Source organism: Corvus hawaiiensis, chromosome 26 (assembly GCF_020740725.1).
Source record: "Corvus hawaiiensis isolate bCorHaw1 chromosome 26, bCorHaw1.pri.cur, whole genome shotgun sequence".
Taxonomy (NCBI): domain Eukaryota; kingdom Metazoa; phylum Chordata; class Aves; order Passeriformes; family Corvidae; genus Corvus; species Corvus hawaiiensis.
In genome coordinates this window covers 27,936,902-28,008,990 of record NC_063238.1, presented here as the reverse complement: position 1 = coordinate 28,008,990, position 72,089 = coordinate 27,936,902, and the positions used below count along the sequence as shown (strand labels likewise).

The 72,089-nt window shown below is 37.7% G+C and overlaps 1 long non-coding RNA gene across 2 annotated transcripts; it reads left to right on the top strand.

The window, feature by feature from the left end:
* The first annotated feature begins 33,156 nt into the window (after positions 1 to 33,156).
* LOC125317194 lies at positions 33,157 to 49,869 on the top strand. Of its 2 annotated transcripts, none has more exons than XR_007199964.1 (3): positions 33,157 to 33,253; positions 45,149 to 45,254; positions 49,689 to 49,869. It is a non-coding gene; the product is annotated as an uncharacterized LOC125317194 (long non-coding RNA). The 2 variants fall into 2 exon arrangements; XR_007199963.1 differs by lacking the exon at positions 33,157 to 33,253 and adding an exon at positions 34,482 to 34,650.
* Positions 49,870 to 72,089: the final 22,220 nt, after the last annotated feature.

Here is a 72,089-nt window from a genome sequence, read left to right as displayed (position 1 = left end):
TCAGATTTGAGGGGGGAGTAATTACTTAGTAAAAGGTAGAATTTGCATGGATTTGCAATTTATTATGGTATCACTTAACATTCCCAAGCTATGGAATATTATACATTAAATAATAGCGATGATAAAAATTATTATTATGCAAAGAAGATTTTTTAAAATAACTCACAAGTGCCCAGTTCCCTTCCTTGTATTTAAATTGTTATAACATGTTATTTCCTCTTTTGTAATGATAATGGGGCATATAGCAATTTTCATGCTAGAATTGGAAAACATTTTAGAACTATACACAGTATGTAATAGATGTGAGATAATATAATGCTCTAGGGATATAAAAACAAGGAAGGTAGGCTGGTATTTAGGTTCCAAGCTAACCAAAACCAAGGACTGCAATACTTATAGTACTGTTCTTTTGTATTTGTAGGTAGAAGAGTGTTGATAACACAGCATCTTGACTACTGCTTAGCTGTACTCACAGAGCATCAGGGCTGTGTCTCCAACAGTCCTTCCCCAACAAAGAGAGGCTGGGGGTGGAGTAGAGGTTGGGAAGGGACACTGCTGGGACAGCTTACCCAAACTGACCAAAGGGATATTTCATACCCTATGACATCTGCTCAGCTACGAGAAGGAAATTTGTTATAAAGGCTTTTCTTTCAAAGAAACCCTAAATTTTCCCCTACTTTCCCTTAACTTCTTTTAAATCACATCCATAGTTAATGTATGATTTTCTTTTTTCTTAGAATTAAATTCACTAGAATTTGTTCATCTTTTTCCCTAGGTTTTTATGAAGAGCTTCTACTTCAAAAAGAGTCCAAGACACTTCTAATAGATTCAGCAATATTGAAATATCTGTTTTCTGAAATCTACTTAGTAGAAATCTATTTTATATTAATATGATACTTTCAGCAGACTACCATTATTTTGTGGCTTTCTTAGAAAAAGATGTCTTGACTTGTGTCTGATTGTTCTAAGGTTCTGCTCAAATTCATTATTTTGTTTTAGGAGACCATTCAAAGAAAAAAATGGCATTACTAAATTCATCAGTGTTGCTGTAATTTTCCTCATTAAAAGGCAGTGTTTTCCCACTGGCTTTTGGAATTTCTAACCATCAACTACTATTAAAAGATCAGTCAATTGTTTGAAATTCATTATGAAAGCATTTTTCAGATGGAATAACTAATTGAATTTGACATTAGATGTAATTCAGGGTGAGGTAATTAAATTTTGTCTGCTATTGACACTGGTTAGTCACATGTATATTTAATTTTATTTCATAATTTTTAGAATAAAATATAACAGTATCGAAACAGTTCTACAGATTTAAGACAATCCCCATTTTTTTATTTCACTTTTTTTTTTTCACTCAAATATAAACTCAAAATTATGGAATTTACAGTTTTAAACTGGCTCTCTGTTATGTTAAGGTATTTAAATGCAAGCTGTCTAAAAAGACTTAAAAAAAAAAAGCAAAAACAAAAGGAAACAGAAATCAAAGAAAATAAAATTTTCTGGAAGAGGAAATCTGAGTCTTTCTCACTTTTAGATCCTTGCCCACAGAATAAGGCCCTCTATCCTTTATTTTGCCTGAAGATTTCTCACATTCTGAAAAGTCTTCTTTAACATTGAAGAATATCAATAAAGATGATTATCTTTCAGTTTTGCTTGCAGAAGTGTTTCCTGATACACTATTTCACACGTATTTTCTTGGTCTGAGAGTGACCTTGTCTATGACACTGTGTGAGAGAAGCAAGGATTCATCTCAATTTTAGCAACATGAATGTTGAGTCCTCCTCTAAGCAGTGCGTCTTGGTTCCTAAATCCCACTGGAATGAGGAGACGACAATGTTTTCTACCCCTAATGCACAGTGGTAGAACAGGGAACCTCATTGCCTCCATGAAACACAGAGAGGTTTCACTTTCAGGTCACTACTTCCAGTCTTCTTGTGTTACATTACATTGGAAATCTGTGGCAGAAGTGGCAAATTAAGCCCATCTGTGGAATCTCAAGTGAAAACTGGTAGTACTAGATCCTGTTTGTAAAGAATGGAAAAAACTGAACAAACAAACCTTTGCTCATAAGAGACGTAGCTAGGAAAGAGTCTATAGATAAATCACAAAATGTGAATCTGAAGTGCATTTTCTTTTTAAAGGTAGCACTTCTCTTCATATTGGAACAGGCATTATAGTTTATATTCAAAATACACTATGCTGCTTGTAAATGATATTAAAAGTCCTGCACTGCCTCCCAAGGGCCGTTTCTAGTGATTTAAGGGGAAAACTGATGTGAATGCTGAATAATCTCATTTTCCCTTCTATATCCCATTAAAAACTATGCTTTCTTGAAAATTTTTTTTGCTTTATTTTCCGCCTTCTACAGTTATGTTGCAAGAAGTCCTTATTTATGGTGGAAATTCTCACCATAGTTCAATTCCATTATATTTTACTGAAATTGACATCCTAAAAAAAATGCTCCCACTTATTTTTATATGTGTCTCATTTTTCTTCTTCACCAGACTTAGCTAAGTAATTACAAAATAAAGTAAGTTCTATGAAAAGGTAATTGTAGTTTAACACCAGTCAAGTACTAGGACGAAAATTAACTCTATCTCAGACAAAACCAGGAGAGCAATGTAAAAGAATTAGAACTGTTGGGCGTTGATATACTACAGTCTGCAGTAAATGGTGATGGTAAATAGCTATTTCAATCTCAGTATAATAGCAATGTAAGGAAGTTATATTGCCTAATTTTGTGGGGGACAAATCAGTTGCAAATTATATAACCAATCACAATTTAACAGATTTAGAGATTACACATTCATAACATTAAAACTGTGTTTTTTCCCAACAAATTGGTAGGAATGAATATTCATGTAGTGAATATAAAGGTTTTTTTATTTCCAGTTAGAAATCTACAGGTAATAAGATGTTCACTGTAGAATAAGAAGTGTTTTCAATTCACTAGGGAGACTTTATCAAAAAAAAAAAAACCCACAACAAAACAACCCCCAAACCAGACCCTGTTTGTCTGTAACTCATAGATTTTCTAAACACTGCACTTGAAATTTTTAATTAAGAAAATGAATCTTTTTCCATGACATGTTATTAATGTCATAATAGTTAAAATTCTATTAGACTTTCAATAGCATATCTCAATTTGTATCTTTTTAGTACTTGGCTTTAGGGTCTTTTCTCCACTCTAAGCCTTATTCTGCCAGGACATAACTCTGGGACGTTTATATGGAGAAATTATAGGTAATAATCTTTTGTGATGTTATGAATGGAAATTTAATTTTCAGTTTAGAGATTTAGTTTATATTTTTGGACGTGATGCATTTTCATAAGTTTCTTACTGTAGCTGTTGTTACAGTGAACTGAACATCAATGACCATGAACATTAACACAATTGTTCCACTGTAAATCTAATATTAAAACACAAAGAATTTCAGTAGGAATAAAAACTTAATTACAGTCAAATAATTTGATAGTATATCAGCAAATTTTATACATTTTCATGCTCACTGTGTCTTGATTTCCTGATGAGTCCTCCTGATTAAGGAAAAAATTATTTCAAACTTACAAAAATTTTCATTTTAGTGACATTGACTAGTAGTTACAAGGAAGTTCACACTCATGGGATGAGCTCTCTGAAACATTTCCTTAGAAGGGCTCATGCAGTTAGACAGCCTCATACACTGGCCAGCCTGATTCAGTCCAGTTTGCAGTATCCATCTTCTCTTTTAGAGGTAATAATGGCCAGGGTCAGTTGAAGAAAAAAATGCTTTTGTGCCATGTGTAAGAATAAATTAAACATTAATCTGAATATAAACTACTTTAAGATTACTTAGACAAGGTCTCCAACATTTTGCTCATCAGGAGTTACTCATCTGGCCTTTAATTAATCTGATGATTCTCCTCCATTAACTTTCAGTTCAGTTCAAACTTCTGTTCACTACCATGACACAGTACTGATGTTTAGTTTCTGATTCTCTGTACTCTCAATCTTTAAACTCAAATTAGTCATGGAATAAGCTGAGTTGGAAGGGACATTCAAGGATCACTGAGTGGAACTCCTGGCCTTGCATAGGACCGTCCCCAAGAGCCACACCATGTGCCTGAGAGTATGGTCCAAATGCTTCTCTAACTGTCTCAGGCTTGATGCTGCGACCACTTCCCTGGGGAGCCTGTTCCTGTGCCAAACCACTCTCTGGGGTGAAGAACCGTTTTCTAATATCCAACCAAATTGTCCCCTGGCCCAACTTCAGGCGGTTCCTTTGGGTTCTGTTGCTGGTCACAACAGAGAAGAGATTGATTAAGTACCACAAGATTGCTTCTTACTTCAACTGTTGTAAATAGAAGAGCAGTTAATCTTTCTCCAAATCTCTCTGAAACACTCTCTTCTATGACTAGAAAGCAAAGAAAATAACTTACTGTGTATTTGTCTACTAAGTAAATAATACCTTTTTATCAAAATCAGCTTTTTAATAGATACAGAGTTTTAAACTTCTGTCAAAAACCTCTCCCACAAAAGTATACACTGGACAACTACAAAGAATTGAGAATGCAATTCAAATGTATACACAATTATTAAGATTAGAAAGGGATTTTGTGAAATTAGTTTTGCGACCCTACTTGTAACATCAGAGAAAAAAGAGGACAAAGACTGGTATACTTGAAGTATGTCAAAGATTTTCGCATTCCAATATTTCGGATCGCCATCTATGATTTAACCAATCAAATTTTGCACTAGGGAAGATCAGATCCAACAGTCAAGTAGGAAATTCAAGTGTTTTAACTGAAGGTTTAATACTTATATCCTTCCTGATAATGAGTGGTATGGCACCTCCAGCCTAGATCATTCACTTTGTGTATGTAATCATCTGCTGGTTGGGCCCTTTCTTGAGAAGACCAGTCCTTTTCATGAATCATACCCTGGCAAAGATCCCAAGCACTGTATGCATCTGCAACTCAGCTTCTCTACTTTAAAAAGCTCTGCTGCTGAGTTTTGAAGTCATCTCTCGAAACTGGGTTCCCTCCTTTGGAAGATAAGAGATCCTTGATTTGTAAAGTGGTTATGATTATAATGGACACTAAAGTTTGTATACAATTGTACATGTGTATATGTGCGTGTGTGTATTTGCTTACATATGTGTATACAACATGCAGTGATCATTACTATGATTCTTAATTTTTAGTAATTGCTTTAGACAAAAGAAATGTGTAAGGAATGCCTTAGTAAAGATATTTTAGTAGGGAAAATACATCTCCCTGCTACAAAAGCTAAAATAAAGCAGCAAGCATGATATGAAGCACATAGAAAAGCAATGCTGGCTGGAATTTAGGCAAAAAAATGAAGAGTTTAAGTGTGTACACCAGTATGTGTGGGAGCTTAGGCATGAAGTTTTAGAGGATTTAGAAGAGAGTGCCAGAGAATTAAATTTTGGGAAGTGGGAAAAGACTTCCAGCAGTCATATTTGTTGGCATGCATGCTGATCTTCCCAAACACATATTATTCAGAAACCATTTCCTATACCTGTTCCTTACTTGGAAGTCTGGTCAGATTAACTATGAGCTAAAGTTTATGCTCTCAAGCCGCCCCGGGGCTTAGCTTCCAGCAATCCTTTATAGTAAGCATATTAGTCATCTTCAGCTGGAGATGAACTTGAAAAATAGCTGAAATATCCTCCAAATACCAACCAGATGTAGAACTGCCACAGGTTCTACTCATGGGAAAAATGTCACTATGTCTGTTAATCAACATTTTATTTCAGCTGAATCTCTTTTCACAACATTCTGAGGACAGTATTCAGGCATGATATGAGAAATTCAATAGCACCTCACTGCAGGTGCATAGGTTATGCCATGTCATATGTGACCTCAGCTAGCCAAGTGCAACGTTTTCATCCTCTGCCTCCCTATCATCAATCCCAACTTTCTCCAAACTGTTTTGATCTTTCTCTAAATTCCACTTCTTCAGACAGAAGTACTTTTTAGACTTACCTTATCAGTACCCCAAAGTGTTTACACGTCAGAAAGAAATGGCATAAAAATAAGTTCTATTCATCAGTGACAGGCAAATATCTTAATTTTCATTAGTTTTGACAGGACTTAGTTTGCCATAGGTAATACATGTTTACAAGTTGTATTTTATTAGCACATCACATCATGTTGCAATGAATTACAATTTGTCACATAGTATTACTATTATGTTGTATCTGACAGGACACTGCTTCCATCTAAACACACTAAGAAGTTAGCAAACTTATGGGAATTTTATGCGTTTTGTCTATATCTTCAGCTCTTAAAAGGTGGGGTAGTTTGTTATTGGTCAGCTGAACAGTACACTGGTAATGTATGTTTTGGCACCAAATAGTATAAATGATTGACTGAAATCTTAGGGGTTTTTTTCCCATGATTTTCTGGCTTTTAAAAATTCAATCATTAGCAAGTTTTAATACAACATATAAGCTCCAACATGCTTGAAGCTAGAATCCACTAGTGGCCTAATCCTGCACCATTTAAGTAATTAGGTGCTTTGTCACCACCTTCAGCTGTTTGTTCCCTTTCAATAAAAGTGCTCAAACTCAACTGCACTTCTATGAGTGAAATGCAACGTATTCCAAGCAGAGTTTATTCTGATTGTTTCATAGAATACCACAATAGGATTGCAATGCTAACAGAAATCTTGTGCAACTGAGGAAAAGTAATTAGAAAGGATAAATTAGACATGCTTTCAGGAAATGATGGAAGAACATTGATCTGATGACTCCTTATACAGTCATTTGTGTATTTGAAGCAGAGGTAAAATCTCATGAGACTTAGAAGAAATTATTAATCTATGCAAATATTTATTGCAGCATGCATGGGTCCTCCAGTCAGACAGACGAGGATTCCACAGTATTAGATAGTTCTCATTTTAACCTAATAAAAACATAGAATAAAAAAAATAAGAGAAAAGAAAAAGTTTTTACTACTAAATTAATGGACTAACATGATTAGACACACAATTGAATATTTAAATAGTTGTTTAACAAAATCTTTTTTGAGAGGTGAAGCTTTCGGCTGCTTTAGTAAGAGCTTTTTACAAGTTATAATGAACATACACTGTTCAAAATACTCATCTAGACAGGAAATCTGATTCAGAATCTATTATTTTGTTGCAAATAGTTGTAGTTTAATTAATTACTCTTTAATATTTCCTGTTACTACTGGTTGCTAAGAGTTTCATATTGATTTACAATTATATTTTCCCAGAAAATCTTAACTGCACCTAAACTGTGCATATTAATTTTCTATAAATTATATATTAAAATCCATATATATAAAGAACATAAAAATTTAACTCTATCATTCATGAAAATGCCATCAGAATCAAAGCAATTTCACCTCTCTCCATCTTAACAAAAAAGCTCTTTACATTCATTTTAAAGCATCTTGTTTTATGATGATGTATTATGAATGTCTTCTTGACCCAACACCTAATTGGTCACCACCACCACTGTTAAGCTTATAAAAAACTGCTAAAGCTTTTTCATTCTAATTTTTGAAGACGTGATTTAACAAATGTTTACTGAAATATGTCTAAGTGATTTTGCGTTAAGCTGCATGACCTGTCAACATTAATTTAATAATTTCATTATGATCTCTTTTATATGCATGATTTTTTTTCTTCTTGGTGTGATGAGTTGACTTTGGCTGCTAAGTGCCCACTGAGCCACTCTCTCACTCCCTCTCCTCTGTGGGACAGCAGGGAAAATAAGATCAAAAACTCATGGGTTAAGATAAAGTCAGTTTAATGAAGAAAAGCAAGGCTACATGGAGAAGTGAAACAAAGTAAAAAGATTCATTATCTATGTCCAATCCTCATGCAATGTCTAATGTCCAGCCAGTTCCTCGGGAGTAGACACTCAATAGGTACCTTGTCATGTTTTTTATCAAACTGACTAAATCACAGATGTTACTCAGAACTTCTTACATATCATTCAATGATTTCTACTTGAATAAAGCCTGAATGTTGCAACTTTATTGCTAAAGAGGAAAGGAAAATAAACTTCCTACCATTAAAACCAAAGGAAAAGAAAGGCATTGAGTCAAATTAATTTTATTGTTTACTGCAACCAGAATTCTTAAGCCTTTCATTGGAAAAAGTTGTAAAAATGTAGCTTTGTACAAATTACACCATTTTAAAATTTCGCCTTAGTTTATAAGCAGGTAAAATTTAAAAACACCTGGAAAAAACATATTTTTATTTTGTTTTCAAAATATAAAATAGGATTAATAGAATAGGAAGATTCTAGGGGGTTGTTTGGGTTTTGTTTTTATTTTTTTTTTATTTTGAAGGTATATTTTCACCTTTTTTCTATTAACTGTAAGTTAAAAAACCCTTACGTTTAATAGCTGAGGATTACAAAAATGCCTTATTTCATAAGGCACTGCTGACATCTAAAATGTGAGCCCTTTTTTAAGTTAGACTAATACAGCTCTATACCTAGAGGACAAAAAATTATATGCATATTTCAATAAGCATAAAATAAAAAATATAAGAAAGAATATACAAAGTATCCTCCCCATATTCAATCTGAAACAATTATACCTAGGAGGAAAGGTGCAAGAATGACTTTTAATGTAATTTTTTTGTATGTTTATGTTGAAAATAATGTAAAAATTAGAAATTATTTCTAATTAATAGTTAGTTTCATGATTAGTTTACATTTTTTCCTCTTTTTTTTTAAAACTTTCATGAAAAGCAAATGTTTATTGGAAGGACAATCATACGAATAAGTTAATACCAGAATATCAGCTACAGTGAAGTCATGTGGCTCACAAACAAGTAGGGCACCGTTTGCGAGAATAGTTAGTAAACAACTAACGCAGACCCACACACACACAACCCTTTCTCATTTGGCCTGCTAACTTTGAGAGAAGAGCTTTATACAAAGTTTCTGCTGAGTATCAAAACAGTTTTTTGATGCCGGGAATCTAAAGGAGCAGTTGAGCTGGGTTTATTTCACATGAGTAAAGAAGAATTGATTGGTGAAATGCCTATTGAGGCAGCCTTGACTCCAGCTACTATGAGACAGTGCTGTTTGAGATCCTGATAACTGAGGTCCAGGCAGTCCCAGAAAGGAAAGAACAACCAGCAGAGATCTGAAATGAGTTATGTGGAGAATTTCACTGACACTGATAGCATTTTTGAGATAATTTAAAACTGTTTTCAAAAAGTTTATATATCAGTCTCTAAGAATTCAATAAATCATAAAAACCACAAAAACATAAATCAGCTACTCATGTAGCTGATTTATGTTTTTGTGGTTTTTATGATTTATTAATAGAAGTACTTATGTACTTCAATTAACAGCTCCTTGGCACCAGTAGTGGTTCTCCCCAGCTAGAGTTTTCTGTCAACCTTTTCTCTAATTTGTGTTTAGATTTGAGTAATTGGTCTAGTACTGAATGTGGTTTTTTCAGAAAACTGAAAATTATTTACCAAATGTTATAGACCTGCAGATGAAAAATCATTTTCATTTGGATACCTGAAAAGAAATTTCTTTTGCAAAACCAGATTTTTTCATATCTATTCTGTGTCCAGTGAAATCCCAGTTGATCTGGTGTCAGAGACTGAAATAGTTCATGCCTCAAACATTGATATAAAGTTTTAAAGAAGCTGCAGCCACAGAAACTGTTGCAGTGGGGATTTTTGCAACACGCATAAGACAGCAAGGCCCGTGGAAAAATATAAGGACCGATTCTTGATAGATGTTTTTCAGAGATGTTTATTTTCCAGCTGCATGGAAGGGGACTGCTGAGGAACTGTAGCAATCACGGGACAAACAGGGTCCTTCCCGGGCAGGGGAACACAAAACAACCAATGGGGAACAAGGTTGACCAGGGAGTAGGGAAACCCAGTGTCTCCCCCCGGACTCCATGCCAGAGGGGAGGAACCCCAACAAGAAACCTCCTTGAAGAACTTTGGACTGTTAGTCGAACTGCTGATTAGATAAAAGGAAACCCACTGTTCAATCATCTCAGGCTGAGGGAAAGGTATGCATCCACAATAGGCCAAAGCCACCATCTGAGTTTGGGGTGGGGAGGAGAGCACAGCTCACAGAAGCCAGGTTTACACAGACTCCCTCCAACTGAGTGGGGAGGAGGAGGTTTTGGGTACATGGCGTAATCTCTGGTGAGAGGCAATAAACACCCATCCTCCAATTACACAAACTGGCCCAGCTGTGGAACCCCCAACCCCACAGGACACATCCATGGGACATTCACGTGAGAGGCTTGGCCCCACAGGGCTGCACGTGATGCAACAGACCCAGAGTCTGCTGTGAGAGACTGCCCCCCACCCCAGGGGGACATGGCCAGACATGCCCACCTAGCCTGAGCATGTACACGCATGGGACTCTCTGCCTTCTGGGGGGACCTTCACCACCAAGAAGACCAGCTGGAGAGGATCAACGAACAGCATTGGGATCCATGGAGTGGTGATATTTTCTTTATTCTGTCCCTGTCACTCTCTTTCTGTCTACTTCTTTCTACTTCTTTCTTTCTCTCTCTCTCTCTTTCTCTCTCTCTCATATCTACCATCAATAAAACCCATATTATTGTCACTGGCATATGGTCTCGTTTGCACCTTAATTTGGGCAGAGGAATTTCCAAGGAACCTTAATAATAATAATAATAATAATAATAATTGGATCATAACATCTGGGTACACTGTTCTTTTGTCTCATATAGTTTTACTTAAAAAGAAAGGGTAAAAAAAATGTTGCCTTAAATCCATGAAACACTGATCTGGCATAAAAGCCCCCTTTTTATTTTGCTATCAGTCAGCTTGTCTAGAATTCCTGATAGTGCTTTGCCTCTGACACAGTCATATATAACATGAAGTATTTGTAAGTAACACATCATTTCTTGGATATGCACTTGATAGTCATGTTACAAAAAAATCAAATTATTTCAGGTTTCTTTAAAGCACTAAATAAATTACTTTCAAATTTTATACACAGCAAAGAATGTACAAATATTTATACAAATACATAAAATTGAAACGCCTACAAAATTCACAAGTTAACAGCAATTGCATTTATTGAGACTGATGATTTTATTACTGAGACAGTTTAAGCCATCAGTGCCTATTTCAATTTAGAAGGTTCAATTAAACAAAAAATCAAATCTTTATTACTTTTAAAGAGGGAGTATTAAACAATACCATTTTAGTTCAGATTGAGACCCAGCCTCTACTGAATTTCATTCTGTTCCTTATTAGATCCCTTGGTCTATACTTAACCTGCTACACAGGAAAAAGGAAATCAAAGCAAGAACTCACTATGCAGAACCTCTTCAGGTGGTCTCCAAACCAATCCATAAGGGAAATCAACCTTCCATTTCTATATATATGAAAGAAACCAAAAAACCCCAACCAACCAGCAAACTAACCAGAAAAACCCCAAAACATACCAAAGAAAACCCCTTCAAATTGATGTCCTTTATTGTGTTCTATGATGCAATATTTCTTATAAACTTAGAAACTACATCAAATAGCTTCCTGAAGCCAACGACATGGTGTTTCTTTGGCAGAGAGTTCAAGGGAATGAAGAGGAGATAAGCTTTAATACTCCTTGTTTAAGAAAACACAAGGAACTCCCGGATGCATAACATCTGCTCGGAAGGACTGCTTGCACAGCAGGTGCTGCCTTTCCTAGGTCTGGGGACTGGGGACTTGGCATGTACTTGAGGACAGCTGCCTCACTCTGCTTGTCATACACTGTGTAGATCAATTCTGAATAACCTGAATGCGCAGGGACAGGTTCAGATGTGGGAACTAGTTACTTCTCATACTTAATTGGACAGAGAGAATTGCTGTATAGGACAGTAAAATACACAGCATTTTCCTATAGGACAGCATTGTCTCAAAGGAATAGCATGATTATTTTACATGGACTAATAGCGATAGGACAAGAGGGGACAGTTTTAAACTACAAAGAGAGATTTGGATTAGATGTTGGGAAGAAATTCTTTGGTATTAGAGTGGGGATACCCCATTCCCGAAGTGCTCAAGGCCAGGCTGGGTGTGGCTTTAAGCAATCTGATCTAGTGGGACGTGTCCCTGGGCATGGCAAGGGACTTGAATTAGATGATATTTATGATTCCTTCTGAACCAAGCCATTCTATAATTCTGTGAATCTACGATGTACTCCTTCATGCCCCAAAATGTGAATACCTTCTTAGATATAGACACAAATCTTTTTACAACCAGAGTTGCCCTTCCATTCCCTTCCATTCCCTTCCGTTCCCTGCCCTGCCCTTGCCCTTCCCCTTGCCCTTCCCCTTGCCCTTGCCCTTGCCCTTGCCCTTGCCCTTGCCCTTCCCCTTCCCCTTCCTTTTTTTTCTAGTCAAATCATGATTCCTTTAATTCACTCACAAGTGAGTGTTAGTTCTGGTAAACTAATCTGCCAGACTGATCTTGAACACCTCTTAATGAGCCTTCATTTATTAAGGTGATTTACTGGTTCAGTGGAACTGGTAGCATAAATAATAGTCTGTTACGTTTTCCCTTTAATTATGTTTGTGCATAAAAACTGGGGGTCTCAGTCTCTCAAAAATAATTATTAATCTAGGAAAATGTAATTAATACATTATTAGGATTTCTTGAACCATTTAAATGTTTTCTTTTTAGAACCAAAACACTCCATCAAAACATTTTTACTTCATTCTTTTCGCTTTAGGCAGATTGTTCTGAGACATCTGAGCTCATGCCAGTGTAGATTTACCACTGCTGGTGCATACACAGTCCTAGCTATGAAAAATGTCACCTGGACTCTCTGTGATTCATGAACTAATTTAGTAAAAGGTTTGTGAGCTCTGTCTCTCAGCTATGCAAAGCAGCATCTCATTGCATAATTGTTCATTACTGTTACTGGTCTGTAATTTTCACAGTGTGCAGATTTTAATTACAAAGGAATAGCTGCTGCCTTGCTTGGTTTTTCTAGCTGGTTCCATGGCAAAGATTTGTTGAGGGATATAGGAAGATATATTTAAATCTAAGACATTTATTCTTACAGAAATTTTTTATGAGAAGGCTTATGAATCTCACTCTGCTCATTTAATATTTGCCCAAAACATATAAAATATTTCCTTAATGTATTCCTCTGTTTCTCTAGGACCAGTTTATAAAATATCTGAAATGTACAAGAGCCCAAAATTCTGAATCTTACATCACCTCGAAGTATAAAGTCTTATTTTTTAAGACTGATAGCCATTTACAACTTTGGCCATACTCTCCTCTTGTAAGTTGTATGTAGTAAACACAGGGTAATCATCTGCCCTCTATTTTTAATGGTAAAATTTATTTAAATATTTTCTTGTAGCTATGCTGGGAAAAGTGAATCAGTCAGTGAAATCTCTACATAAAATGCCAAAAAATATCTTCATTGACTAGATGACATTGCTTCTGGTGTTCAGCCCAGGGAACAAAACCAGGTTGTTCACAAAACCATAAAACCACTAGTCCAGGTTGCTCAAAGCCCCATCCAACCTGGCCTCGAGCACTTCCATGGATGGAACATCCGTAACTTCTCTGGGCAAGTTGTTCCCATGCCTAACCACCCTTACAGCAAAGATTTTTGCCTAAAGTCTACGCTAATTCTACCCTCTTTCAGTTTAAAGCCATTTCCCCTTGTTCTATCACTATATGCGGTTTTCAACAGCCCCTTTCCCCCTCTCTTGTATGCCTCCTTCAAGTACTGGAACATGCTCTACCGTCTCTCCAGAGCCTTCTCTTTTCCAAGCTGAAGAACCCCAACTCCCCCACGCTGTCTTCATAGAAGTGCTCCGCCACTGTTGAGACAGTCACGACACACACACTCTCTCCATCCCGAGCAAAGACAAAAAGCACATTTATTATCACGCAACTTCTTTTATACACTTTCTTAGCTACATGTTCATTGGCTATTATTTTGCTACAATACAATACTATTGGTCGTCTATAGTGTACACACATTCTTTGCTAAACATCGGCTAGTATCCTCCATTTTGCAGCTGTTACAAGTTTTTTCTGTTGTTTATCCTCTTGTTTCTGCAATTCTTATGGGTACAAACTGACTGTATCAAGAGAAATGTCTTCAAGGCCTTCAGACCAGCTGTTGGTTCCCACAGTGCTCCACCCCTCTGATCCTCTTCTGGCCCTCCTCTGGACTCACTCCAACAGGTCCAGGTCCTTCTTATGTTGGGTTTCCCCCATATTCTGACTCAGCAGCCTGTTGTCAGGATGATCAGGCTGCCAGAAGGCTCTACTCTGCTGTAATACTGCTGTACACTTTTAGTAGAGCTGAAAAGAGGCATGAACTTTATTTAAGTTTGGGCCAATATCTGGGTGAGAGCTTCAGAAAAAAACTACCAAACTACAGAAAGTTCCCTTAAAAATGAATTCCTTCAAGTGTCATCATGAGACTCTGGTTTGAAGACTGAAGACCTTTTGAACAGAAAAGTTTCATGAATACTCACTCTGCTAAATTTCCTGGGTTAACTCTGATGAACAAAGTTTCATTAATAATGTAACTAAGAATATGCTTTGTGTAACTCTAATCAGCTATCAGCGACTGGTATTTGTGCCATAGCATTGCAATGATTGCCCCTATGATAATTGTTTTTATTTTTTTAGAAACCTCTTTCACCTCTGTTAAAATGTAAAACAATATAACTGAAAAAATATCAGTAGTCTATCTGAAGGGACTGTGAACAGAAATACCCTTCACACTGAATCTTTTGGTGCCTAAGGCTTATCAAAAGATCCTGAAAGAAAAAAAAGCAAACAAACAAACAAAAATCCCAGCAAATGCATGCTTATGAAAACCTCCTTATAGAGTTTTTCACACATGAAGAAACACCTAATCTATAATTACAGTGAAAGAGAGTGATGCCTCACTCTGAGCAGCTGAATTGATTCTTGCTGATGCATTTAGGGTTTCTCCCAGACATCCTGAAAAACGAGTGTACTAAAACCAATCATTCAACTCTCAGCACTCTGATGTCCTAGTAATACAAAAGGGTCTGAGATTACTTAATATTTCACAAGGCTTTGCCATGTGATCAAATGCTCTCATGTCAATGGGACCATCCATACATGGAAGTTAAATACAAGGAAGGTTTTCAAGAAATGTGATATTGAATACCAGTGCAATAAACATTCTGATTGTCTACATCTTAACTGGACGAGAAGGATAGATTCTGGTTTGAACCATATAGATACAAAATAAGTCTTTAATCAGTTGGTTTATGTTAAGCACCTAACTAATTTCTACTCAGCTAAAGCTATGCATGCATTCTGGTTTAGACATCAGATGACATCTTCTTTATGACAAGGATCATTTGCTCACCTGCTTCCCGAAACTGATCCAAGTAAAAAAAGAGAGAGAGAAATGCAGAGATACAGGAGAAGGGATTAGAAAAGAGATTTGAACATTCCATTAACTAAAATCTTTTCCCAGGAAAAAAATAAAATTGGCAAATCTTTCCACTTATGCTGTAACCTGAAAGAAAAATTGTAAAAAAATGGCAGGATAATGTGCTTTAAATACTTCTCTCTAAAGTGTTGACAGAAATAGCAAAGGACTGCTTCAAAATACTGGTAATTACAAAGACTTGCGAGAGGAAGGACATATACTATGGAAATACAGAAAACCAATTTACTTATTGTCTTCGTTTGAAAGACAGGTGTCTGCTAAGGAAGGCAGGAGCCTCCCTTGGAATGGAAAATATGACCCCCTTCCCCCTACATTATTATAATTTTGAAATTAAGGGGCTTTCAGGCAAAGATATGAGAAAAGGAACAACTAGTATATATAACAAGTATATTTATATAACTTCACTAGTATATATAACAAGGCAAACAAACAGCAACAGTGTCAGCAACAACAAATAAAAGGAAAAATAAACCCGAAAAACCCATCAATGAGTCCCTTCCCACTCTTTGAGCAATTTCCCCTTGGGTGCAGTTCCGCTCGCAGCCAGCAGGGGCGCTGGAGGCTCCCGGTGAGCAGGGCAGGTGCGATGACTCCCCCTTGGCTGCAGGGGGCGCTCCACAGCGAGCTCGGGGACCACGCGGCACTGGCAGATGGGCTGAATGGTGACAATGGGCTGCAGCAGTAATGTCAGAGCAGCAGCTGGAACAGCAGGGCAGGCTCACCCAAGGTAGAAAGCAGGAGGTGGTAGAAACTCTGCAGCTGTAGCTGGAACTGCGGGGAGGCAGGGCTGGAACAGCAGGGCGTTGTGGCAGGGTAGGGGGTGCAGAGCTACAGTGTAGTGAAAACTCAGAGCAGTGGGGAAAAAAAAAGTGGGGGCAGGACAGTGGTAGCCTGGCTCTGAGTTGGGAAGGGAAAAGCGCCCTGGTGGGGGGGGAAGAGGGCTCGGGATCCTGGAGTTTACCCCTGGGGCACGCAAGCAGATGGTGAAAAGTCCCTTTTTTAGTGAGGCACGGTGTTAATAAGGTCTCAGTGCAACAGCCACTCCCTGGAGCAGAGCTCCACTCACGGTAGAAGAAAGGCAGCAAAAGGCAGAACCCCGCAGTGGTGATGAATTCCCCCCACAGTGACTGAAGCCTCTCTCCCCTCGGAATGCCAAGAGAACAAGAGAGCTAGGGGCTGCACCCAACCGTGTTTTCCCAGTCCAGATCTCACTGTATCCCTGCCCTCCATGAGAAACCCCAGGTAAAGAGAGAGTAGCCGGCTGGACCCCTCCCCTGAGTTGTGGCCACTTCTTTTGTTCTTTTACGTATCCAGTCATTATTGTCTCCTAGCAACACATCAGGGGGAAAATTCCTTAAGAGAAAGAAAACAAAAGGAGAACTCCTAAAACGCGAACACTTATTTTTATATGACAGCTGTCTCAGTGATATCATAATTTTAATCAAAAGTGTATCAGAAAGTTCTGTAAAATGATTGTCCATGAGCTACAAGAATCTATAATATTTCTTTTAAAATATTTTACTACTTTTGTTTTTTAGATGTCTCCTTTTGTTTTCAGAAGATCTACTTTAGCAGAGTCTCTTTTATTTTTAACCTTGCTGTCTCTAGGAATCAACACTGATAATCCTTGGTATACAACACAGTTCTAGAAGAGCTTTAACTATGTTACTGAAAGAGGACAGAGAGGCTTCTATAATTGTTCTGCAGCAACATTTAGTGCACTGAACAAAAGATTTGGGTTTGTAAGGGGGTTTACTGCAAGTAGAATTTGGAAACACACTGTAGATTTTTCTGGCTTATTATTTTATTACATGTTCTTGCAATTAGTAGGAAAACCATTGAAATGCTTAAACAAAGCAAACCCCTGTAACACTTTAGAAAAGTGTTAGTGGTTTAGAAAAAGTAGACTGTTTCCTGATGCAAATTAAGAAGGAAAGGCTGGGTGCAAGAGTGAGTATGCAAGCAGCAGAATTGGTTGTTCAGGCCAGAGCACAGACTAGAAAGCAGAGCAGGATAAGTGTTTTGGTATGTTTAGGGTCTTTCATTATTACCCTATCCTTGAGTTAGATGTCCAGACAACTTCACAGAGAGCTGACAGCCTGGTGGTACATTAAATAGTCTTGACTGCTCACCTCACTGACTCATCTTTTCCTCTAAACTTGCCTTTTGCAACCAAGTTGAGCTTCTGTATTACTTACTGATGCTATGCCTGCCTTTCCTGATGTATGAGCTGACAGACAGATGCAGATTCTGAAAGTTCCTCAGCAAAAGCTACATGTATTTTTAGAGAAAATATTAGCCGACAGAAGCCATGGAGGGTTTGTGCATCATGAAACATTTTATATGAAATAAAAACATGTCAGTAGCACTAAGATGTTTTGTGACCAAAGCCTGACTGCCAGTGTTGAAACATTTCAAGTTTCCCTCTCTTTGGACTTGGATTTCTCTCTCCCAGGTGTGGTACTCCTCCTGAGTGTGTTGGTTTTGCACAGCCTGATTCTTGGCAACAGGGAGGCCACAGAGGTGGCTTCTGTGAGAAGTTCCTGGAAGCTTCCACCATGTCCAACAGAGCCAATCCCTGATGGCTCTGAAGATGGACATACTGCTGGCCAAAGCTGGGCCAATTAGAGATGATGGTAAGACCTCTGTGATAACATATTTAAGAAGAAAATCAAAACAAAGAGGCGGCACAGTTTAATTCCAGCCACAGAAGAGGAGGAGGTGAGAACATGTGAGGGAAACAACATGGAGACACCAAGGTCAGTGGAGAACGAGGGGGAGGAGGTGTTCCAGGTGCCAGAGCCAAGACTCCTCTGCAGGCCATGGTGACGACCATGGAGAAGCAGCTGTGCCCCTGCAGCCTGTGGGGATCCACAGGGGATGCAGAGATCCACCCGCAGACCGTGGGGGAGGTGCCCGTGCTGGAGCAGGTGAATGCCTGGAGGAGGCTGTGATCCAGTGGAACACCCCGTGGAGAGAGGGGGCCCTTTCTTCCAGGCTGGAGCAGCCTGTCTGTGGAGGACTGCACCCCTTAGAAGGGTGACCCATGCCGCAGCAGTGGAGGCTTGGGAGGACTGTATGCCCGTGGGAAGGACTCAACGTTGCAGCAGGTGTAGTAGGACTGCTGCTCATGACATTGGAACCACGCTGGAGAAGATAATGGAGAACTGTCTCCTGTGGGAAGGGACCCCATAGTCTCACAAGGGATGGATTCCTCTCTCTGAGCAGTGGAAGAAAACCTTGGGGGACAAACTGACCAAAAGCCCCACTCCCTGTCTCCCTGCACTGTTGGTGGGAAGGAGGGAGGGGTTAGGGGAAAAAAGTGTTCTTTGGGCTTATTTTTAGTTCTCATTATCTTCCTCTGATTTTGTTAGTAATAAACTCACTTTGTAAGATGAGCCTGTTTTGCCCTCGGAGTGTTTCCTCCCAGTCCTTATCTCAACTCATGAGCCCTTCGTTAAATTTTTCTCTCCTGTGTCCAGCTGTGGCAGAGGAGGGTGAGTGAGCAACTTTCGCGGGTGCCTGGCAATTGGCCAGTGTCCAACCATGACACTGAGCCAACCCCCAGGCTGCAGCCAGACTGCCTGGGGGATGCTGCTGTACTGCTGACAAAGACCAAAACTGCCGATTTGTAGTTGAGCAAATGATAAAAATAATGGTGTATCAGCACATTCCCTTATCCTGTTTAGTTTACTGTTGCACATATTTCCAAGCAGCCTTCTGTAGGGAAAAGCAATGCAGAGATACATGAGCTAGCATAAATTTACTGGAAAAAAAACCCCAACCAACAACATATGGAATGCCTATTTTGGATAAGGCAGATCTCTTATACAGCACATATGAATTTTGATTAATTAAACTCTTTTTATTAAATAATGCATAGTAGTCTTGACATTGTGCTTGCACTGATCTGTGCAAGTGCTTCTTTTGTCAGCCAAAAAAGCACGGTATTTTTAAGGTCTTCCCTAGCACTCCTCACCACACTGGCATTGACTCACTAAGATGTGAAATATTATAGATGTTTTTCTTCCCTGACAATTGTCTCATGGAAAAGGTGGAAGAACTGGTATGTTTAATGGGAAAGACTTAGGTTCCCCAGGTACTTGCAAAGTGAATCTGAGTGAGTGAGGCATTCCAACTAGTACATAAGTGATATATTACAGGATCAAGTAAAAGATAAACTAATAAAATATACTCATGCAGATAAGACTAAATAACCAAAGAAAGTAGGGCAAGTCTTTCATCTTTATGTTGTTTGGTGTAATCCAGGTCATACTGGTATTAATTTACTGAGAGCAAATTACTACAGTGAAGTAACAACAAAGTGAAGTAACTTTATCATATTTTCTACATCAATTTTATTAACACACAAACCTTCAATAATTGCTGACTCATCTAGAAGAGTAAAGAACCAAAAGTTCAGAACTGAAAAGATATTGATAATAGATTTTGCCTCTCATCTTGGAGATGCAAACTAAATTGGGGTTTGGACAAGTAAATTGGGCCATACAGGAAACTTCCGTTCTTATCATCTAAATTGACTTTGCAAGTATATGTGTATAAGACATTTCTCAGTGCCATGATATTACAGTTACCTACAAATAAAAAAAAAAAAAGCATCTAATATAGTGTAGTGGGTTGAACCTGAGTTGATGGACAGTCTTTTAGACCAATGACGCTTCTCACAATTTACATATTTAAACCGCACGGAAAGGCGGGACTTCCCCTTTTGTCCGAGCTCGCCTGCTGGAAGGTGGGGGGGCTCCGAGCCTCCAGGCCCCGCCGGGCCGGGCCAGGGCCACTGCCCCTTCCCCTCTTTTTCCCAACGCCGCGGCACGGACCCTGGGTCACTGGGGGGGACTGTCCCAGAGCCACAGGCAGCTAAAACCAGCCATGGACTGCTCACAGCTAAACCCATCCAGCGCGGCTTCTGGGGACAGGAGGGTCCTTCTCCTCTCCATGCGGAGCCGGCGGAGTCAACGGGAGCCGGCGTAGCCTCCTGTCTGCAGCCAGCACACTTCGCGCTGAACTGAAGAAGACACCATGCAGCCAAGCAGCACAGAGGGAGCGAGGCTTTCCCCACCGTAAAGCCTGAACAAGAACACTCTTCAACATGGCAGCTTTGGAGTCAGAGAGAAAGAGAAAGTGAGTCACGTGGGACGAAGCTGAAAATGGTGACGGGAGAAAAGAGGGCGGTGCCGCGATTCTCGCGCGTAGCTTAAAAACCTTCTTGCATGCTGTGGTAAGAAACTGTAATACCACAAACTGTTTGTCTCTTTAATCCATTTGAAGTACATGGGGGGATGGAGAATCCTCGTGTGGCCTGTGAAGCTTGTGAAGAGTGCCTATGCCGGGCTATATAGAAGTAGTAAGAGGCTGTTAGAGACTTGTGGTGAAGAAAAGCCCTTTGTGTGCAGGCCAAAATAACTTATCCTTAAAAAGATTAATAACCCCATGTGATGGCCCATGTTTTGCAGTGTGAAGGAACTGTGAGATTTTTCATGGAAGAGATGCTTAATACCACAGCAGATTGATTGTTTCCAGGCAGGTCTGCTGTTGGTGGCAGTTTGGGAACCATGTGAAACTGAAGAAAACCCTTTTTTCCTTAAGCATAAGAGAGAGACTTTTCAAGAACTGGAACACTGACTAACATCCCATGTTCTGTTATCCTTTGTGCAAGTTGGGTAAAAGGAGAAAAGTGCTGGGAAGGGGGGGAGTGGGGGAGGGGAGGATTTGCTTTAATTTCTTGTTATTTTCTCTTTACTTTTAATTCTATTAGTAATAAAACTCTTTCATTGTACTGCAACTGTTTAAGGTTTGTGCCTGCTTTGCTTTCTCCTAATTCTTATCTCACAGAAGGAAAATAAGTAAGTAATGAATATTTTGAACCAAAACCACTACACTTAATTGGTGTTTCCGCCCGGTTTCGAACTCAACCCGCTACATATAGTACACTTTAAAGTCATCTAAGTGGATCAATAAGTAAGTTCCAGAATTTTTAACTGTGAAGAGTGCTGTTCTCTTCAATCTTTATCTAGTAAACAGTAGTACTCAGAGGCTTGGAAGTGTGATCTACTATGGGCACAGAAGTCAGTAATATATCCAAAACCCATACTTAAATTCATTACATTGGGAACCAAGGAGTGCCAATATCAAAACATTCTGTTCTCAATAGAATTTTCCATGGTACCTTTTAACTTGCAATAATATCTCTAGTGTGACTTCCATTAAAAAATCCAATAAAGAATTGTAAGAGCAGCCCTATTTAGGACACCAAAGGAATGAGAAATTAATCAAATGAAGTTATTCTGTGGTAGTGTTGGTTCAGCAGCAAAATGACACAAAGGCATATCCACACAGTTTACTAAAGCTTAGTTTGGATACTTGTGATCAAAGGCTTTGAATCATTACAAAGAAATGTCAAGATTGTGACATTGAGGCTAGAATAAATCAGACAGAAAAAATAAGACAGAAAGGAAAAGAAACTAAAAGAAGTGAGAACCCCAACAAGAAAATTACATTTCTAAAATTGCTTTTTCCAGAAGGGAAAAAAACACCTGCTTATTTTTTCCCCAGAAAATGCATTTTCTGAACTATGAAACAAAAGAGTTCCTCTCATTTTTTCTTTCAGACTTTGTGTGACTTTCACAGTGCAATGGTGGCACCTATCGGTCTAAGATATTTATGAAAATCACACTCTGCAAAGGGCATTTTTTTTTTTTTAAATTAATACAATTCACTCTCTTTCTGCATGCTGGGAGCAGCACTAGAATGACAATTCCTGCATTGAGGTGACAGCTTGATTCATGTAATAGTTCTGAATTTAGTAATTTCTGATTCACGCTTCTTCCCACATGTTGTGACTATATTCTTGAATTGAAGCAACTGCAACAGAGCTGATCGTTTAACAGGTAGTGGGTCTATCAGTTCCCTCCAGAATAACTGCATGGGTGCTCCCTTCTGTGCATGAGTCATTTCTCTGATGTTTCCTCAGAAGAGAGAATAAATAAGGGGAGTGTACATGCGAGAATAGGTAATGAGAGTCCTGTGTGAATCAAGCTGTGCAAAATGGGGTTTGCGATTTCTTAATCTATCAGACAGAAAAGTACAAAGAAAAAGCTGAGGTGGTATGAGGAAACGACAGGAACAGAGGGAAGACGTAGGTTCACAGCTGTCCCTGAGCACACTGTCCTGAGCAGGGATGCTAAGCAAGATCTTTGGTGACCTTTAGTTCTTTAAGCAAGTTTGTATATGTAGGCAAAAAGATCTATTCTGCTTCCTCCAACTTTTTTTCTTGGATATTCTTTTCAGGATGAAGAGCTTCTCAGAAAAAGACAGTGAGAAAATGAATTTGTTTTCACTACCAAAAATAAGTGATAAATATTTGGGAATCATAACAGTGATTCAAATTACAAAACAAAAATAATCCAATATATCCTGCTTTGAAGAAACAATGAACCTCAACACTAGCTGCCTTCTCCTTCCTTGCTTACGCTGCCTTGCCTTGCCTTGCCTTGCCTTGCCTGTCTTGCCTTTGCCTTTCTCCTGCATCACCCTAATAAAATTCCAGCATATATTTAATCTTTTTTATAAATAGAAAATAAACTGACTCTGGGCTATTTTTATAGGAAAGGATTTACAATTTAGGTACTTTCTTTAATTTTATATCTATTTTAAGATTAGAGAGATATTTCAACTAGTCAACATTTGTAGTAAGCTGAGACCACTGTGACTTACTACTGTCTCAGGTAATAACTGCATTCATAATTAATTCAGAAAGGGAACTTTGTTAAAGGTATGGATGACGCACAAGCAAGTCTACAAGAGCAGAATGGGAAAAACACTTTCAAGTGTAAGAGAATCTTTTTTAGACACACCATAATAGAAGTGCAGAGGAAAAGTAAAATGACAAAATAAAAGCTTACATAGCAGAATAAAGGGGAAGCTTAGAAGTATAGTCTGTCCTTCAAAAAGTGGAAGTCATTCCCAAACAATGTAAAATAAAAAAAAAAAGAATATTCTGACAAGTTAACAGTAAAACTGTGAAAATTGAGGCCAGAAGATGTAGGAGAGATGTGAAAACTACCAATAAAATCTTTTTCACAGCTTTGTAAGAAACACTTGAGAGAAATTGAGGGCTGGTGGGTTATTGGTGAAAAGGATCATCCAAGGAAATTGGTGAAAGAAACTCTAATACACTTCTTCACCTTGGAGTTTAATACAAACTAGTCAAAGGCAATTTCTTTCCAGAGGCTTTCTTGGTAGTACCATCTTAAGGAATAATATCTTCCTGAAGGTGAAAATGAATAAACTCAAGTTATTTGGACCATAGGCCATATAAAAATATAATCAACCTGTTTACTCAGCCTATTGTGGACAACAGGAATGGATGGTCATTCATGCAAATTTAAAAAATTTCTCTGAAGAAGAACTGGAAAATATAGGAAAAGAAGACTGATTTTCAATAGGAAAATCAGAAAATTATATGTAGCAAACAGAGAATGCAGATACATAGAATCTTTAGAATCTATAAATATTTAGAAAAAAAATAATACTTTGTTAAGAAAGTCAACTTCAAAATTATTTTAAACCTTTGAGACATTCAATAAGAATTTAAATAAGGAATGAAGAGGATGTTACCGTTTCTGGAAATATTGGAAGTTCTTGATAAATATTAATTCTTTACGTGTTTGGCTCAAAGGCAAGTAAAATTTGAGATTAAGTAGTGAATAGAAAATATATATGCTGCTATCTAAAGCTGTGGTACCTCCTCAAAATATACACAATATAAAATAGCATGGCAAGGTTCTTCAGTAGTACATAAGGCTTTAAATATATGGAAATCCAGGATTCTTCAGCTCAATAAGTAGGTGATTGAATCTGGCAATGTACTATAAAGTTGTAAACAAGAATGAGAAAATAAAAATAAAATATTATTTGCTCTTTCTTACAACAGAAACTTAATCTTGAATGAACAAATCAAGCATCACCTGCAAAATAAAAAGTATAATAATAAGCTTGTTTAAACATAAAGAAAAAAATACATTATTTTTACCCTCATCATATTTGATATTTTGACCACCTTAAAAAATACTGAATTGATTCTTACATGCAAGTTAATTTCTGTGTGCCAGAGAGAGAGTAAATCATTATAATTTTTGTATCTATAAATTTTTGCATGAATGTGAAGTTTCAGTTAGTGCCTAATATCACATCAAGATGTTACAACAGTATTTGTATCACTTGAATTTACATTGTGCTGGAATTAATGAAACTGTTCTCATAAGCATAAATGTGCACCTATTATGCATGATTATTCACATCAGCTTTAGTTGTCTGGGATTTCTGTATTTCAGTGGTTTGACTTACAAAACTCACTATTAAAATCAAGGCACAAACCTTTATTTGAAATGCTCTGTCCACCTGGCAGTACATACTAGTAATTCCCTGAATTCATAGTTTCTGGCATATCTACTTGCTCGCCATTACTACTCAAGCCTTTGCACTTTCTGTATCAAATTGTCTGTCAACTCTTAAATATATAATTTGCAATATAATTTTACAGAAAGATGATTCAGCCAAAACTGTGGCAAAGCTCAAAAACTTGGGTTAGCATGTGTTTAAATCTCCTCCAGAAGTTTAAAATTCTCATTTTCCACAGGAATTAAATATTTGAAGAGATCACTTGGTCACAAGGTTCGCCGTCTCTGAAGACAATCATAACAAATCATTCCTTTCATGAAATGAACTGCAGCAAAATAAAACTTCATGTTAAGTGTGTGGGGGATTTTTTTAAAAATATGCTACTTCTTGAGAGATCTATACAGAGCAACACAGCTGTTTAAACATTTTTTTTTTAGCCTAAGTTCACTGTAGGAAAAATTCACAGGTACATATGAGGCAGTCTCATTCCCTGATGAAATAGATCACATACAATGCATTAAATAAATAAATAAATAAAGAGACTCCTTTTTCACTTACTGTGTCCATATTTTACTACAAAGAAGTGCAGATGAATTTTAGGGTGAAAAAAGATCTAACAATCTCACACTATACACTATTATCTAGTGGATATATTTTACTGACTCAAGATGCAGAGGCCAATATCAGCAGTGTTCAAAGCATTCACTTCTGGCGTTAGTGTTCAGTGGGTTTATGAACTCCTAGTGGATTTAAAAAATAATGTTATGTATTACCTTTTTTTCTGAGAATGATCCTTATGGACCATAAGCATTCTTTTTTCATTCATAATATTTTGAACTGATATGTTTACTTTTGGGCTTGGACCATATTCCTAGGCACATGGTGTGACTCTTGGGCCTGTCCTGTGTAGGGACAGGAGTTGGACTTTGATGATCCTTGTGGGTCCCTTCCAACTCAGCTTATTCTGTGATTCTGCTAAATAACTAGTCAGTCTATGAAATACCACAATAATACATTTTTGGTTCCCTTGATATTCATACTGACTTGTATTAGAAGAGGTAAAGGTATAAATTAGAAAACATCTAAATTTTACCAGGAAGTATGGCTTTTCTTTGATGTTCTTGAATACAGGAAGGTAACAACATCAAGATGCAACATTTGCATCTTTTACATGTTAAGTCCTCTTAACATGAAGAGTATGCTTTTCCTGCCTCTCCAATGAGTGTCTCAAACTAAGAACTAAAGAAAAATTGTAAGTAAAAAGCATGTGTGGCATGGCTATCACTTTATTTTGTTCTCTTATTAGCTGATATACTTATGCATGAACGTAACTCCTTTTTGGTGGTGCTTGTACTATTGCAAATCTCTTTTGTTTTATTAGGAAGCTGAAATGTGTAGGTGTGCCTTCCTTTCTGTTTTCAAAGACATATAATGTAGTTTTCTTTTCCTTTTTCTTTAACTGCTTCCACCTCTTAAAATCAATGTATAATGTTTGTCTTTTGTTGAAACTAATGATTTCTTGGCCACACTGAGTAATATTACATGTTTCCTTGTGGTTTCCAATAGTAAATCTACTTTTTTTGGGAGTGCTGGAAATGTGTATAACTTATGTAGCATTAGTGACAAAAATAGGAACATATTAAAAAATATGGACAATACAAATACCTCAGACATGGTCTTGGTATTGTACTAGACAATGTACTATTATATGGGTTCAAGAGTAGACTAGTTCTAGTTCCCATTTTCTCGTTAATACAGCAATCTCAACTTTTTTTTGGTTTTTTTACATAGTACTGGCCAGAGAATAAAATTTACATTCTGCAGAATATTTTTTAATCAGAGCACAGAAGTCAAAATTTCACAATATTGACTGAAACAGAATAAAAATTTTGGAGATATTCTTCTAGCATAAAACATTTCATGCTGAAACCTTTCATATATTTAAATGAGCAAAGACACAATGATGACAAAGTTTTCCACTAAGGTAGTTTAGAAATTTCAAGGCCTATCATGTAACAGAAACGCTCCCTGCTTCTTGACTGTTAAATGAAAGTACATCAATTTAATTTATTATATTTTAATTTCATTTTTTCCAGTCACTGGATTATATCAATTTCATATTTTATTACTGATGTAAAACATTATATTAACATTATCAGAAACAATTCTAATTGCAATAGCTTTCTCAGCTCCTCCAGCTCGTCAGGAACAAGACATTACAGAGACTAATGATATCAGTTTTACTTTCTTTAAATGTTCTTCCTCGTGTTCTTTGCTCTTCTGAAATTATGTAGACCACATGTATATTACAATTTTTATTTACTACAATGAAGCGTATTTTTTAATCTAATTCTGTTGATAACCTTATTTTGATAGCACTCTATTTTGCAATATCACTGTACTTAAAATAAAATTGGCCAATGAATAATTATTTTAATTGCTGCTCATATGAACACAGCCTCACTACACAACAAGCTTATAATGAACGTCGGTATTAACACTTGTTATCTTCTCAACACATGTTTTAAATGAACAGGCTAACTGCGTCTGTTAAAAGCATAAACCTTTTCTTGTATAGCTACCGTATATTTCTGTCCAAGGTCATACATTTGTTTCTGCCACAAAAAACTAATAGGACTTAGGTAAGTAATTAAAAAATATAATTGGTTTATGCTTGTGTAGCCACTTGTATCCGTTATGCTGAAAGCTTTCATATAAACCATACATCAGAATGTTAATATATTCAAAATCTATTAATGAAACCAAATTCAAATATACAAAAGGAATTGCTATGTCTTTCTAGTTATTTCCCCAATACCAGAAATTAAAATATTAAACATCAATATAAGAATGAGCAAGACTATGTTATGTCTGTTATGGAAGACTTAACCTAAAACCCTTGCTTTTGTTATAAGACTTTTTTGGCTATCCACCACTGATGTGAGATTGTCACATTGTCACTTCTAAAAAGGACTATTTTCGGAAGGCTCTTACACATGTAATTCTCAACATTCATGCAAGGTAATTAGCACAGTTCTGGAACCAAAACAGTCTGGATACATTTCGGATTTTCTGCTTTACAAACTGTTCAAATACACTTATGTAATAATTCCTATAGACAACCTTTCCTTTCTCTTTTATGTTCAACTTCTTTGCTCTGCTTATCAAACAAGAATGACTCTTCCATAAATACAAGGGCCACCAGCTAGACATTAGATCAGGTTTAATACTTTAGGTACATACTAGGCTAAGCTTTTCTCATCTATGAAAGTTGCTAATTACGTCTTCCTGTAGCTGTTAGCCATGGAATTATTAAACTTTAATTCTTCATAGGATATTTTTTTCTATTAAGGTTAAATTTCTATTTACTAGCCTTTCAAATAGACTCTTTTCTTGCTGCACCAGAAGGTGTCATTTTGTATTCAACTTGCTGTAGAGAAGACAAGTGAGATTATCATGGTGTTGCCTAAATTTTCATTTCTAAAAGTAAGGTAATTACTACTGCAAGTAGCTACTGTTCTGTATGTGAAAATGTAACATTCCATGAACTGCCAAATCAGTCCTGTGAACTTTGGGTTTTTTCAACAGTGAAGTTATACCACTGAAAGAAAAGGAAAGTAAATCTAAGTACTATATACTTTTAATATATGTAGTGTTTTTCCATAAAGTAAGAATGTCTCTGTGATTTCTTGCTTTAAAAACCTAAAATTGATTTTATTGTTATGTTTGAAGATACTGCATTGAAAAATGACACAAAGTACTTTTGAATCCATATATTTTTAAAATGTTTATCTCTAGAATTTAGAGATTAGAAGGAAAATTGTAGTGATTAAACTTAATATTCACAGTCTGACTAACACATGAAATGGAATAATTTTATCTTTTTATCTATCTTGCTATTTGTTTTAACTGCCATAACATATTCTTTTATTTCTTTAGATAAGCATCAGGGCCAATTCCACAACTGTTACACAGGTATTGCTCAAAAAAAATTCTACTTAAAAAAAAATAATATTGCATTCAGGTCAAAGACTTGAAGACTTTACTTCAGTTGTTGGGATTGCCATAAAAAATATAGTTGATACCCTCCCCCCACCCCGAGATTTGGGATTTTGCTAAACCTTTCTGAAACAATGTTTTCATTTAAAAATAAAGGAAAATTATGAATAACTAGTAAAGTAGAAGTACGTTGTATATACAGCCACTTTGTTAGGTATCACAACCCAATCATACCTCTGTGATGAAATATAGCTGTGAATTAACAAAGGTTAACAAGGGCTTTCTACCAATTTAATGCAAGCAATAGTGTAAATTGTAAATTGGGAAAAAACCCCAAAAACAACAAAAAACCCAACCAACCTTGGTTTGGACAGAGTATAGCATGAAGAAATGTTAACATTTCCAATGAACATATGTGATGAATAGGATAATAATTTTATAATTTTCTCTGTGTGAAGTTACTTGCACCAACTTTGTGTCTTCCTCTCCCTCAACTTAGGTGACCATCCAATCCTGACTCACAGGGAAAGAAAGCCATCATTCACTGAATGATGACCACTGTCAGGTACAGTTGCATAGGAGTTTCTCAGGCAATATATCTCTTAGGTAGTGGTTATCAGCTTGAGTGACACATAGAGGTCACAAGCTGAAATAACATTATGACAGAGTGTGTTGGTTTAGCACAGCCTGGCTTTTGTGGGGGGCAGGAGAAAAGCTGCTCGAAACTTCTATGTCAGACACAGAGCCAATCGCTGAAGGGTCTGACGATGGGCAGGTTACTAGCCCAATTAGGCAAGTTGATAGTGCCTCTATGATGACTTACTTAAGAAAGGAAAAACTGTGGGAAGCTCTCTTTCTTCTCCCGAGGGGTGGTGAGGCGGCCACCAGGATGCATCCCAGTGGGGGCTGCACAGCCGGGGCCCTCCCAAGGCTGGGACCGCTCTTGTGGTGCCGGCAAGGACCAGGGCCGGCCGTGCGGGGCCAGCAGGGACCACGTGGCCAGCAGCGAGAGACATGGCGAGCAATTCCCTGATGTGGAGCCCAGACGAGATCAACCTCTCAACTGCAACTTACAGACACCAACTTTCTTCCAAGTCAGAGAAAAAGGAAAAGTGAGGACGCGTAAGGAAAACCAACATGGTGGCACCAAAGTCAGTGAAAAAAAGGAGAGGGAGGAGGTGCTTCAAGCACCAGAGCTGAGATTCTCCTGCAACCCGTGGTGAGAACTATAATACAACAAACTGTTTCCCCATAATTCATGAGGTACATGGGGGGGTGCAGATATCCACGCGCAGCCCATGAAGAAGAGTACTCATGCTGGAGAGTGTGGATACTGAAAAGCTGTAATCTAGTGAGGACCTTGAACAAAGAGAGATGACCCTTGCTTTTAGAGATAGAGGAAAGAGAGCCTTTGCTTCCAAACTAGAACAGCTAACCACACAAACTAAAATAGCCCACGCTAGGCAGTTTTGGGAAGACTGCGTGGCCCGTGGAAGAGACTCATGTTGCAGTAGGTTCAGGCAGGACTGCTGCTGGTGGAAGTTAAAACCACGCTAGAAAAGTTCACAGAGAGCTATCTCCTGTGGATATAAAAATGCTGCTAGGAAGGATTTTCTTGCTATTTTCTAAGTTTGTGAGAGACTTTTTCTCTCTCACAGAAGATAGTAGCAGAGTTCTGTAAACAATGAAACATCTGCAACCTTGAAAAGTCTTGTTTATACTCTAGTAGAAAAATATTTTGACAATGGATGTTTTAGGATTTTAGCCAATCACCAAGGGGTGGCTGATCCTTGCCCAATTAAACTATGAAGAAAAAAGTCTATAAAAGAGTTTGTAAAATAATTAAATAAATCAATCTTGCTGCACAGTTCCTGCCTGCTGGATCTTCTCTCCTCCTCCCTATGGCTGTGGGACATGGTAATATACCCAAGGGCATTTTAATAACCTCCTGTTGGAAGGATCCCACAGCACAGCAGAAGAAACTCTTTTCCTTAAGAATACTGAAGAAACATTTTTTTACAAAGTGAAATAGTGACCAAAACCCCATGTTTTGTTTCCTTGCACGGTCAGTGGAAAGAGAGAGGGACTGGGAAAGAATGGTGTTCTGAAGATTTGCTTTGGTTCTCATTACCCTTTTAACTTTTTATTCTGTTAATAATAAATCTTCTTTATACTCTTTAAGTTTTGAACCTGTTTTGCCTTAAAGTGTTGTTGGGGTTTTTTTTTAATAATTTTTGTCTCAACTCATGAAAATGAAGTTTTCAATTCCCCCTCCTCTGCTCAGCTATAGCAGAGGAAAATAAGTAAATGGGTTTTTTCCCCATGGGTGCCTGGCACTTAGCCAGCATCAAACCATGACACCGAGTTTTACTACGCTCTCAAAAGTATTTTCATAAGGTTGGTTTTGGGGTTTTTTTCTGAGACTTAGAGCCTGGTCTTTATTTATTGATTTATTTAACATATCCCATTTCCCCATCTTTCCTTCTTGTATTCTTCAATTAAAGGGAAGATTTACTTAAAAGAAGTCACAAAGATCTGGCTTCCTTTATGAATCTTCTTCCCCACAGTCACCATAGCAGCACCATTACAGTTTACAGCCACTTGGATTTTGCATTGATCAAATCAAAATTTTGTTGTCTGTATACTGAAACAAGAAACTTTTCCTCCTAATGATCTCATTAAACTGTGATAAATAATCTCTCCAGGGAGGTCATCAAAGCCATGTCATCAGCATTATTTAAACCTTCTACTCCTCTTAATAATTTTTATTATACCATTGTCTATAAACTCAAGCTAAGATTTGAAATCCCATTGTACTGGGTGCATGGTTAAGTGCAGTCCTTGCCCTGAAGAGCTTAATATCTAATCAGATCAGACAACTGTGACAGCAATGTTCAAAGTGTCCAGATATTTTTAAAGCTTGCCACAGGTTTTCCACCAGGCTTGAACGTAAAAAACCATAAAATAACAGGACCAGTGTAGGTACTGGGGGGGTTTGGCAATCACGATGGGCACCAGACTGTAGGAGCTTTGAGGTTCAGTCTGGACTGGGCGTAGACGGTCGGTGACAAGAGATCTCTATAGTCAGATCTTGGAACATGCAGTTTATTGCAAAGGGCGTGGGTATAGGGGCACTGCTTAGAGCTGCAGCTGGCAGCTCTGAGCAGGCCCAAGAGAGCAAGAGAGTAAGCGGGTAAGAGAGAGAGAGAGCGAGAGGAATGAGAGCGAAGAAGTGTGTGTGAAGAGAGAGTAAGAGTGTGTAAGAGAGAGAGTGAGAGTAAGAGAGAGAGTGGAGAGTGTGTGCAGAGTGGAAGAGGAATGGTGAAGTCTTGGTTACAATACAATAAATCATCTTCTGTACTGAATATTCTAATTGTCACTAACCAATCTAATACAAGATACAAATCCTATAGCATTTACATACAGCCTATAAGAGTTCTTATATTACCATAGAGTGTTACATCTTAACTTCTAAAAACTACTCTTTGGACCCCTTCTGCTGAGCTAGTAGGGTCTGCTCTGACCCTTGGACCTGCCTGCAAGCAGAGGGTATTGTTCAATCAAGAGGGGATTACCTTCAGTCGGCCATACCATTGTTTTCCAGTTGTTCAGTAACTAAGATTTGGTATTTCAAAAGTGGCTTTCATTTCGATGTCGCCTGTAGTTTTCATATTCCCAAAATCTTTTGTCAGGCAATCATATTTATAAGGCTTTCCTGTTTCATCTTCCCCAACAGACCAGTATTTCCAAAGAAATATCAGGCATATACACAAAATAGAAAATAGGGTCCTGAAGTGGGATAAATTAGAAGCCTATAATCACAATTCTTACCTTCCCCTTTTTGATTTGTGCTGCTATTTTCATCTCCAGGAGAAATTTGTTTTCTTGACATAAAGCAAAAAATGCTTTATCTAACTCTCTCATTTAGAAAGACTGACATATTTAAGCAATTCTATAAATTAGACACAAACCTGAGGTGAGCCTAAATAATTCATGGTGTAGTTCTGTCCAAACGCAACCTAAATCCTTACACACGCATTTAAACAAAAAAACCGTACATATATGCTGGTGCCTGATGGTACAAGCATTATTAAAGACACAAAAGACATTGAAGCATTGGCTGTATTTTTTAGTGGTTTATCTATTTAGGCATATTTAAACCCTGGCTCACTGGAGTGTGGGAGGATCATGCAGTCACATTTATTTGAAACCTCTTAGTTAAATATTTTGTGCATTCCATCTCAGTAAGCTCCTCAGCACTGAGTTACAATGCACTCACAGACATTATGTGTAACTACTTATACTATTCTCATCCCTGAAGTACCAGATTTTCTTTCAGAAGGGCACTAAGCAGTGGGACAAGTTAATGTCAGGTATGTTTTTTTCTCCTATTTGTCCTTTACCCAAAAGAAAACTTCTGTGTACAGTAATGTAATATGGTTTAGTAGCATTACATAATTGTGAGAAACAGTGTCAGAGAATGGGGTGAGAGAGCAAACTTTCGTTAGCTCTCCACAGACAGAAGAGTGTGAAAACATGTGAATATGCAAGCACGTCATCTACTTGCTTGGAAAAAGGAAAAATTATATAAGTGTTCACACCTGTAGATTATGCATAATTTATACACAATTCATAAAAGTACATAGTACAATGTATCAGCATTTTAACTGTGTATTACTTTACCTTGCATATTTCTTTAAACATTATACACTAAGTTGTATTTTCTATGTACTCTTACTTTGTGCATTATTACCATCTGACTACATTTAGTATTACATTTCTCTATATGGTGATCAAAGGACTTAGGAAGACCTCATATGGCACTCTGATTAAACAGAGTTACTGCCTAGTGGGCTGGGACAGAAGAGCAGATTTAGTGCACAGGAGCCGTCTATGCGGCAGAAAGCACTTGTGAGACTTCTAATCAAATGTTTCAGCGATTAAAAATACAGCAAAGCACTCACCCTTTTCAGGCTCTGTGGGGAATTTAGACTTCAAACTTTTTTCAGATTTCAGTTAAGAAAACTGCAGTCAGAAAGTCATAAAGGAGAAGATCATAGAATATTCTTTTTGGGAAGACTTAAAATACATGTTGTGTTTTCATCCAGGAAAACCTTATTTAGGCTGTTATTCTTGCACATCCACCTCCACTGTTGAAACCATTAATCTTTAAATTAATTATTAAATATACAAAGATAAGAAAGAATGGCAGTACAGCCTGGTGATCATGGAATTTCCCAGTCTGATGAACATCTAGATCCCAATGCAAGTACCCTATGACTTTTTATATTTATAATAAAAATCCAACTACTTAAGTAGCTACTCCAAAACATAAGCTCAGTAAAATACAGTTTAGTAAACTCTAATAACTGGATACAGAGAAAATTCATGGTGGGGAGGGGAAGATATTTTTGGCTTTGTCTCTCTTTCTTACCATTCCACTCTAATTGGGAATAAATCAAATTAATTTTTAATTTATTAACTTGACCTAAGTCAAGTTTGTTTTGCCTGTGATGGTAATTGGCAAACAAGCTTCCTGTCCTTTTCCCAGTCTGGGAATTCTTTAATCGTATTTTCTCCTCGTGTCCTGTGGAAGAGGGGAGTGAGAGAGCAACTGCTTGGGAGTCTGGTAGCCAGCCAAGGCAACCTACAAGAGGAAGAAAATCTTTAACAGGTGTATGGAATTGAATCTGAGAAAGAGAAAAAGGACATGAAACAGAGGACTGAACTGTACCTCATATTGGAAAAATAATCTGGAATGAATTCATAGGTATGAAGCAATTTTCTTTATCAAATTGGAATCAAATCTTTAAAGAGACTGCTAAAAAAAGATTATCAATGGCAAAATTTATGTACACCATATTTGTATTTCTGAATTTGCCATAAATACAGACTTCTTATATTTAAAAAAGAAAAAAAAGATATACTGATTGCAAAGAAAATGTAATAAAGTATATGAAATCTGTGGCTGCACACATGAAATAATTTATTCATATCTCAATTGTGTCCCAATTTATCCTGAAATTCATAAAATATATTTGCTGTTTGAGAAAGAATAAATGCCATCCTCTTAAAGAGTCATAACAGTTATATTTTCAGACTTCTCTTGCCATGACTTTTGGATTTTTAAATAGTAATAAATATATGCAGCATATTTGATCTTTTTAAAAGGTAGCTTTGAAATAAATAATTTAGAAACAATAGGAAATGCCTCAGGTGTTTTCAGGTGCTTCTTTTCTGTATTGAAGGCACGAATCTATACAAAACAACATGAAAGACGCAGCAAAATGAGTTAATGGAATACTCACAGCTTAAGGTCATACTTCTACATATTCGTAAGCACATTTGGAATATGCATGTATTTTAAATATGAAACTGCAGCTTAAAACATTCACAGACAGCATTATATAAACTTGTCAAATACAAATCTTTGAATAATGAAATTCTGAGTAGCAGCTCACATTTAGAATTTCCTCATGATTTTGTCTTTACATTTGTGACAATGCAAAATACTATTTAGCTAGCAAAATTAACAAATCTTAATCTAAATGAGTTCTACTTGAAATACTGGTTTTATTCCATTGTCATTTGACACAAGAAAATGAAAGGTAAAGCACCTGAAAAAGCCACAAAAATAGTTTTTGATGGTAGAAGCAAGATCCTTTAATAAATATGATTTGAGGAAAATCCTTTACTAACATTACCAAAACCCAAAAACAAGTAGTGAAAGAGAGCCATATCGTATTTAGCCAAGAAACCTAATAATCTCAAAATTTTTTAGGAGCGGTATTAAAATTAGTTAAGAAATTTGTGTTTCTGTAACTTTGCTATTTTAGTTTTTATAGTCTTGTTGCTTTAGCTGCTCTTAGTTGTAGTTAATAGATAACTTTGTTCTAATACAATATGATAGATATTATAGGAAAACTAGGGAGTAAAGTTTTAATAAACATAATCCACCTGCAGAACTTAATTGAGAATTCCTTAGCTATGAAATGAAAAATAATATTATTAAAGAAGCCGAGCTTTAAGTTATCCTTTAACTAAAGATGGATTAAATGTTTTAGTAGTAGTTGGAACGATAAGATGAAAAACTGGGACTTGACAACGAGAAGAGGGACTATGGGAAGCATTTTTTGTTGCAATGTATATAAACCCTGGGAAGTTTTTGTTTCTTTCTTTGGACATCCTTGGCAAATAAATGACCGCTTGTCCCCAATACTGGCCAGCAACCAGGGATACTGGCCAGTTATTAGGGATGTTGCTTCAACAATTCTTAAGTTGTTGAAGTTTGAACCTTTTGGTTTTCTCCTTTGATTCAGTAGTCTAAAGAAATAGTTTCTGATGTTCACATGTCAAAGAAAATAATAATCTCTTTGCCAGCAGGAGCATTGCAATTGGATGTACTCTTTTTCTTTTTGAAAAATGGCTTTTTATAAAGCAACAGACAAAGGGTATTTCAGGATTTAGACGATTATGTTTTCCAGTGATTCAATACAAATTTCAAGAAATGGAAGAATGCCCACTTTGGTAACTTAGTTCAGCTACTGGATATTATCCAGTGTGTAATATTCTTTTTCCAGGAAGCAAAACACTGGAATAAAAGTCTCCTCCTTGCAGTAAGTCTACTGAAAACAATTCTGCTCTAACTGACTTAAAACAGTACTAAAAATATTTTTCCAAGGCAATATCTCTAACCACCCTCTAAATGAGAAAAATAAGATGCTCAGTCTTATCTAGAATATTCTTATGCTATATAATAAATCCCATCAGTCTCTGAAGTCATTACTACATGGTATTCTGTCATCAGTCAATGAGATAAATGCATGGCAATAATCAATATGATAAAATGATACATTTATGATGGCGTGGGAAGATGACTGAGGGTAAAAAGATAACAGTACAGAAGTTATATGGAAAAAGATGGTTGCTACTCCCTGAATGGAACAGGGCCAGCATACCTAAACTCCCATACACAATAAGATCTAAATGGGACCAAATGGAGGGTGGAACAGAGGGTAGACACTGTGGCCAGGCTCTGTTGAAACCCCTGCAGAGGGAGCTCTGTGGTACTTTTTAGCACATAAGCCACACAGCAGCTGAAAACCAAGGGAGATAAAGGCAGATGTTCTCCTCTTGAATCAGCAACTGTGGTGAAATCATTCTCCTTGGACTGACACCTAAGCCCATCCCAAGGTTATTGCAGGTACTGTGCTGAGATACCCACCCCCAGGTACAAACACCACTGAGTGAGTATGATGTATGACTAAAGTCACTCATATTCCACCTAAACACATTTTCGAACCTTAACCTGTTATGATTTTACTAATAAAGAATGTTATTCTGTAAACTGCTCATGTGAGTCCATCAAGGGTGCTGGCAGTCCCTGGCAGTGTATAAAGGTGTGGAGACCCAGGAGGGGATTTCTCTGTTTGGCATGTGATCCTGAAAGAGTCAGTGAACTGCTCAGTGAAGGGTCCCCATTATGGGATGATGACAGACTGGCTGGGCACAAGGGTCTCAGCTTTTCTGGGGTACTGGCTGACAAATCAAACACTGAGGGTTTGAGTAAATCTCCACTTTTCACATGACGGTGTCTCACACATGATAGCTTAATAAATTAATGAAAATACTGTTTTCAGTCGAATAAAATTGAAACTATTTTAAAAAATTAATTCAGAATGAATTTGCTGATATTCAGGAATAAAGCTTTGAATGCTTTTCAACTGTAATTTTTAATATATTCAGGGATTCAAACATAGGTATATCATCAGTCTATGCATATTCTTCGCTGACAGTTACTGTACTATGTTTGCTACTTTTCAGTTAAGACTGAGGCTTTCAGAAAGACAGTTCATTAAACCAGAAAGGAAGTTGCAATATTTTCTTTTCTATCTTGCTTATAATCCAAATACAATTTCTAGAAATGAAATAGTGATGGGTTTTGATTCTACAATACAGTACAAATTTAATTAAGTGGTGCACATTCTAAATAAGGAAAATGGTTTTATCTCCTGACATTTCAAATGAGAAAATCTAATCACAGGAACAATGAAGCACAGCAATTTTAGTTATTTATTTATTTCATTCTTGATCGTCAAAGTCTTACTTCATTGGCCTGCTTGATATTTCAAAGTACTCTGCCAGACTGTAGATAACTTAAATAAGAACATATATTTATGATAGATAAAGACGTCATCATTTGTTGGAACCCTGGGTTTAGAGAATTTAGGTTTCTGGGATATAATAATACATATGTGTAACAATATGGAGGACTTTGGGTGTGGATTAGCTCTTCTTCTCTTCTCCTTCTTCTTCACAAATCTGAGTGTTCTGGTATTGGTTCAAAAAACCCGCACAGTGGGTCATGAATAGATAGTTATTGGATTATAAGTAAAAACATATTACTTGGTATTTCATAATTGGTTGATTTGGACTTTAAAAGGCCTTGAAAGTTAGAACTCACAGCCATTTTCCACCTTGTTACCTAAGAAGCCCATACTGTGCAGCTGTGCTACAGATAAGAAAATAATAAACGTCAATTAGAAGAAAAGCCTGGCATCTCCTGCATTTTAATCCAAACTCTGAGTAAAAGAACTTGAAGTGCAGAGAGACAAAAACAAAAACAAAAACAAAAACAAAAACAAAGAGAGAAAACTAATAATCATCCACTTTATCTAATCCATTGAGAACTTTATTTGAATGTGATTATATTAAATTACAGGCCAGCTGACTTTTATGCTTTGGTATAGTGAATGCCACCTCTGATTTTGAAGATGAGTCACATTTAAAATAGGGTTTTTTAATAATATAAATAATATAAATAATATAAATAATATAAATAATATAAATAAAATTCAGCTGACACTCAATAATTTATTATAGCTGCCACAAATTAATAAAAAATAAGGAATACTGGAGCTGATGAAAGTTTTTCCAAATCATGTTTTTCCAAATCATTCCCACATAGCAATTTTTTCACAGAAAATATCAGGGCTTTGTATTCATCTATTTCTTCCAGTGCAAGCTACAACTATGTTTTACCTTCATGGACTGACTCACTATTACAGTCTCCATCTTCTGAGGCTGGTAAGATTGTGTAATGGATTTCATATCCAGGATTTTTTGGGGGAAAAAACCATCAGTCCTATTCAGGGATGCTCACAGCATAAATGTGTGCTAGTGAAGAAAAGGCTGTAGCCTAAATAAAAACAATTTTACAGTATTGAACATAAACTCACAAGGATGTGCATGGACATACACATGAATTAACAGCATGTGCTTGGAAAGAGTGAGACTTCGCAACATGAAAATGATCCAGAAGCAAACATACCATTCTCTAATTCCTAGTGAGGATATGCAATAATGTTTCCTCTTAGCTATCTTTTTAATCAAGTATTTACCATACAATAGTAACTTAAGAAAAAGCAGTTCATAAAGTTCCTTCCTTCACTGGTCCACATATAGATGTTAGATCTTTGCTAAAAATATATGCATTACTTGTAGCATCTGCTCAGACTGAGTATATGAGTTGAATTTGTTTGCTTGTTTTGTTGCAAGTAACTTCATCTCATTTTTTCATGAGAATGCTATAGTGGCTTTGTAAGTTTGAAGCTTGATATTTCTCATTAGTTTTCTCTTACATGCATAAGAAACAAAGGTATTCCTTCTCTTCCCTCACTCCCATTACTTCCTTTCTCCCCTTATCAAACTTTTAATGGTAAAAAAAGTTCCTCTTCCTGTTTAAGTTATCTACCCTGCTGAAATGCCAGACAGATTAGACCATCATTCCCTCACCTGCAATCAGTGTTTTCCAGTTAGAAAACTTAAATGCATAAGGCAGAATTTCATATAGGTCACACACCACTGTGATAATCTTAAACTGATAGTATTTCAACATGTGGCAGCCTACGTTGTCTTGTTCTTTTACTGGATGCCACCAAGAAGAAGCAGCTTCCTCTTCTTTGCTTCCCCAATGATGCATTTATACATATTGGCAGGATTCTCCCACTGCCCCTCTCCTACACAATGAAACTGAACCCAAAACTGAGACTCTCACTTCCCAAAACCAAGTAGTTTCAATAGAACTCAGCAGAGGGAACAGATCATCTCCCTCAACCTGCAGGCAATAGCCACTAACCCAGAACACCATTAACATTCTTTGTTTCAAGAACTCATTACTGATTCAAGGCCAACCTGGTGTCCTCCAGGATTCCCAGACCATTTTCTGTAAAGCTGTTTTCCAGCTGTTCTGCTCTCAACATGTACTGGTGGATGTGTTTGCTCTTTCCAGGTGCAAGACTTAGCATTTTCTTTTGCTGAATTCATAAATTTCCTCTCAGCCCTGTTGAGGTCCCTCTGAACTGAGGGACAACCCTCTGATGTATCAGTCACTCTTCCTAGCTTTGCATCCTCTGAGAACTTGCTATTTATGCCCTGTTCCATCAAGCAGCTAATTAATGAATATAGTAAGCATTACTGGTACCAATATTGACCCCTGTGGTAGACTATTTTGGACTGCTCTCAAACTGGACTTCATGGTGCTCATCACTATCACTTAAGCCTGGAATTTGAGACAGTTTTCAATCTCCTTCACTGTCTTCTTATCTAATCTATTGTGGTGGCTGGTGAGCCTGTGGTATAAGGAACTGTCATGGTCTAGCATAGCCACGGAAATGATTCTTTTGCAAAGAAGTGCTTATAGCTTCCTGTATGACCTGACAGAACCTATCAACTGGCTAGTTTGAATATTGGCAACTTTTTAAGCCACTTAAGAAGCTTGACACACCTCTGTGATCCACATTTAAGAACGAACAGAGCCCGGGAAAGCTCTCTTGTCTTCTGGCTTTTGGACAGGTAGCAGGGGGGGCCTGCAGGTGGCCCAGCAGGGCCGGCAGTGGTGCAGCCCTGTTCCATTTGTGGCCCCCCCCACACAGCCCTGCTCCGTGCAGGCAGCACAGCACAGTTCCCCACCTCCCCCCCTCCAGTGCGGCCGAAGATTCATCTGAGGATGCCCCGCTGCCCGGCAAAGATCATGTGACCTACAGCCATAAGCGAACTCCAGCTGCAAGGCCTGGGTGAGAGTAACCCTTTTTTAGTGATGTAAGTTTCCTCCAGAACAGATGAAGCCTGCAGACATCAATCCTCTCCCAAGTCAGAGGAAGAGAGAAGGTGAGGGCACATGAAGAAAGAGACACCAAAGTCAGTAAAGCAGGAAAAGCTGAAACCCTGAGGGAGGAGAAAGAGGAGATGCTTCAAGCTTAGAAGCTGAAATTCTGTTGTAAAGCTATGGTGATGGACTATGATACATCAGAGTACACGCTGTAATTTCATGAAAATTTCATGAAAACATGGCAGGGTGGAGGGTTCAAATTGCAACTGTGAGCAAAGGTATCTGTGCTGAAATAAGCAAATGACTATAATTGTGAGCAAAAGTACTTGTGTTGAAATAAGCAAATGACAGTAGCTGTAATTGGATGAGGACCCTTGCTCCCAGGGAAGGAGAAGACCTCTGTTCCTAGAGATGAAAGTGATGAGGACCCTTGCTCCCAGGGGAGGAGGAGGGCCTCTGTTCCTGGAGCTGAAGATGCTCCCAGAGATAAGCGAAGAGAACCTTTGCTTCTGAACGGCTCATCCTTAAAACAGTACCCTAGTAGCTCAAGATTGGACCTTCGAAACCAGTTGTGGGGACAGCTGTAAGATGAGGGAAGGGACTTTCACATGCAAGCAGAGAACCAACCTGGGCGGCTGTCTTGCTGTGATATTGAAGCCATGCGAGAATTGTTTCTTGTGGAGATGTCTCCATAGCATGAGCAAGAGAGACTCCTCTCCCTAAGTGAACTGAAAAAAAGATTATTATAGAAGTGGTAAACTGACTGAAAATCTCAAGGGTTGTCTTTTTACATTGTCAGTGGGAGAAGGGAGAAAGGTGGGGAGAAGTGTTCTTAAGGTTTAGTCTGATTTTTTCTTTTTTTCCTTTCTTTTAGGTCTGTTAATAAACTTCTTTATATTCTTTTAAGTTTTGTGCCTGCTTTGCTTTCTCCTAATTCTTATCTCACAGAAGCAAAATAAATAAGTAATGGATATTTTGACCCAAACCACTACATTAAATTGGTGTTTCTGCCCGGCTTACGAACTGAACTCGCTACAGGAACAAAGAGAACTCTTGGGTAAGACAGTCCCTAGTACCAGAGACTTCTGTCTAGGTTAGGGTGAGAAGAGAAGCCTCTCCCAGAATGCTTTGTGTTGCTATGTTAATGTACCCCAGTTCTGCATTCCTGGTTGGCCGCTGGCTGCCCTGCCCCCTTGCTGCCTTATGTATTTTATGTCCTAGAAAGTTCTTTACTCCAGGTTCCCCCATTGGCCTTTACCCTCACCACTCCCCCAGAGCTTCCCCACTGGCTCCCTTACCCTAGTCCCTCTTTTTACCGCCCCCATGCCCTCAGATCATTGATCTCTGGTGCTCACCTCCCCCCCATACTTAAACCTGGACCCTCCATTGTTGCTTGTCTTTGCCTCTTGACTCCTTCATGGTGTGAATGCAATAAATCTCTGTCCATGGAACTCTGAGTGGTGATCCTTCCTGCCTCTTTGCTGTCGACGCATATTACTGAAGCTATCTGTGCATTTGTGCATGCACGTGTGTGTGAGTGTGTGGCTGGTTCTGCCGAGCGCCTTAGAGACAGTTTTGGAAGTTTGCAGCACCTCGCGCCCCAGGACAGAAGCCACGGAGCCCAGGTTAGTGATAATTTATACTTCATCAGGTTGTCTAGAAGGATGTTTTAGGAGACTAAAACTTTACTAAAATAAAAATAAATAATGTCCATTGCTCTCCACTCAACTACCATAAGCGGTCATGTTCTTTCAGTTTCTAATTATGTTTTACTTCACTAGCCTGAACAAGTCATGTCTGTGATGGATTTTACATTTTCTTCCTTTTTTATTTTTACTATCTACACCTTTATTATCATATTCTATAGTCTGATTTGAGTATTTATCACTCCTGAATGTCATTTATTCTGAAATACTTTTCTAAAACCTATTTTCTTTTTCAATATGGAATGACTTCTTCATCCTAATCACTAATAAGCCTTATTATTTAATTTGCTTATTTATTAACAGTGTCCTGGAACAAAAGCCACAGCAATACTATGCTGCTCTGTATCTGCAATAGCAGATATTGACTTTCAAAAGTTTTGGACTCTCCATGAGTAATTGAGTGCAAATGACCTTCTCCATCCTGAAATGTGCAAAATAAAATCAGGCTCACCTGCTCTAAACATGTCAAGTCTGTATTTTAAGTAACCTTTACATAAAATTAACAATACAGCATCTAAAAATTTTAAAGATTTTTCCATACACAGAAAAAATTACAGCACAAGCTAGTGCTAACTTACCATAATAAAAGATATTTTCAAGACTGGTTATATGCAGGTCATTACTTTATTGGAGAGTTATAAAACACCTTTCCTTAGCCTCACAAAATAGCAGCTTCCTTCCCTCATTCTTTCTATGTTTTTCTCTCATTTTCGTATATTAACGGCTCAAAAAAACCTGCTGGAGATACTGTTTTTAATTAACATAACAAAAATTTTTTTCTATCCTCCCAGGACCACCTTTTGACTCAAATACATTTAGAGATGATGAGGGGTACCTTTTATAAATCCCTCTTGGGAGGTTATGGGCTCAAGTCATATTTACATTAAAGAGATTTGTTTGTGTAGCTCCCTGTGCACCATTTTCAAGATCTGCTTCTTGGAATATCAAATTACATTTTATTTGATAGATGTGAAGTCTGGTAAGAATAACAGAGTGAATTTTGTTGCTTGTTTGTCCTTCACTTCAAAATTAGCATTTTGCAAGTTATTTAACTTAGACTGATAAGCACATAAGAACTCAAACTACGTAGCCTTTCTCATGCCAGTATTAAAATATTATCATATTTAGGAAGCCCAGATAGCATTGGAAGTTTGGGATTTTTTAGTACTATGATAAATAATTTATTTTTTTCTTGAATGTCTTTTCTTAATTTTTTCTCAATTTTATAATTTTCTTTTGTGCAAAGAGGAAAAATAAAGAGGCGTTCAAGATGGAAAACCAATGACATTTATAGGAGCTTTGATGGTAATATATGCAGTTTACACACCTGTATTTCTTATAAGTCAACAGATTCTCAAGCCAGGAAACCGATAATCTTCTATTTAGAGTCAAATAGTGAAAAAGTACAGTGTGTCAATTTAGGGTCACACTGCCCTGGGTCACACTCAAAATAAGAGCAATTCCTGTAATAAGCCAAATGTCCTTATGATGCATTTTATATATAGATATATAGATAAATATTTAATCTTAGCATTACCTGAATCCTAGTGTACCTAAAGAAAATGTAGAGGCTACAACTGAAATCAGTGGGGACGACTGTCTCCTACAGATTGTATCAAAACTCCTCTTCTTAATGAAAGAAAGGATTCAAACCAGAACCTCTAAAGTGATGGCACTTCTCTGTATTTTAGGTTGGTTAATTTTGCTGCTTTGTCACTCTCTGGTTGTTTTTTTTCTCTGATATATTTCCATTTTGTTAAGGTACCTGAAATATAATGTGAAATTATATTGATATTTAATTTTAAAATACACTGGAAAAAAATTAATAGGGGAATTTACTTATTAAAACAAGTACTTGTTAAGATGAAAAAGCACAACTACTTCATCTTATGTTTTTGTTTTTTGTTATTAATATCTGTATTGATTAAGAAAATAGTTTAAAATTTAATTATTTTAGGAGAGAAAAATAAGAAATAATAAGAACAAAATGCAAGTAACTTACAGCTAAGTTCATAACAACTTTCAAGGAAATCAGATAAAGAATTCCTTACTGCACAAGGAAAGATTTTGGAGAAGGTGGTGGGAGTTGCACCAGTTTGCACTGGATAAAAACACTAGTTATTGTTACAACATCCCTGTTAATATTTTTGGGTGATTTTCCTAATTTTTTATTTCAGCTAAGAGTTTTTTTATTTGATATAGTGAGGTAAAATAAGGAAGAAAAATATTAATGGGATAAATTAGATGATAATGTTTGTGCAACCCTTAGTTTTGATGGTTTGGCTGTTCTTGTGTACACTCATGAACCTGCAAAAACTAATCTTTTTGCTCACTTCAGACATATCTGAATAGTCACAATGTGCTCTTGATAAGAAAAACTTAGCTAGAGCATCTAGTAACATCTCTTCTTCAACATCATAATTGAATTTCTTTCAATTTATGTTACTGAACAGAAGCCCAAGACATGCCTTATCCATAACAAACAACCGGACGGGAGGCCACTTAAAGCAAAAAACACTGAAGACCTTTGCTGAAAGTTCTTCATCGTGCTCTTTGGAGGTAAAGTATGGCTCTGGGACCCTGCCCTTCCTGTGTTCTTTGTGACCACTTATAGTTTGATAGAGAAAAACAGAGGGTGATAATTCAAAGTGTGGGAGTTAAAATAAAAGGTGGGACATGAAATCTGCTGAAAGTAGCAGGATAGAGCTAAGACTCAGGGGGAAAGAAAGCTCTAACAGCATGAAACAGAAATTACAACAAAAGGAAAGAAAGTTGGACTTGGTTGGACATCAAGACTGTGACTAGCAAATATGATAGAAGCAGCTGAGAAAAAGGGAGAAGTGCAGGCAGAGTGTTGAGGTGGGAGAATGACACAGACTGTAAGGAGAAGCCCCTAAACAGAGAATGGGCTGGACTGGCAATAAGTCAAAGAACCTGGATGACCACCATAGGATAAAGATGCAACGCAACACTTCAGGGAAATGGGCAGAAGAGTGTGTTCACAATGACATACTGACTGCAGATTATGGATATAAAACTGGTTTTCCCTGATGGTAACAAGTATTTGTAACACATATGAACACAAAATATGGTGTCAACAGTGTGATGTAAAATGTAAAGCAATCTGAGAGAAAGACACTGTCAGATTCTTCAGCCATCTCATTCATTAGAGCTAAGAAGTAAAACTTGCAGTATTTGGAGATGTTGTCATTTAAGCATGAATTTAATCTGGTCCCGGAGAACTAACTCCTGCAGTGGTATTATGTTCAAAAAGCTACCATATAAAAGGCAAGCCGTTGTCTTGTTTTGTTTTTGTCATATATTGATGGTGACTGCTCCATCGTAACTGCTGGGACCAGTCAATGGGCTGAACCTGTTTTCTCCCCCAAAGGGATGCCTGTTGGGTAAGAACCATACTCTATTCAGGCTGAATATTTTTATTGGGGAATAGAGATATTACTTGGAATACATTTTTGCAGTCAGATACTATCATTGGCAATCCTCGACCCTTAACCTGTTACAATTTTATATAAATAAAGAGTATTATTCCATAAACTGTTAGTGTGAATCCTTCATGGGCACAAGCAGTCACCGGCAGCAGGTAACACACTCAAATAAAGTGGGAAGACCCACTGAGGGGTCTCCTTTGTGCTTTTGGTGTGTGTCCCTGCCTAAGTCAGTCAGACAAACCTCTGACCCAGAAGGACTGTTCAATGAAGGGTCCCTGTAATGGGACAATGACAGACTGGTTGGGCACAAGGGCCTCAGCTTTCCTGGGACACCGACAGACAAATAAGACTCCAAGTGTTGTGGAAATCTCCTTTTTTTCATGTGACACTGATCCAAGGACCAGCCGAGAAGAAAATATTTACAAGGCACTGAGTTGGAGGGGAAGAGAATTTACTCACATGGGCATAAACCATATTGTACCATATTCCCTCAGGCTCAGTGAATGCAGCCTGGCCTTGCCCAGTATGTGACATTAGCATCAGACTTAACTGTATTGGAGATGTAATGTGTGTTTATACGTAGACATCTGTGCAGACACCTAGACATAGGTGAGTTAAGTTAAATTCAGGTTATGCTGTACTCTTTTGTGAATTTACATTGTGGTACAGACTGAAACATTAATCAGTATACGTAAGACTCAAGTTACAGCAAAGAAGCATATTTTATATTTCTTAAACTTTCAATATTTTGTCCTTAAAACCTACCGAATATTTTGAGACATTCCAGATTTTCCCCTAAGGAATGTAGAGATCTACATTTTTGAAAGTTTTGACACCAAAACTGTAAGAGATCATTAAGACCTTAAAGACTCAGGAGAAAAAAATCAATGCCTGATATTGTAGAGGGAAGAAAAAAGTAATTTAGAACTATCTTCTGTCTTCTGGAAAAGAGATCTACATAACAGCAAACCAAAGTCTGAGAGTTGCTGGCTGCTTTCCCTTTCAATCTCTCCTCTTTCTTTCATATTATTGTATTATGGCCTCTAGGTAGAATTAAAATGATACTTGCATATTATTTTGAGGACATTTTTGCCTTGTTATGGTCTGCCACTTCCTGTAGGTACTTATTTAGCTAAATGCTATGTTGTATTAATGTATGACATGTGAACTTTTACTTAACAGTTAAGCTTGCAGGAACTTAAATACATCATTAAAGGCAATTTATACATATTTTTTAATATTTTTACCCATCTAGATTAGCTGCTTAGGAAGTTCTTGGTGTTCAAGATGTTAAATTTATTAGTCTCAGTTTTGGTTAACTTGTAGAACATAACAATTAAAATTAAACCAGAAATAGAGGAGTAGTTAGCAACATTTCTGAAATGTATGTGGTGACCTGTGTGGTGCTCTATCCATAGGCAGAATGGCACTTCTTTTGTGCTATAGACAACACAGGATATAGAATCATCTATAAAATCACAGAATCACATAGTGGTTTGATTCGGAAGGGACCTTTAAAGGTCATCTAGTCCAATTTTCCTGACATGAGCAGGGGTAACTTTTGCTAGAAGGACAAAATCTTCTTTTTTTTTTCTGTTGTCCACAGGTTGTACCATAATTGTCTGCCTCAGAACTTCTAGCATTATCTTTTAGGAGTATAGGGACCACTGTTTTGCTTTTTATGCTTTAAAAAGCTGAATATTTATAAAAGAAATTGTGTCATTTACATGGGTATTTTTTTTATTATTGTTATTATTATTAGGCACAGTTAAGTCCTATACACAGTGTTTCAAACCTACCAGATAGACAGATAGATAGATCACCCATTTTAGGTAACTGGGCTGGATATTTTCTTTGGGAGCACCTAGATTCTGAGCTCAGTTCTTTACAGGCTGCTAATGACAAACTTGTATGGTTGTTTATTATGTTACTTATGCTACTGAGACTATGCTATGCCAAGATATTGCAATCAAAAACCTGTGCTCCAAGGCACACTTTCTGTGCCATGAACTTGCTTTCCTGCTGCCCATTGCTGTTTCCAGACATATTTCCTCTCCTTTTAGACTGGAACACACATGTTTGTTGTTGTTCTTAAGGCTAAACCATGGGAAAGATCAATCTTCAAGCTCTCTCATGGAGGTACTGGTGCTAGTCATTCATTGATGCTTGAGATTCCTTGAAAGACTTGGTATCTCCAGGTTTTACCATCATATCCACAGACACCCTAACTGCCCATTAAATAAAATAGAGTAAGACATGTATTGCAGACTATGTATATCAAACTCCTTTGTGCACACAAGTCTGTTCAGACATGTAGAAAATACACTGTCAGACACACTATAAACTCTAATATAGAAAGTTTTCCCTGTGAAGGGCAAGTGTTTTTCTCATCTTCCTTCTGTATAGAAACCCAAATTGTTTAATTATGCAATTCAATTAAAATATTTTTTTAAAAGGCTTATAAAAGTGATCTTTCCCTTCCCATAAAATATGACACATAAACTTTTTCCAGAAATCAACATTCCTTTATGGAGCATTTTCCTTTCCATTGAGTGCTTCTGCCAAAAGTTCAAATGAGGGAGGTCCTTTCACTGATCAGATTTGTGAGTGATAGCCATCATACTTAAACACAAATGTTACTGTACTGTAATTTCTTTGTCAGTTACACACTTATGTCCAAATAAAATAACTGAGTTCCAGTTATAAGTTCACATTTCCAAAAATACCATAAACTGAGAAGAAACATAAGCATTCAAGAAAACTCTGTTACACAGGTTATAGAATGATAATAGTATTCCAGATATCAGAGACAGAACTAAGACCCCTTTGTTCATCCACTATCAATAAAAAATTGATCTCTGCATTATCTGCTCCTCTGTAACACATATGGTGCTGGAAGGAAGATCCCATGAGTACAGAGCCTCCAGCTTTGCCCCTGCCCTCTACCTTTCCCTGAGCACATTAAGTGCAATGTTTTTGTTTTCATTGCTCTCCTTTTGTCTACTCTTCTAAACCTCTTTGTTCCTCTGTTTGGTTTTCATCTACTCTGAGCTGCTGCTGTGGTACAGAATGCTGATGAAACAATAACTTATTCCTACTCAGAAGGTTGTTTGTCAGGTGTATTTCTTAGCATAATATAGCTATCCTGCATTTATACAGGGAATCTCTGCACTCAGGTCCATGATAAGGGCAACTAACTCAGCTGTTTGCAAGTACCCTGGATGTGCGAGGGATTGCAGACATGGACATACTGCAACACAGACAGAGACTGATAATGTGACACCCTTTCAACTCGTTGCTGATTCTAACCCTCTTCCTGCCTTCCTAAAGCCCTGCTGGTGCTGTGTTACTGCTGCTCAGTCCCAGTTCTGTCACTGTTGCCATGCGGGGACATTCCCAGTCCCATCCCTCCTCTGTTGGCTCCTCAGACCAGTCAGCTGACATTTCCAATTCCTTCCTTGACCTGACTGCCAGCTACCACTTTCAACAAAAACGTATGTACAGTTACATTAGCTCAACTTTATTTTCTGGTTTTGTTTTTCAGAACTGGAAGGAAAAAAAATTAAAAACCCTAGGACTGAAGTTGCCCTTTGACATCACTGAATCCACGTCCCTCCACTTAATGGGACTCGTAGACCACTCGTAGACGTGGTCATGTGAATGCTTACATTTGTACCATGAAGGCACAGTACAAAATAACAGTCAGAAAAATAATAAAACATTTAATCAGAGAAAACAATGTTGTATTTTGTCACAGGAAGAAAAAATCTCAGGGAATAAAGCCTTCAGAGGAAAGAATACAGTTTTTAAACTCATCTCTATTTTTCATATTGAATAAGAGAATATGAAGGCAGAAGTGATGAATTTGAACAAAAAAATATAATATACACATGATGTATATCACCATTAGCAGGGGCAAAAGTCAAATTTCACTCACAAGCTTCATATGAATTTTGTTTGAAAGGACTCAAAATAATTCAAAAAAGATTTTTTAATTTTTATTTGGCATCTCTGCTACAAGGTGGCAATAGATGGAATATCTAGATTCTTCATTGCTGTATAGTATTTTATCCCCTCTAAATTACATTTGAAATCTTTCAAAACAAAATCTGCTTTTTATTTTTCTTAGTTCCTTAATAATTTCCTCTATGACTGATATAGATAAAAAGCTGTGTTTTTTCCCATAGACAATGTAGACCTCTTGTTTACCCTTTCTACTTTACAATACTTCTTAGTGATCCATCTTCTAAACAAACACAAGCAAGATGCATTCAGCAATTTTTCCCATCACTGCAACCCTTGACAGAATATAGATTAAAAAAAAAAAATCTGTTCTGAGGAGGTGAAAGTGGTGCTGATCAATTGTTGGAAGCAGCCTGACGAAGTGGGAAAACTGAAGCTTTTTCAAACTGTGTAGTGAGCCATCACAATGCTGCTGATATCCTATGCAGGTACTGGTTTTCTCTGCAGAACTGAAAGTTTATTATTTCTGTAAGAGATACAAACTACTGAGACTATCAGATCTGCTAGTGCTGTGGTAACATCAGATAAGCATGTGGAATTTATATATATATATATGTATATATGGCTAGTAGCTGAAGATAAGGTTCTTTTTCCATTTGTTACCATAGTATAGAGCTTCTGCTTTGTAGTGGCTTGGTCCAAAATACTCATTACTGTTTACCTTCTGTGAGATAAGAATTAGGAGAAATGCAAAGCAGGCACCAAACTTGAAAGAATATAAAGAAGTTTATTAATAGACCTAAAAGAGGGAAAAAGAAAAAATAAAATCATACCACACCTTCAGAACTCTTCTCCTCCCCCCACCTTTCTCCCTTCTCCCACTGACAATGTAAAAAGACAACCCTTGAGATGTTCAATGTGTTTACCACTTCTGTAATAGCCTTGTTCAGTTCATTTAGGAAGAGGAGTCTCTCTTGCTCATGCTATGGAGAAATTATCACAATGAGACAGCTGCCCAGGTTGGTTCTCTGCTCGCTTCAGTATCACGAGACAGCCGCCCGGGTTGGTTCTCTGCTCGCGTCATGTGAGAGTCCCCTCCCACGACTTGCAGCTTTTCCCACAACTGCTTTTGAGGATCCAATCTTGAGCAACTTTAAGGTTGAGCCGTTCAGAAACAAAAGTTCTCTTCACCCATCTCTGGGAGCATTTCATCTCTAAGAACAGATGCCCTCCTCCTTCCCTGGGAGCAAAGGGTCTTCCTCATCTTCATCTCTAGGACTATCTCTGGGAGCACCTCTAGAAACTGAGGTCTTCTCCTTTCCATTTGGAGCAAAAGTCCTCATCGTTTCCATCTCTCCCTGTTCAAACTTCTCATCAAATTACAGCTGCTTCAGCATCTGCTTATCTCAGCACAGGTGCTTCTGCTCACAAGTACAAGTTGAACGCTCCACCCCCCCATGCTTTCATGAAATTACAATGGGTACTCTGATATATCATAGCTTTACAACAGAATTTCAGCTTTAAGCATCTCCTCTTTCTCCTCCCTCAGGTTTTCAGCTCTTCACAGCACTAAAAGGGTTAATCTCACCTGGGCCTTGCAGGTGGAATTTCGCCTATCACTGTTGGTCATATGATCTTTGCCGGACAGTGGTGCAGCTTCAGCTGAATCTTGGCTGCACTGGTGAGGGGGAGCCGGGGTGCTCCATCTGCATGTAGCACAACTGGGGGGTGGGGGGGCGCGGGTAGAACAGGGCCCATCGGCTCCAGGATGGCTGTGGTCCAGCCCAGCCTGGCCCGAGCAGGGCCTGGGCCACGCCCACCAGGCCCCCATACAGGGCCCCGCAGCCACCTGTCCCAGCACCGGAAACGAGAGAGAGCTCTGCCCAGGGTTTGTCTATTCTTAAGTGTGGATCACAGAGGTGGTCAAAATTTTAAATGGCTTAAAAAATTGTCCATATTTAAACTGGCCAGCTGATAGGTCCTGTCCGGTCATAGAGGAGCTGTAAGCACCTCTTTGCAAGAACATCACTTCCGGGACTATGCTTTGCTAACCCATGACATGCTTGTACACCAGATAACTTCATGGAAAAATCCCTGGGATTTAACAAGGAAACAGCATAGATTTACAGAAATACTATTTTCCTTTCAAAGAGGATTTTATTTGTTCAAAAATGATGTGCATGTAATTCTTATTTTTAAAATTTATGAAGAGTTAAAAGTCTCAGGAGAGATTTGTGTTCTCTGCTAATCTTTACAGAAATTTCCCATAAATAATTTGCCCCTAAAGGCATGTGTAGAGTGATCGAGTGATCGCAGTGGGGATGTTTTTTCCAGGAACCATGTTACAACTGTCTTTTTGGCTTGTATCTGTTCACCTTTAGCTGTGATGCTATTGTCTAAGTATTCAAGGTGCTTGCTGCTTGGAATAGTGTCTTGTCATGGAAGACATCCTGGAAATTAGCATCTGCACCAAATAAAGACCAAGGACTGAAGGGAGGTTGCTGTTGATAAAGAAAAGGCAGTTCTACCACTCTCCTGTTTGGCATTATTTTAACTATAAGCACCCCTTACTCTGATTATTTCAAGGGACTACTTCTTAGGAGGGTTTTAGGTGGAGTTCACAGGTCTTTTATTTCAGACAGGAACAAGAGAGATTGGAGATCACCTCTGGCCCTGAATCCATCTCTAAAAGTAGTATAAAAATGGACTGACTGAGAAAGATCTGAAGGGGTGGATGGTTGTTTCAGTTTAAGGTCAGGTCACAGCAGATGCACGCACTACAGCCCACAGGAGGCTGCTCGGCTGGGTAAACACATCCTGTAGCTCCCACCCACCTGCCACATCCAGGCCCCAACTGCTGCCAGTACTTGTGGATTCACTGAGGAAGCTTTAGAAAAGAGAGAATCAATGGTGTTACTACTGTTCAGATGAAAGGATTCTTTGATCCGAAGGACTGGATGCAACAGCACCACATTTTCTGTGAATTTCTCTAGAAACCCTTTAAGGAAAATTAAAGCAGAAAAATGTTTTGCCATTCTATGAATTTAAAGAAGAGTAACATTTTAAGATGTTCTTTCAAATCCAAATGTTGACATTTGGATTTTAAGTACTCTATAGGGTTTTTGAGATTTCTGAGATTTTTTCTGTTTAATACGTTTTATAACTGTGGTAGGTTGACTTTGGCTAATTGCCAGATGTGCACCCAGCAACTCTCAACCCCCTTTTCAATTGGAGTTCCCTGGAAATTAGGAGGAAAAGCTTGTGGGCGGAGATAAAGACAAGGAGATCCTTTACAAATTCCCATCACAGGCAAAAGAGGTTTGACATGGGGAAAATTTAGTTTATAACAAGTTAAAAACAGAGTTTAGTGGCGAGAAATTAAGGCAAAACAACATGGTCTCCCTTCCCCCCAAGCAACACAGAGGGAATGGGTGCTACAGCCAGTCTGTAATAGTTCCTTTCAGCTACTTCCTCCTCAGACTTTCCTCTGCTCCAGCATGCACCCTCTTCATGGGCTGCAGTGCTTTTCTACTCCAATGTGGGGACTGCCAGGCTTCAGCTTCCTTTAGGACTTATCTACATGCTCCAGCATGGGATTCTCCATGGTCTGTAGTGTGGATGTTTGCTCCACTGTGGTCTCTGCTAGAGCACCTAGAGCATCTTCTCCTCCTCCCTCTCCAACCTCAGTGTTAGCCAGATTGTTTGCCACACTTTGTCCTCTTCCCTGCTGTGCAGTGGTTTTTTATCATGTTTTACATAAATTCTCCCAGAGACACCACAAACTCCTCTGCCAAGCTCAGCTGTGTCCTGCTGTGAGTCCATTTTGGAGCCATCTGGAACTGACTGTCCAGCACAGAGCAGGCCCTGGCTTCTGCTCACAAAGGCCATCCCTGCAGCTTCCACCATTACCAAAACCTTGTCACTTAGTTTCAACACCAAGAAGTTATCAGATAAATTATGTTTATTGCAAATATAATTCTATAGAGTCACACATGCACTGTTCTCAAACATATTGTGACTTCTACACTTCTCAAGTTGGTTAAAATTGGTGAGCTTAACACATTAAAAAATTTAAGAATAGAGACAACTGAAGGGACTGAGCAGGGAATTGTGGTACTTCTGGTAGGCATACTTTTTAGGAAATTATTTTGTATTTTTCCTGTATTTTTAGGTTAATATAGAAGGAAACCTATTAAAATGTACAATTCATGAAGAATAGAGGGGCCTAGCACAGATATCTTTTAAAAGTCAATAAACTTAATCAGTTAAAAGTTGGAGTTGGTGCATGTGGATGCTGAAAAGCTTGAAGCAGAGAAACTTTCCAGCTTTCTGCCAGCATCCTGTGAAAGTCTTGCCTTTCTCACGCAGGCTAGCTGAAAACAGTGAGAGGTTTTTGTAAACCAAGACTTTATCTCACAGGTGCAAGCTTGTTATACACGGTCTGTTGATACTGACTGGAGAAAATATTTTGAAATGGGTGTCGTAGCGTTTAGCCAGTCATTCTGGGAGGTGGATGGTCAAAGGACCAATAACCTTATGCCATTCAAGCAAACCAAGTTATATAAACGAGTCTGTAAATTAATAAATGATCCCATTCTTCCAGGACCTGAACTCTATGTTGTTATTATCGCCATCCCCAGTACAACAGCAACATCTGCAGACCTAATATCAAGATGTTTGTGTATTTTTTGTTTGCTTGTTCTGTTTTGTTAGCATTACATCTAGATATGGAGCTGGAACATACTCCAAAAAAAGTACAAGGAGGTGAATTTTGTGCTTATTGAAAATATAAAGCAATGATTGCAGTGCTGATTGTCACAGCTGGAACATAACAGACACATCTTAACATTGTTCTGAGGTGTACTCACCAACTTATGACACAGTATGAAGGAAACACTCACACTTAGCAGGGCTAGCAGCCAGTGTGGCACTGGGGAGTGAAAGATGGTAGGAAATTACCTAATAGGAACAGAGAGACTCCTAGGATATATATTTTATTTATCCTATTAGAAAAATAGAACAATATAAACTCTATTCTGTCTGCATTACAAGATAGGGATGTACAGAAAAAAGCTAGAAATAATGTTTGACTGAGAATTCATAAAAGCATGCCAGTGGGAGAGAACAAAGTGCTGTCTCCATGGTCTAGGGAATAGATGAAGGACAACTGACTCAAAGGTTGCCAGCACAAATGGGTCTGAAAACCTTCCTGTGGTAGCCCCACACTCTACACCTTTCACTCTACACCTTTGCCTTTGCAGGAGAATTCACATGTCTATGAGTGTAAGCAGTAGCAGGATGAACAGAGAGTTGCATATGGGATGACAGGACCAAGAACAAGTCTTAAGAGGAGTGGCTGAGGGAACTGGTGGTGTTTATTCTGGAGGAGGCTGAGTGAAGAGTGTATCGCTCTCTACAACTACCTGAAAGGAGGTTCTGCAGACTGGGGAGGATTTGTCTCTTCTTCCTAGTAACAAGCAACAGGACCATAGGAAACAGCCTCAAGTTGTGCCAAGGGAGGTTTAGATTGGATATTAGAAAAAAAAGTTCACCAAAAGGCTTACAGAGCATTGGAACAGGCTGCCCAGGGAACTAGATGAGTCACCATGGCTGGAGGTATTTGAAAGACACGTAGATATAGTGCTTAGGGACATAGTTTGGTGTTGAACTTGGTTGATGGTTAACAGTTGGACTTGATGATCTTGGAGGTCTTTTCCAGCCTGAATGATTCTATTATTCTATGACCTAAATAAACTTTTTGCTGTGGATTATTAAACTGCTTCTCCACCTCTGCTGTTGTACACTCAGGTTTTGTACCAGAGTCCTCTTCTGCTTCAAAAGACCACAGAAATGTAGGAGCCATCTATAAACAGTGGAAGGAGTTTTTTCTAGAATGAACAGGATACTACTGTGACAGAGCTTCTGATAATCATATATTGTACTATCTGGTTATACAGCTAAGTGCCCCCGCTCCCCCTCCCCCCCCCAAAAAAAAGTATGTAGAACTATATTTGTTCTCTAAAATAGGTTTGGCCTCGTATTCAGGTGTGGGGTGTGCCCAGCCACTGCCCTGGAGGGATCTCTGCTGAGATAAGAGATTTTGCAGTTGCCCAGCAGGACTCCCTGGAAAGGCAACCACTTTGGTCACGGCGAGAAAAGACAAAACCCACAATCCTTTAGGAGACACTATGCAGATTTCGTCGTAACCCATTGGTCTGTTCCCATCCCAGATCCTCTGTAACCCATTGGCCTTTACTGATCCCCTGTATCCCTATAAAAGCAAGCCCTCTGGGCCCCTGTGGCTCAGAGAGAGGGTTCTCATCCCTGGCTCTCCCCTTCGCCAGAGGGGACCCACAATAAAGCTACCTTTGTGCGGAACCAGCCACACGAGCCTTCTCCTCTCTCTCTCTCTGGCCTGGCTTGGCCTGGAGGCTGCCCTGCAGAGCTAAGCTGGAATCACGAACTGACAATCACTAAAGAGCTAACAGTCTCTGCAAGGGCCCTCCTGCCAGCAGCTGAGGGAAGACACCGGACCTCGGGAATGCGATTCCTCTCGGGACCATCTCCCCAGACCAGTCACCTCTTCCTGGGTCAGAGCCGCTGACCCCTGTCACCTGCTGTAATATTCAGGAATGCTGAAATGTCTGTTCTCTGAAGAAACCCATTGCCTTTACTCAGAAAGAAAAGAACTATCTTATTTCTGAAAAGAGATGAGCTTTTAAGGCAAATTAATAAGCAAAATATGTTGGGAAAATCTGCAAAACTGCAAATTTCTATCTAAATTTTCAATGAAGCTATGGTTTGGCATTAACTTAGTTATATTAATAAAGTGACCTGAAGAGCTGTATAATAATTTAATTTTATTATCTATCAGAATTACAAATATTTTACAAGTAATGTAAGGCATCAGATGAAAAAAAAAAACATTTAAGAGGCTATTTTACTTGCCTATGTCACATTCATGCACACATTTTTAAGGCAGACTCCTTCATCGCCAAACATTTGTTTTTCTTTCACCTTTTCAGGAGACCAAGCACCATCAGTTTATTGTCACAAAAACCTGACCATGTTAAATTTTTGCTGCTCACAGCATGAGTCAGGAAAGGAACATAGATGGTTTACTCTACCATTCCAAGAATCATTACGCAGCAAGATCTCTTCCATTAATTTCTGACAAGATCAGAACAGCTTAAACAGGTATTAGAATAGTAGCGCCGTCCACACCATTGCTATTAATAGTAGCATTGACATTTTCCAAAGAAAAAAATTCTGAGTAAGAGCTAATTTACATATATATCTATTTATATCTGTATATATTAGCTGGAACAGAAACCTGGGATTTTTCCATGTGTCAGGTCTCATTCATTTTAGTAATGTGGTGTCAGTATACTGCCAACATTTACAACAGAAATGTCACAGATGGTGTGTTTAAAATAGAATTGGCAAATTCACTTGTTTCACCTGAGGTGCATTGAAGTGGTGCTATACTTTATGGAAAAGCTGAAAATGTTATTCTAGATTATGATAAGAAATTGGATTAACTCCTCAAATGTAATAATATATTTTTTAGCCATCTGAGGACCTCGCTTGGAAAGTTATTTCACTTGGGAAAATTGAGGGAGAGTTGATCATGTACTTTCTGTGGCAATATGAGTACTTTTTGTATTTTAAGTTGAAAGAAAACAAACTTACATTAATTCTAACTTTAATATAAAGTTGTGGCTCAGGGGAGTTACAGGCAGGTGAATTTAAAATTGTGGTTTTATTTCACAAGTCAGAAAACTGGTTGTGTAGATGCAGCATAGAATTTTTCAAGCTGTTCTTTTAATAGACCTCTGTTAGCAAGAGACTACATATGAGAAGTTAGTTCAGTCACAGCCACTAAAAGCTTGATTATTTTTTTTACTGCGATTGAACACTGTCAGCTGATGTATTGATGATGTAGAATAGTCTGAGACTAGGCAGTGGAAGAATAATGGACTCTAAAGCACTGTTTCAGGCTAATTTAAATCAGTAATAGAGTGATAAAGCTTTTACATTCTAACATCATTTTTCTTGCCATAAATATGATAAAATATTACTGATGTATGACAGTGTTCTGGTTCCATATTAACTGATAAATGAGAGTCTAGCTTTAGAGTTATAGATACAGCTCAGGTATATGCTTGTCCTGGTATAGAGTTGCACTGCACAATAGTAAGAGATACATCACTATTTCCAGTAATGCAAAAAATTCCTGAAGTAGAAATTATTTATAATAATAAATTCTTCTTATTATAGCAGAGCTGTAGAAACTCAACAAGGAATTTTGTAGCATCTCCTGATTTAAATATGTAAGAATATTTTAAAGTTAAGTAGTCGCAAATTAAGTTCTCCTTTCTTTGCACATCCTAAATCAAATTGGTGCCAAATTTTAGGAACTCCTTAAACATGGAAAATAGTCAGCTTTAAAAAGGAGATATTGTTTATTCTGTGCAAGGTGGAAGTTTTCCACAAATCAAGCACACCAGAGAGTAAAAAGCAAAAGAATTTATACACAAAAATTTACGTAAACACACATACCTAATACAGAGTTACCACCGGCTTGTGTAACTTTATTCAATACTTGTTACTGCACCTGTGTGCGCCTCTTTGGGGGTCTCTGTTGGTCATCTGGGGAGGTGACCCTTACTCAGTTTCAAGCAAAGTTTGTCTAGGACCTGCAAAACACAAGATTGTGTGCCAAATAAGACGTGATCTGCAGCTTTGGAGCCACATCTAAAACAATTGCCAAGCATGATATAAAGTACAACAGCTTTCCATAAGCATTAAGCAGAACCTATTTAACCTGATAAGATCTCTTTACATTCAAAGGAAGGGTTAAAGGTGAGAACGATACCATCAGCTTATGTTTACAACAGAGATCAAAGAAAGGGACAGAGAATTCTGCTAATAGTCAACAAAATCAGTTGTATTGATTATTCTTTGTTGTCTTCTTTTGCTATCCACTCTGCTCCTCACTCCAGTACTGCCGGGTCCCACCAAAACCCAAAGGTGCAGCTGCTCAGCAATGAGCTACTCATGCCTGACTGTTACAACCCACCCCTGAAGTCAGGGTAATTGAGGTTCTTGTTAATAGATCCCTTGGGGCAGATTAGTGTAAAATGACACTGAATGACTGGTGTTTATACATATCTATGGCAGCTTTATTTTAGAACAACTTGCTTGCAAAGGAAAGAAGGTATGTAGCCGTTTTTGTTATTATCCATAGAAATGAAACAATATAAAAGTATAAAGATACCATTTAAAAAAAAGACTTAAGGAAAAGAAAGAAAGAGAAAGAAAGGTTAAGAATAGATAGCAGAGGGGAAAGACATCACCACCAATGGATCCAGCAATGAGACTTTGTTGCTACAATTTCTATGTCCTGTATTCAAAATGATGGTCTCATTCCTGATCCAGCAGGGGTTTGGGAAGCCCATAAAACATAATGTTCAGTGTGTTCAGGTGGGAACACCCAGGCACCTGCCCTGGGACAGAGGGGGTTTACAATGTCTGATATAATACTGGATCATGCACAGTCCTCTGGTGGATGGCCCCAGAAATGAGTCTGGGGGTACGTTGGGAGTCTTTTAAAGTTTATGACACCTTCTAAGACACGGCAGCTGCCTCTCACACCAGCCAGCTCAGTAGAGCAAGTTGCACCACCCCTGAAGGGATGAATACCTTCAGGCCTATGTATGAATGTGCATGCCCAGACACTTTTCCGGGAGAGGTGTGTGGGGGGGGAAGTTTTACACCTGGGCCAGTTGTGTAAAGGAGGACATTAGCATGATAAAAAGCATTATCCCACCTCCAGGATCTGCTTCTTATCAGCCTTACTTGGCTCACAACCCAGCTTTTTGCTAAGCAAAGATTTGTTGTGGCCATCCTCCATGGTGGAGGTCTGCACCTGGCCTGTTCTTATGCAGATCAGAGGTTTCACCACCACACTCAAAAACTCTGGTCCTCCCTTTGGTTTGGGGGTGTGTGTGTGCAAACCTGGCCTCAGCAAAGCACCTGCTGCTTTTGCAAATGGCCAATTGATTAAGTCATTAACCCTTGCCATTCCAGTCCCTCACACTGACCCATGGTTTATTCCCTGTCATGCCTCCCCCAGGTCAGACACTCCCTTGCCTGGGGAGAAGCCAGACCTGACCCTGGAGACATTCTGCTACCTCGCTATCAGGGCAGTGTGATAGCTTGGCATCATGGCTCTCAGCAGCTGCTGACAAAACCAGCTGTGCCACCACAGGTCTGCCCAGTAAATTAGTTATATGTTGTATCACACATTCTTCTATTGCTTATTCTACTCTATCATGTATCCTACATTCAATTTTAATTATCTGTATGCTAAGTATACATTGATACTCTCATTATTAGTAGCACCACATTTTGCAGTCATTCAATATATCTTTAGATCAGATCATATCTTTAGTATTTTTTTTTTCTCCTTTTAAATAGTTTCTTCTTGTAAGACTGGTATTTTCTACAGGAAATCTGCTTTGGAGTTAGTTACCTAACATAATTAGTTCCATATGAATTCAGTTGCACAGCTACAATGATGTGGGATCAATTCTTTCAGGCTGGCGTAACATTTCATTATCTTAGAGAACAAATTTGATTTACTCTTCAAAAGAGATCTTCTTAGAGTATTTTCCCCCTTAAAACAATAAATAAATAATGCAGTGCCTTTACTAATGCAGACATGCTAAATATGGGTCTGTACGTATTAAATAGCTAGCTACAAAGAGAAGTATATTTATTTTGAAATGTTATTAAAACTGTTTTGAATTGTTTTCATTCACTGTCAATATAGGAGGGGAAATACTATATTGTTCTTTTTAGTCTGAATTCTAGGAAATTTTGAACATTGAGGGTTTTGAGATTCTTTGGGTCTCCTTAAAGACCTCTGAATCTTCATTGAGTATTAGTTATTCTCTTTTGTGCCATGTGATGTGTTTACTTGTCCTTTCAAAGCACTTTTCCCTTCCTAATATGAAGACCATTTCTATGACTCTGGTGCTACTGGTGTTAGGTGATTTTTGATCTACAGTTGATCTTACTTAAAGAGGAGCTTAGAACTATAAAGTCTTTACAATGCCAAAGGGAACACCATTTGCTTCAGGGAATTCACAATTAAATGTATAAATTCAGTTTAAAGACTTGAATTTTAAGCAGAGAGAGAGAGAAAAGTATAACTCTGCATCCAATCTCTTTTGTGAGTAAAAAAATGCACCTATTTTACCCACAGTCCTTTTTTTAAATTTTGTAACAGTATCAAAAACATTTTGGGGTTTTTTTTTTTTCATAAAACAAACATAAACACTCTCTGAGATGTTTCCTAAAAAAAAATAGTGGACTGTACTGTCACCTTCTCTTTATTTGTTTTTAAAATCCCACCAGACCTTTAGGTTGAGCTGTAGTTCAAGGAAATGGCAGGGGAAAATATTACATGAACTATTAATTTTTTGTCTATATTCAGTTAAGGATGTCTTGAATAATCTAACCATAAGAAGTATTTTTTGTTGTAAAACAATATCCTTCAAGGTGAGGCCTGAATTAAATAAGAATATAATCGAGTTTTATATCTTTTTCACTATTCAGTCAGTTGCTCTCTTAGGCTCTATGAACAATTCATTATAATTCAGCAATATGATAAAACAGGTCTTGAAGGTTGTTGGGTTATTTTATTCATCTCCTTTGTCTTTTAAAGTAAATTCATGTTCATAAAATCTCACATGTTTCTTGCTGTCTGGAATAAAGTTCTTATTTTAAGAAGTAAGAGCTACAATTAAAGATGAAAAAATAAGTATATAAATTAAGATATAATAAAAAATTGACAAATCATAGAATTCATAAACATTTGATAAATTCATGTTAACAGCATAAATTGTGGATGGAGAAATAAAAATTATGCAAGGTTTCACTTTTCGCTATGTTGACATGAATTTAGATCTAATTAACTAATTATGTATTATACTGGATCATATTGATTTTTTTCCAATGACTACTACTTTAGATTTAGCCAATACTTTAACCATTTCCCTTTTAAAAATGACTTAGCTCCTTGAATTTGGGTTCAATGGAAAGTGAAATAGGAAAACCAAATAGGAAAATTAAAACTTACCTCTTCCATTTTGGATACTGGATTTGGTCAGAACATGCCATAGAAAGTGGTTATAAGGAACAGTGATAATATTTTCCCAAAACTCCTCTTTGTTTGTATATTGTACCTGATGGTGATCATTGGCAAAAATACAAAACAAAACAAAAGCAAGAAACCCCAACAAACTGATGATTCCAAGAGACGTGTTCCCTCTACCTTCTGTGATACTTTGAAACCCCCAGATTTCTATGGCTATAAAGACAAGTCTAGCCTCATATCCTGAGAACTGAAGGTCTGATTAGGGCCTTCCAACACTAAAAACTCTGCAATTTTATTTTACAACAGCTATTCACTCTAGGAGAGTAGCAGAAAATACAGCAATAGCTTCCTGCTACATCCTCAGGTACGAGAAACTGCAAGTCATCAGTGATTCCCTTTGCCCTCTATGCAATAAGAAACCTCCCATCTAAGAGAGGTAAACAGCCAGACTATGTCTGCTTGGTTAATTGGCAAATTTCCTACCTTTGCCACACCCTCACAGTCTGTTTTCTGGGAGTTGCTGACAAATTTTTGAACAGGAACAGGGAATCGTGATAATATCACCTACTAGGGTTGTGAGGCATGCTCAGCTCTCAATTTTAGGCTGTCTGAAGACTCACAAGTATTCAGATGTGCTGGTTATATTTGACTTGTGTTTGAAAGCTACAATTACTTTAAAATCAGAGGAGTTTATAAAGCAATTACAGGATTTGAAGAGCTTTTGTGCTGAGATAAATCTGGTTTTTTTATCGTACATTTGATGTGAACATCATGATGAATAGATTGCTTTCCCCTTTTGCTTGTCCAAATTTATTAATTGATAAATTTAAATAAAATAAATTATATATGCATACTGAATGCATAAATTAGCAAAAATCACCTTTTGTTCAAGATTCTAACAGAAACCACAGTTATGCATGTATGGTGTGTGTGTGTATGTATGCGTTACCTGAGGACTTTGCATTCAGTTTTCACTTCTGATTTTTTAATCGTTGGAAATTTCAAATCCAATTCAGTTTCTTAGAGGAGTACTGAATCCACAGATATAAATTTCCCACATAGTTTGAGAAAATAGTTGACTAATGGATGAGGAAAAGAGACCCCATGCAGAGATACACTTACAGCTTTTTACCGGCTAGGCTTGTAGTTCAATGCTTTAGAAAGCCTCGGGCATCTAGAGAGGTAGCACGGGCAATCTAACATTTCAGTAGCTCTAAAAGTGGTGAATGTATTGGCTGCAAAGCTGGTATCACCAGCAGAAGCAAAGAGGGAGAAATATAGCTTTTTGGTTTGCCTAATTTCCAAAATTAGAGCTTTCAAAAAGAAACAGATGGCAAGAGATGTTTGCAGAAAGAGTTGCAAAGCCAAAGAGCGCAGCCCCCCCCCCCCCTTGGTCCCTTCTTTGATTTGGAGAAGGGGAAAGGGGAGGACTGGGGGCAGACCCAGGGTGACCGGCCAATCAGACACTGCTGAAGAGTTTGAGTTACATTTGGTTTTGCCCGCACTCGGGACAAAGGAGTTCAGAACGCATGGCAGAGGCAAGTGTCTTGGGGAGGGGGAAGGGAAGCTCGGAACAGGCAGCAACAACCCCGTAGAGAAAATAATTTGTTAGGTACCTGAAGAACTCAAGTTGGATTTATTACTGAACACTGAGAATTTTCAGGAAGAAAGACATCACATCTGATAACCTAGATGACAAAAACATTAAAGCCAAACCTTCCATTTGCAATGCAATCCTTCACTTCTTAATTTGCCTTTCCAAACCGAGAACAGAGTTTCACAAATGTCTTCACTCTTGTGACCAATGACAGGACTTGGGGCAATGGTGTGAAGCTGAGTCAGGGGAGGTTTAGGTTGGATATCAGGAAAACGTTCTTCACCCAGAGGGTGTTTGGGCACTGGAACAGCTCCCCAGGGAAGTGGTCACAGTACCAAGTTTGACAGAGCTCTCATGCACACAGTGTATCTCTTGGGGATGGTGCTGTGCAGGGCGGGGAGTTATACTCAATCATCTTGATGGGTTGCTTTTAACTCAGGATATTCCGTAATTCTGTGCTTTTGTGAAGTGTAACTGAGAACACCACTCAGACCTGATTTGTAGCATCTCATGTAATCTATTTTGGGAAAACTGGAAACATCATTTCTATTAAGAATAAAAGACATTGTTAGGTCAAAAAAGATCAATGTTGTAAAAGAAACAGGACCAAAATAATGGGCACTGGGATTCCTGACTTCTACATCTGATCTCCTCTGGCCTCCCTTAGGGAAAAAAAAACAAACTGTGGAAGGAATGGTATTGCCCTTTCCCTCTCCAAGCTCAGGGTCTCATGCCCTGCCAGGACAGCTCTGCCACTGCCTTGGAATTTCCAGCCTCAAACTTCCTCTTGAGGATCATGTTTTCATCCTCTCTTTAAATATTAGTAACATGACATCAAAATTTCTTTTGTGTACACATTAAGAAGTGTTTCTGTTAACTGCATTTAGAACACTTTTTTTCTTGTACTTTTGTATACTTTGTTAAACACTAAGATGTTTTATTATGATGATCATAATATGCATAAATATGAAACATTTACGTATATTTATAAAACAAATGCATTTTAATAATAAGATTTTGTCTAAACACTTTCAGAGTTTCACAGAAATTCCAGTCTCTCAGGAACTATTACTTCCAAAAAAAAAAAAAAAATTCAGGAAAAAAAATAATAAAAGTAAAAAATCTGAGGGAAGAAAGTTGAAATTAAAAGACAAGAAAAGTCTTTGATTCTGTGATACATATGAAAAATGAGGTGTGTATACAAAATACAAAAGCTAAATGTTCTAATTCCAAAATTTTTCACAGATCTTATCAAAATACAACACACAGGCTTTACCTAACGATTCACCTTTTCTAACTCAGATGGACTTTAGGAGTAAAAGGTGCAACATAATCCTTAATTACTGCCATTTAGTTGAATTCCTTATGTTAAAATAAATTGGCTCTGTTCCTGATTCATGTTCTTAGAGAAGCTAATTTGAGTAACAAATTATCTTCACAGCAATTCCTAGTGCTTACAGGTAACTTAGATTTGGATGTCAGGGGTTTTTGTATGGGAAAATTTTCCAAAACTATTCTGTGAAATACTTTAATCAATATGCACAGAATGATTTAAGATTATGTCCCCTACCCCGTTATTTCAAAAGGTCACTTGTTTATGACTGTGTGCACACTAGGCTCTATTACTGTTATTGCTACTATCAATAATAGTATTTAATCCAATTCAATTTTTTGAGTGGAATACTTCTACTGGCTTTGGCTATCATGCCAGCCTGATCAGCAATTACCAGAGTCAGCCTGGTAATTTGCATTTATTTTTGCTTTATTGTCCCATGCTTAGACATTTCCCTCCCCCCACTTCTTCACTTAATTTGTTTACCTTAGAGACTGTTCTACAAAGTAAGTCAATAATTCCACAATTCTCATTGATCTTATCTATTAATGGGCCCACTGTCTCATTTTACTCTCACCTACTTTTTTTTTCCAGTTCATGCATCAAATTTTATGCAGACCAGTATCTGCAAACTTCTGCAAAATTAGATGGCGTTGCTGAATCAAAACAGTATTGTAGAGGACTACTCGTAAGTGCAGGATCCTGTCAATAGTTTTGAGAAATGTGTGGGTATTGATGTGAAAACCAAAACAGGTATGTTGAAAACTTGCATATGAAGTTTTTGCAGGGCATTTCTAGAGCCAGGCACAACATTTATTGACATTTTCTCTCAAACACAACCAACAGTACCACAAAGAACAACAGCTCTAAGGACAGACACTCCATTGCTGAATACATATTGAATGATGTGTCTGCTACTACCATCCATTCTCCTGACTATCCACTAGGAATTTGATGCACTGCCTGAAAACCCTTCAGGAAATCTGAGAGGGTTAATTCTTAAATCACATATTTGACATCTACAGGAAGTGTTGTTCACCCTTCTGATGAATCTTACTTGGCTTTCTTGTTTGGAGAAGTTCAACACCTCTATATTCAGCAAATAATTTTCTTTTAAGACTGAAAGATGATGTATGTGTTTCAAACATTTTACTCAAGCAGCAGTTTGAGAAGCGTCATTCATTTCTTGAGAAGTTGAATTTATCTGATTTAAAGGCTATTTAATTTTTATGAAATAAAGGCAATTTGACCTATCAAGAAGGTCAAACCATGTGATCAACATTCCAAGTCCTTCAAGGAAAAAGTGTGTTTAAATTCTACCTTGTTCTATGCTCTGAAAAAAATTTAAAATAACCAGTACTGTGACTAAATTGAATAAACCTAGACAAATTATCCAATATAGTATTTTGCATGAAAAGGACAATTGGCTGAATCATTGTGTAACCTCTGGAATGGTTTCACTCTTTAAACATAATTTTTATGGGTTTTTGGAACATCAGGCATGGCTGGTAAGTCATGTAGCTCTGGGAGGGCTTGTAAAGCCCCTGCATGAAACCGTCATATTGTTTCAATGATGAAAATAGAAAGAGTTTATGAACAATAAACAAATTCATTTCAGAAAACATAAAGCTTTTTGGAAGTAGAGGTAGCTGTTACCAGTGTAAATAAATATAAAGCAATCATCTGTAATGTTTACATTTTTGTAGCTCACACCTTATATCCCCAAGTTCACTGCTCTGTCTTTTGTAGAAAAAGTATATAAGCTGTGTCCAGCTAAAAATAGCAGAACATAAAAGTATGGAGCTTTTTCTTGGTTTGATTGGTTGGGTTTTAAATTTATTATGCTATAGAGAATTACTAAATGTGATATACATATTCTTTAAATAACTGGCCTCAGTTCTGCCTGCCTCTCTCGTATTCTGGAAGATGTATAAAATAATCTGGGGGGAGGAAAATGTCTCTTTGCCTATTAACTTTGCTGTTGTGTTCTTCTCTTTCTCTGCCTATGTCGTGGTTCTTTTACTCAGAGTTCAGATTGAAACACAGGAAACAGAGAGTTGTTCTTCGGACTCAGATGTTTATTATTTCTTTTCTATGGCACAGCTGAACAGAATGTGCCTCTAAGTTAACAAGGTGAAAATGGCCCCCAAGTGCTAACTTCCAAGGTCCTTTAAAGCCCAAACTACCCAATTATGGAATGCCAACTAATTTATTTTTACTTATGATCCAATAACTAATCATTCACATTCTTCACTGCGGGTTTTTTGAACCAATATCAGATCACTCAGACTTGTGAAGAAGAAGGAAGAACCTACACCCAAAATCCTCCATCTTGTTACATGTATATTACTATATCCCAGAAACCTAAATTTTCTGAACCCAGGGTTCCAACATTTGCCTACATCCAATCTAAGTGTTGAAGAATGTCCGCAGCCCAAGGTAAGAGAGAAGAAAATGGAATTAAAATTACATTACCTAGATTATATAAAAACACTATTAAAACACAAAGAAGATATTTCATGAGATATTTTTAAATCCCAGTGCTTATATTCAAAGAAAATTGATAATTATAATTTTGTTACTGTTCTGAAAATTAAACAGAAATGACATAGGGTTTGAGGCAAATTCTGCTAGTCTTAAATAATTACTGACTTCAGATATAAAATATAAAATCTCTTAAACTTTAAAACCACTGTCAAAACTCCTGAGATGTTTTCTGACTTTCTTGTTTCTCTATTTTCTTTGCTTACAAAACAATGAAAGACTGAAGGAAGCCACCTTTATAGAAAATCAGTACTTACAGTGCAGAATAATAAATTTGTGTATTGACAAAACTTGGTAGTGGCAAAACCATATTAATCAGGTTAATATTATCTATTGACATAAAATATTAATATAGAATAATATAGTGCATTAAACCCAAGGTGTTAGTAGAACTACTTGCATATCTTCATTAATTTTCTTTTTCTTACTTGTTTAGCAAAATAAAGCATTATTCAGAAAGTGAAGCCTATTAAACATCAGGAATTTGTATGCATCCTGCATATCCAAACTCCACTTGCTAATGAAATAATGATATTTAACCTGCTTTTTAGTTACCATGCCTTTAGCTAGGCATCCAGCTTTTCCAGTGATTTATCTTCCTGGCTCTGCATGTCGTTCTGCTGTTACAATGCTGCCTCCTGCTATCGCAGGGAATGCACAGAAGCTCTTTCACCTCTCTGAAGATAATTACAGGATTTCAGTCTCCAGAGCAACTAATCAATGTTCTACAAGTTTTCTGGAAAACTCAATTTTCCTTAAAAAAAAAAAAGGAAAAATAATTGAAAAGGATAAAAAGAAAAGTTTCATTTCATGCAATAGTTTCAGAACATCTATACATTAAGAACAACCAGTTTAATAATTCTGGAAGAGCTAATACTGAACATAATGGATTGTTACGGAAAATACTGTGGTTTTCTTAATTGTTTATCACTGCAATGATGATATGTATGTACACACATGCTGATATAAAATCCCAGACCAACAATATATCTCGATCACTGTATCTCTCTTATTTTGAAGAAGTCCTATCATTATCCAATTTTTAAAGTAATATTAAAATGCAACTTCAAATTTTAGCACTATACCCTGCTACAAAATCAGTTCACATTTTTCCTATAAATAATATGAAATTAAGATATGTTGATTTACACATTTCCACTATGCTTATTTACATGAGTAGTACTGCAGTGCTTAAGTTCCTGTATAAACACAGCTTAATGCTCAATGTTGGTAGCACCAAATATTACCAATGGCCACAGAAAACAGATTCTCTCAGCTGACTAAAACAGGGGTATTCTCTTTCCAGGCCACAATTTTGAAAGGAACAGAAAAGGCAGAATTAAATGAATGAAGAAAAATAATTATATTAGATAGCAAAAGGTAATGCCTCCCTTTCTTTCTACTTGCCTTCCTCATGGATTACAGAAGTAGGAATAGGGATGTGCTCTCTTTCCTTTTTCCTTCTCTATTTTTGTTTTACCTTTTTGGCAGATCATATCCATTTTTTTCATGCCATGAGTGGATATGGGGAATAAGGTGGCTGGGTTGGAGGGGATATTGTTAGTTACAGGAAGGGGAGAGGTAATGAGGATATTGTGATTTACTCCATTAGCAACACAACCTCTGGCTCTCAGATGATGCTGGAAGCGAAAAGTTCTCCAGTTCTGCTGGAATGGAGCTAAGTAACAAAGGTGAAATGGTCAAACTGCTGCAAAGTGTGTCATGGTGTGATTTAGTGGGCATGGTGGTATTAAATCAAAGATTGTACTTGATAATCTTGGAGGTCTTTTCCAGCTCTTATGATTCTATGTCTTGTCCATCTGCCTGAAGTAAAAAGTGAAGAGTAAATTGTAAAACTGCAACAAACTTCAGCAAGATTTGTCACAGTTGATGATTCAGTCAGGGATCCATTAAATTGCCTAAAGGAAGATTTCCATGCTGTTTGAGTTCCCCTAAATATCTGAAACAGTTGCATGGGACTGTCAAATATGGGAAATTCAGACAATTTCAGAGATTAAATAGGATACCTGGATCATTTCCAAGCAGGATAAATGTTTCCAATCAGGCAAGTGAGTCAAGTCCATAATATTTAATTGCATGTCTTATAGACCAAGAAGTTCAATGGTCTTTGATATGCACACCATCCCTTAGATTCTGAGCCTCAAAATTAAAATATAAATACTAGCCCTTTTTTATGACATCAACTTTACATCAAAAACCTCATCAGGTTTGTGTTGAAAACATATTCTCTTCTGCCTTCCATTCTATATGCATCAGCATAAGTGACTTACGTACTTGCTACCCCTGGGGAAAAGAAAAGTTTTTGCTTAGGAGAACACACTTGATTTTAAAAATCTAACTTTGGGCAACTTAATTGTAATTTAAAACAAAATATCAGTAAAATTTTCTATATCCCATCCCCAAGATACAAACTAGAAGATTCCAATAAGGAAATGTTTTGAGAAAGGTAGAAACAGGTTAGACCTTAAAAATTTTATGGAAGAAACCAAGCTTGTTGCCAAGTGCAACAGGTAAGGTTGTAGAATTGGTCAAACTGGACATTTCATTAGTCCCAAAACTACCTTGTGGACAAAAAAAAGCACAGCAAATAGCTGGAGCTCTCAGGATCCTCCCAGGGTACTTGTCAGTACCTGGGAGGTACTGACAAAGTTCATGGTTCCTCCTCAGCTTTGGGCTTTTTTCAGTGCCTCACATTACCACGCCTTGCTTCCTTCTCATTGGCTCTGCTTCTGGTGTCGCCTTGCCCAGCTCCAGGGGACATCATGGGTGACTGCCTGTTCTGTGGTGACTGCCAAGTTGTTCTGGCCTTGTTTATCTGTGACCATCACAGAGGTTCAGCTCTGTGGTTCGGGCAGAGGTTCAGGCCAGACAACGGTCCCGTGGCCACCAGTTTGCTGTTAGAGCAAGCTGGCAGCAGCTCCTGCCCAGGGAAGCTCTGCCAAATGCTGAGCACTGCCCTGGCAGCCCAAGTTGATACCTGCTGCCATTTTCTAGTGTCAGAACTCCATTTGCTGACCAACCAGCAAGTTATGGTGTTTGATTACAAATTTGGCCTTGAATTTTCTTTGAATATAGAGCTCTCTGGGTAAAGTTTTATGATGTGTCTCTGAAGACACATTACAAAAACAAACATTGGTGCTGCCTGCATATATTTGTATTCTTTTGACAGAAATTTCATCTCGTAGAAGTCTGAACTGATTGCTGACCTCTTCTGTACTGCTCTGGTGCCTCTCTATTCCTGCCTGCATTGAGCACTCTTTCTTATCTAGAAAGATTATTTAAGCCTAACTTGTTATGTATTCTCTTTTTCAAACCAGTGGTTTGGTAAGCGATTTCAGAATCAAAACCACAATGCTGCAAATTAATGAAATGTGCAAAGTTTATTCTTGGCCCATTCACACACAATGTGTGGATTGGTCTGTGGGATACAGATGGCCATATGTGTTGACCTTCTAGAAATAACACACAAGAATGCAGTCACCTGAGCTATCACATTTAGCATGAGAGCTTCTTCTCCTCTGTTAGACATTTGGAAAGCTTGTGATCATTTAGAATTTTACTGAGCAAGAGACAAGGAAGGATGTGAAAATACATATTGTAGAGCAGCTTGTTATTCAAGGTGATGTAAACAGATGCTGTGAAAAAAATATGCATTGCTGTTGAATTTTAAAAATTGCACCCTTATATATATTCATCTTCTAAAATGGAGGGAAATAGATTAGGGAAACTAATATTTCTTGAGCTAGACACCAAGTCAAGTTTCATTTTTTAAAATAATTTGTGAATTCTGTCAAGATATATAGAGCAATAAATGAAACTGCCTTCTGCTCTTGCTAATCCGGAATGATGCAAAACCTTGAAAAAAGAGTACAGTATAGTAATTTACACAGGGAAAAGGGAAGGCATTTTACTGAAAGAATTATATTATATAATTTATTGATCAACTATAAATAGTTGATCATAAGTATTAGTACTTTTTAACCTCTGATATGACCTTAGTTTATGAAAATGTCTGCTGGTCACCTCTTCCTTTCTGATACTACTACTGGTCACACAACAGAATAAGAAACATATTGAAGAAGATAAAAAAGATATATAGGTAGAAATTTAGCACAGGCTGATTCCTATATGATGCGGATATTAAACTGAGGTAGAGTGAGGATCCCTTTTCCTTGACAATTCACTACATAATTGTTCGAACTCTGCTGAATGTAAGGAAAGCTCTGTATACATAAGTAGGCAGTGGAGAAGAAGCAGACAGTGTCTACCCTTGCTCTCCAAGTAATCAAAAACCCTGAAGATGGAAGTTTGAGGCTGGTCA